The sequence below is a fragment of the Physella acuta genome, unplaced genomic scaffold (assembly GCF_028476545.2).
Source record: "Physella acuta isolate Inbredline_101_S28 unplaced genomic scaffold, ASM2847654v3 ptg000343l, whole genome shotgun sequence".
Lineage (NCBI taxonomy): Eukaryota > Metazoa > Mollusca > Gastropoda > Physidae > Physella > Physella acuta.
This window is the reverse complement of record NW_026731862.1, coordinates 1-72,089: the sequence shown is the minus strand read 5'-3', so window position 1 is coordinate 72,089 and position 72,089 is coordinate 1. Positions and strand designations below refer to the sequence as shown.

Sequence of the window (72,089 nt, the reverse complement as noted above, 5' to 3'; positions counted from 1 at the left end):
TACTAGCAGAATGCCCGTTGAAACAACGGGGATATAAAACTGATGTATGTTTGATGAGGCTTTGTGTCTACAATTAGTGCCTCGTCTAGGATTGGCTTAGATGGATGAGGTCACGGAGGTGGTCACCTTCCCTCCAAGGTATTAGAATGGGCACCGAGAACACTCAACGCCCGTCTAGTCTGTGAAAAGCATTGGGTCAAGTGTTTAATGAGTAAAACAACAAAGGGTTTGGTATCGTAAAGTAGAAACAATCGTCAAAGGGAGGGAGAACAATAAGCTTGTGTTGGTATTTTAAATTATTTTGTATCTGCTCGTTCAAACTACAATAAGCGAAATTGTAATTTATATAAATAATAGCACTGATATGCGTGTATGTATTATATTCTACTTCCACACATTATATTCCTTAACATATTTCTAATACTTTTTTATTTTTATCTTCTTTTTCTTCTTCGTTCTTAATTTTTATTTTTATTAATGTTTAAACTTCATACTTTTCAACACAATCTTGTTTTCATATTTCTTTTCATCTGTTACCTCTACACATTATCCTACACAAACATTAGTGTATATCTTTAACACATCTCTATGCACATAATTCTACAATGAAATATGTACTTTATCTCTCAAGCGCTTATCCATATAGATATTGGTTCCCTAAAAATGTGTATCTCATATACTTGTTATGGTACAGTTCCCTTATCGAACTTGACGGTCCATTGGGCAAGTGAAGTAGAGTTCACCTGTTTATGTTACCTCTTCATATGAAGGTATAGGGCTTGTAAGTAGGTCACAACTTCTCGTTCTCGTACTATGCAGCTAGTAGATTTCGAGACCGTAGACTTACAAGTCCTATAGTGTGATCAGCACTATGCCCAGCCCCTTTATTTTTCCTAACATGAGTTTGTACTCATCAGAGCTGAGTGGATTCACGGATGTTCAACTGACTTAAACCCGAATTCGAACCCGAGATTTCCGAGTCAGCAGTCTAACACTCTACCACTAGGCCATTCCGTCCCAATGTTTTTATTTTATATTATCCATTTTTTTCCATCAGTGTCCAAGACACAAGGGACTTTTATTATAGATCCCTCTCCATTAATCCCGATATCTCATCATCTCTTCAACACCTGTCATTTCGGCTCCACGACAAAGGATCCCAGGACATATTATCTAAGACTAAGATATTTTGTCAGAGATCATTTGTCCATGATATCATTAGTCCTGAAATATTTTGTCTGAGATCATTTGTCCATGATATCAATTGTCCTAGGTCTTTTATCCTTGAGATCATTTTCCTTGAGATCATTTGTCCTGAGATCATTTGTCCGTTTGGTATTTTGTCTGGGATATTTTCTCTGATATCATTAATCCTGAGATTATTTGTCCTGATATATTTTTCCTTGAGATCTTTTGCCCTTGGGAACATTTGTCCTTGAGATTATTTGTCCTGAGATTATTTGTCCTGAGATCATCTGTCCTGTGATCATTTGTCCTGTCACCTTCCTTATATATTTTCCCATTTATAATTACATACCCTAACCTTTGACCTCTCTACCCGACAGGCTGCCCCCTAACGTCCATGTCGTCAGGTTCCTGGAAGTCTGTGAGGCCTGTGGACAACTGTTCGGCATGTCGACCTCCAGCTCGTGCGTGTACGACAAGACTTTCGACACCTGGGCCAACTGCCTTCGTGAGGTGGAGTCTAAGAAGTGATTCGCCACCCGATTGGCTGAGCTTCAGTTCAGCTTCCCCGTCACGTGGTCAACACCAAGTCAGACACACACACAAAAAATTCCCATCCTCAAGTTTTGACAAGCTTTAATTATTCATACAAATTAATGAATTTTCAAAACATTTTTAAAATTTTAATAATTCTATGAATATGTTGCAAAAAAATAATAATTCAGGAATCAATGCACTGGACAAAATGTTATCTATTTACACAAGTTTCGTGTCTAAAATTAGAATTTTAAGTAGGTGACTAAAGATTTATTTCAGCACCAGAAAAAAAAAGCACATCAGTTATGTTTTTGCTCTGTTTTGTTTCAACATGTTAAATCATGAATAAAAACATAGTAAAGAAATGAATGGCTTTAGCATGGTGTGTTGTATTAGTTTGTATTTACACACACATACACACACACACACACATATATATATATATATATATATATATATATATATATATATATATATATATATATATATATATATATATATATATATATATATATATATATATATATATATATATAACAGTTTTAACAATGTTGTTTCCCTCATAAATGATAAAACATTCAAAATACGTAGATCAAAGTAAAAAAAAAAACCTCGTCATCTTTTTGATGTAGACCAAATGAAAAATCTTAAAATTCGAAAGAGAATGCTGCATTAAAAATACATGAAGAATAATTATATTAAGCTCCAAAGGGAACTGAAGAGTAAGGTTATGGAGAACAAAAGTATTGACGGCGTGAAAGTAACATTAGAAAACTGAAAATAATCAACAGGAAACCGTACAGAAAACTAAGTAAACAAGATGAAAAAGGATTAATACGGGAGGGGGTTGGACTTTTGTTATGATGTGTGACGGGGAAGAAGGGGGGGGGGTCAAAACATGTCAAGACGTACTTTTACGTTTTAAAAAGTGGCGTTAGAAAGCTGATTTGTAGACGTTATTTCGCTTTTTTTTTAAAGATTTTATTTCTAAATGATAATAAAAAAAATTGATCAATATACTCAATAACGACAGAGTTCAGTTCACATTTTAGACGGAAAGCGGTGTTTTAAAAAAAACAAAAATGGTAATTTTGAGGGGGGGGGGGGCGATTTCATGAAGTTTGACGTCCTTTTTGTGACGATGGGGAAGGGAAGGTAAAAAAAATGTCCAAAAGGGTGACGTCATGGATAGATGACCCTACATAAATTTTTTGTTCATATACCCAGGTAGTAGTGATAACGGTTCTCGTATATATTCTATTCATTTGAGTATCGACCCATATGTCTCCATTACTGGTTAGGTAACTCAAGGCTTACCACTTCAGGTAATAAAATACCAGCAGCCTTAGTGTTAGTTCCAGGTAACTCAAGGCTTACCACTTCAGGTAATAAAATACCAGCAGCCTTAGTGTTAGTTCCAGGTAACTCAAGGCTTACCACTTCAGGTAATAAAATACCAGCAGCCTTAGTATTAGTTCCAGGTAACTCAAGGCTTACCACTTCAGGTAATAAAATACCAGCAGCCTTAGTACTAGTTCCAGGTAACTCAAGGCTTACCACTTCAGGTAATAAAATACCAGCAGCCTTAGTATTAGTTCCAGGTAACTCAAGGCTTACCACTGCAGGTAATGCAAATACCAGCAGCCTTAGAATTAGTTCCAGGTAACTCAAGGCTTGCCACTTCAGGTAATGCAAATACCAGCAGCCTTAGTACTAGTTCCAGGTAACTCAAGGCTTGCCACTGCAGGTAATGCAAATACCAGCAGCCTTAGTACTAGTTCCAGGTAACTCAAGGCTTGCCACTGCAGGTAATGCAAATACCAGCAGCCTTAGTACTAGTTCCAGGTAACTCAAGGCTTGCCACTGCAGGTAATGCAAATACCAGCAGCCTTAGTACTAGTTCCAGGTAACTCAAGGCTTGCCACTGCAGGTAATGCAAATACCAGTAGCCTTAGTATTAGTTACAGTCTTGTCTTAAGGCCGACCTACACAACCACTCACTCACTCCACCGTTAAAAACAGCAAACTTAATACACAATGTTGATAAGTGGATACAATGACACACGAGTTTCTAAAACCCCGAGCGGGTCGAGTCAACACCGTCTCCCACATTCTCACCTCTATGACTTAAAAACTCCAATATTCTGCTTCATTTACTTGAGCCCCGAGTAATCCATTGGGGCAGAGGAAGAAGAATTTATATTTCTTGCATACGAAGGGAGTGTGTGCTCAGACGCCTTTATTTTCCCCAACGTAAGTCAGGTACCCATCAGAGCTTGGTGGACAGTGAAGTCCTACAGTCTCAACTCCAAACCGAGATCAGAACTCAAGACCCTTGGGAAAGCAGCAAAATGCTTTACCGTTCGACGACACTCAAATTGAGTCGTGTTTTTTAATTGTGTTGTTTTTAAGTAAACGGAAGTAAATCTACCAAGATGGCGGTGAATAAAAAAGTGTTTATTTTTACTTTATTCCTACCCTTTTCATGTTCAGGTAAAGACAGTAGAAGCTATTTAATATAGCATGAAACATCAAAAATATGAATAAAATTGTGTATATATTTTAGCCATTAACCAATCTCCATTTCCTTTATTGTGGTTATAAAGACGCCAGTATGCCACTTTGCTTCAAATGTCACCATTTCTAGATATATTATTCGACGGTTATCTCACTATATCGCGTAGGATATTATTATTATTCGATAATGTTTGTTTAGTTTCGTAAACATTTTGTTACTGTAAACTCATAGTTTATTTGACCGTTGAAAAATAAATAAATTCGATTGTATTAAATTAATGTTTTAACTTAATTTTAAGTTTAATTGATAGAAAATTATCAACAATGGAGGCGAGCGAGTTGACGAGATTCCTTCTATAATGTTGTTGACATGGAGTAAAAACTTGCTTTTTAGATTTAGACCGTAAAAAAAATAAAAAATTAAAACTTAAGCCTAAAATTAATTTAGAAATTTTATATTTTTAGAATAAATGCTATAAAAGTTGCAAATCCAGAGAACTTGAAAATAATTTGTTGAGTTTAAGGCTACATTTCTATTTATTTTTATCAAGCCTAAGTTATAACCGGATGTTTCACTTTCGTAAGACAAATATTGATTGGCTGTATAGTAACTTAGTGATCGATAACTATTTGTTTACAAAACTTTGCAGATCAAGTTTTTAAATAACAATGCAAATTTAAAACCCCATGACCTAGTTTTCTATTTTTAGCTTACAATGTGTACAATAAAATCAATGGCGGCCTATCCAATAGCAGGATGCCATTGTTTATGTCGCCATTACACGTGAAAACCAAATTGTTTTTGCTTTTTTTTAAATTTTATTTAGTTACCGAAAATATTAAAAACATCAAATACGTCCAATCTTTAGTAAAGTCCAAAAATAACCAGAAAGACAGGATTTTATAACCATATTTATTGTAACTACGCCGTGCAAGATTTTTAAATTAATTTATGCACCTCTCAAATACCTTTGAGACTTTTCTCGCTCGTGTCCATTAGTAGATCTAGATCTAGACCTAAATATTAATAATAAAGTCGAGTGTACTAATTTTATTTTTTAAGAAACATATATATAAAACTTACAGAAGATTTGCAACAACTAAATCTAGGCCTAGTAAAATAAAATGATTGGATCTACTAAAGTAGTAAGAAGGACTAGAACAATGGTTAGTAGCTGCAATAATTAGCACATACACTTAAAATAATTAGCAAAACGGTACTTAAAATGCAACTAAAACTAATGCAAATTCTCAAACATGTATTAAAAAATACTATGGCGCCAAATAAAATTATGGTTTACGGTATTTCCGGTGGTTTCCGGAACGGCATGACAGACTCCGCATTGGTTTTACTGTTTTTTACTACTGCACCATTCCGGAATAAAAACCGTGAGATTACCCTATTCGACATCCTGGTAATAGATTAGCCCATAACCGTAAAGAATGGGAGGGGGGGGTCGAATGGTAGAGCTTTAGACTGCGATGCCAAAAGGCTCAAGTTCGGTCCTGACCTCGATTCAGCTTGGATCGGTGTTAGCGTTAGGGTTCAGGTATAAGTTATTATAACAGCTACAGGCACTCGTCATGTTAAGGGTTTGGGTTACTGTAGTGACGCTAACAAGCTGGGGTACTTTGTTCCGGTGCTCTTAGAGCTAGTTCCACTTTTTTGTCTCATGAAGGCCTGGAGATCCATGGAAGCTTCCAGTTCGTCATGGACTGGGATGAAAGCAAGGACTCCCTGACACACACCATGTGGTCAGACCTGGAGGACACTGTCCTTAATGTCAGCGCAGCAGCGGCCAAGATATGTAAGTGGGTGTCTGCTGTTGGGGTCATAGGATATTTTTGTTACATCAATGTAGTCTTTGTTTATCGTAATAAAGGTTATATGCAATTTTTTTTTAAAAATGAATTTACTCCATATGTCAAGATATGTGTCTGTTTTACTGTTTTGGGCTCTATGATATTTTTTTGTTGAATGTAGTCTTTGTTTATCGTAATAAAGTTTAATATATTAAAAAAACGAATTTACTTCATATGTCAAGATATGTAAGTGTCTGTCATGCTTTGTTGAGTCATATGATATTTTTGTTACATCAATGTAGTGTTTGATTATCATATTAAAGTTTAATATCATTAACAAAAACGAATTTACTCCGTTTGCCTTGCTGTTCGGGTTATAGAATATTTTTGTTACGTCAATGCAGTCTTCGAAAATGCAATAGAAGTTTAATATCATAAAAAAAAACTAATGTACTCCATAAGCCAAGATATGTAAGTGCCTGTGTTGCTGTTTGGGTCATAGGATATTTTTGTTACATCAATTTAGTCTTTGTTTATCGTAATAACTTTTTAAAAAAATAATGTATTCATTATGTTAAGTAAATGTTCTGTACCGTTGTTAGAGTTTTAGGATTATTATTATTTTTGTTACACCAATGTCGTCTCTTTGTTTGCTGTAATAGACGATTAAACACATTAAAAACAAAAAAATAACTAATTTCCTCCAGATGCTAAGATATATAAGTGTCTGTTATTTGGGTTTTAGGAGAATTTTTTTTAATTTGTAACATGAATGTTGAGTTTTTTTATTGTAATAAAAATTTATAAAGAATATATTTTAATCTGAAAAAAAAAATGTGTTTGCTTTAAGTCAGTTAATTTTGTTACATCAATGTAGTTTTTTATAATGTCATTAATAAATTTAAAAAATTAAAGTTTTTCTGTTGTAAGATATTTTTATTACCTCAATGTAGTGGGGTTTTTCTTAGATTGTAACAAGAACTTTAAAGCTATTGAAAAACCAATAAAACAACTCATCACCATCAGCATTCCTGTAAATTTTTTTCTGTTGCATTTAATTCTAGTTGCTGAAGATATTGTTAACCATAAATATATATGTAAAAAGATGAACAAACTGTATACGAAATGTAACCATTTATTTTTTTCTTTTGTGAATTTTGCATCGATACCTTCAGCGAGACGCTATAAACGTGCAGTGGATGATGAACCGGAAGAAAAAGAAGCGGACGTCCAAGTAGACAGCTCCTCTGGTCTCGGCGATTACGTCAGACACGGCGCCGACTGCCTGAGCCGGCAGCAGCAGCTGGCAGACGCCAACATGGAGGGAACGGCACGGTGGGGCTCGGCGCTGCACGTGGTGGTGATGGTGGAGGAGATGGAGGAGGCGAGGATGACGTGTCACTACTGCGATTCAGATGAGGAGGCAGGTTGGTGTCACCATATGGTGTTGGTGTCACCACTGGGTTTTAGTGTCAACAACAGGTGTCGGTGTCACCACCACAAGGTGTTTGCGTCACCACATGGCGTCGTTGTCAACACAGTTGTTGGTGTCACTACAGTTGTTGGTGTCACCATAGTTGTTAGTATCCCCACAGTTGTTGGTGTCACTACAGTTGTTGGTGTCACCATAGTTGTTTGTGTCACCACAGTTGTTGGTGTCACTACAGTTTTTGGTGTCACCACAGTTGTTAATGTCACCATAGTTGTTTGTGTCACCACAGTTGTTGGTGTCACTACAGTTTTTGGTGTCACCACAGTTGTTAGTGTCACCATAGTTGTTTGTGTCACCATAGTTGTTTGTGTCACTACAGTTGTTAGTGTCACTACAGTTGTTGGTGTCACTACAGTTGTTGGTGTCACTACAGTTGTTGGTGTCACCACAGTTGTTGGAGTCACTACAGTTGTTGGTGTCACCACAGTTGTTGGAGTCACTACAGTTGTTGGTGTCACCACAGTTCTTGGTGTCACTACAGTTGTTAGTGTCACTACAGTTGTTGGAGTCACTACAGTTGTTGGTGTCACCACAGTTGTTGGTGTCACTACAGTTGTTGGTGTCACTACAGTTGTTGGTGTCACCACAGTTGTTGGTGTCACCACAGTTGTTGGTGTCACTACAGTTGTTGGTGTCACTACAGTTGTTGGTGTCACCACAGTTGTTGGTGTCACTACAGTTGTTGGTGTCACCACAGTTGTTGGTGTCACTACAGTTGTTGGTGTCACTACAGTTGTTGGTGTCACCACAGTTGTTAGTGTCACTACAGTTGTTGGTGTCACCACAGTTGTTGGGTCACTACAGTTGTTGGTGTCACTACAGTTGTTGATGTAAGCACCACAGAGTATCGGTGTTACCACCACGGGGTTTCGATATTACCCAAGGTGTAGCTGTCACCACAGTTGTTGGTGTCACTACAGCTGTTGGTGTAGTACAGTTGTTGGTGTCACCACCACAGAGTTTCGGTGTTACCACCACGGGGTTTCAATGTTACCAAAGGTGTATCTATCACCACAGTTGTTGGTGTCACCACAAGATTTTAGAAGAAGTGAAGATGGGGGCAGTGGAAGAGGGGCGTTATTAAATGATCGACTACTAACATGAATGGTTCGGGTTCGAGTCTGGGACTGACTAGAATCTGTAAACCGCGATAACGAAAGTAAATGCGGCTAGGCATGGTGCTAAGTGACCACGCTTTCTCTTTTTAGGCCGAGGTCACAAAAAACTGGTGAACTCTACTTCACCTACCACATCGATATCCAGGTTTAAGATCTTAAGGTTGCCTTAGCTACTAGTCTTTACAAAAAAATGGATTTCAGTATTTTAAAAAGTTGAACCTCCTCCATTATCAAACACTTGCTGTGCGCTCACAGTACGAGTAAAATGTGTCCTTACATTTACAATCTGTTCCTAGCAAAGTGGTTTGTACACTCGTGCCGATCTAAAGCAAACTAAAGGGAAAACGAAACCCTTTTGTTATCTTAATTGCATCTTAATGGGTATCGACGACTTAATACTAGAAGACAGCGGTGTGTTTTATGTCCACAATATTGCTGTCCATTTTTTAAATGAACAGTTTGTGTTCTCGTATTTACTTGGTTTATATAGCCATACATATAGTTGTTTGGGAGTGTCCACACAATTCAGTGTTCGCATCTTTGTTTGGCTTGCTCGCATCCCATTTGATATCCCTACTGATATTTTAGTTACATCTACGTATCTTACATAGTATAGTATTAATATAATGTATACACTATTTTATGTATGTTATTTGTACTATTAAATATTTATTTTCATGTTTGAAACTATTCTTTAATATTCTAATGATTGCATATGCACTTAGGGGGGGGGGGTCGTCGATAAATGACGTCACACGTTAGAAAAAAAATTCACATTTTAAAAAAAAAACTGTTTTAGTAAATTGTAATAGGAATTGATTAAAATACTCAATGTTGACAGAGTTCAGACAAGATTTGGAAAGATATCGATATTTTAAAGAAAAATCAACTGCAATTTAGAGGTCGTAGGCTGAGGTGTAACGTCATTTTATGGGGATCTGGCTTTTTGTGTGACGGAGGGGAGGGGGAGGTAAAAATCATCGAAAAAGCGTGACGTAATTTATGGATGACCCCCTTATATAGTTTCATACACACTTATTGATATTATACATACACAAAAAATGTACTTAGGTTAAATATGAGAGTATAACACTACTTCACTACTTTGCGTTTTTTCACCGCGATAAGCGAGGGATGAATGAACATCCATAGTCTTTGTCCATCCAAGTACAAACTACAAGGCAGCAGTTGTTTTGTTTTGTTTGTTTTTGGAGTTAAATCTTTTAGATAGGTTGCTGTCCCCAGCTATCGAGCCTCATCTGTCCCGGGGGTTCGAACTATCGTCTAAAGTATCGTCTAAATCTGTCATGTTTTCCGAATACGTAATGTGACTGTGTCCATCTAGAAGAGCAGAATCAAATTAGAAGACATCAACGTTTCCTGTCAGTCTCTTACATCAAAAAAACATCAAAATAGAAATAGTAGTGGTTGTGTGAAAAAAAATGGTAAAGTGTGGTAGTTGATAGAACACCTCCCATCACCTCCCCCGAACGAAATAAAATGTATATAATTTATATAGAAAATATATACTTTAAAGAGTGTCCGCCCCCCCCCCCCCGAAGAAAGTCTACCCTTCCCCCCCCCCCCCCCCCCCCCGAAAATTTCAAGTGCCCCCACCCCCCGGAGAAAAAAGTCTGGAAGAAACACTGTATAGGGCCTACAATTTGAATCGTTGACAAAAAATCAGCTCCGAATTTGTTCATCTACTAAGATACTGAAAAGAAACAAGCAACACAATGAACGTGTATTTAAATGTTCATGTCTATTCTCATCTCGCTGGTCTACAGGGAAGGAACAGACGGAGGAAGAGAAAGACGTTCAGAGGGCAGCTAAAATCTGGTACCAGCTCAAGCGGAAGGAGAAGAAGGGACATTATAAGGTAAGGAGGTGGGGCGGCGTGGTCGAATGGTAAAGCGTTTGTCTGCCAGTCCTGTGAAAGGTGGAAAACAAAGGCGCTAGACATAGCTCTGACCACATTATCCCTTCATGAAACATATTAACTCTACTTCATCTGCCCAACTGATCGCTAGGCCTAAAAGGAAATCGCTACAAAAGCTTGTAAAACTTCACACAGATTATGATAATTCAAGAGGTAAAATATCAACGAGATTTTTTTTTACTCTGGGTTTTTCTAATACAAAAATAATGAATATGAGTTGGAGCTATTGTATTGGCAGCATTTGGCCCGCCGTATTCACTCTGTTTGATTCGAGTCATCTCTCCATCAGAGCTAGGGTGGGGATTACAGACTAGAGCCTGTTGGTGACCTATAGACTAGAGCCTGTTGGTGACCTATAGACTAGAGCCTGTTGGTGACCTATAGACTAGAGCCTGTTGGTGACCTATAGACTAGAGCCTGTTGGTGACCTATAGACTAGAGCCTGTTGGTGACCTATAGACTAGAGCCTGTTGGTGACCTATAGACTAGAGCCTGTTGGTGACCTATAGACTAGAGCCTGTTGGTGACCTATAGACTAGCCCATTATGGTGACCGACGGACTAGATAGGGTAGATTATTTTTTAACCTAGTTTTCTATGTTATTTCACAATTTGCCTTAATATCAAGCAATATTCCTTGCAACCCTACTTTACTTCATATACTTTACAACCTCAAATTACATCCCATTATCATTACATAACCAAATTACTTCCTCTTTTTAGAAAACTAGAATTTCTTTACAAACCCAGAATACTCTCACCATTCCCCATACCACACCAGATTACTTCCCCATTTACCAACCCAGATTACTTCCCCCTTTACCAACCCAGATTACTTCCCCCTTTACCAACCCAGATTACTCCCCCTTTACCAACCCAGATTACTTCCCAACCAGATTACTTCCCTCTTTTCATTACCAACCTAGATTACTTCCCCCTTTACCATACCAACCCAGATTACTTCCCCCTTTACCAACCCAGATTACTCCCCCTTTACCAACCCAGATTACTTCCCCCTTTACCATACCAACCCAGATTACTTCCCCTTTACCAACCCAGATTACTTCCCCCTTTACCAACCCATATTATTTCCCCCTTTACCAACCCATATTACTTCCCCCTTTACCAACCCAGATTACTTCCCCCTTTACCATACCAACCCAGATTACATCCCCCTTTACCAACCAGATTACTTCCCCCTTTACCATACCAACCCAGATTACTTCCCCCTTTACCATACCAACCCAGATTACTTCCCCCTTTAACATGCCAACCCAGATTACTTCCCCCTTTAACATACCAACCCAGATTACTTCCCCCTTTACCAACCCAGATTACTCCCCCATTTACCAACCCAGATTACTTCCCCCTTTACCAACCCAGATTACTTCCCCCTTTACCAACCCTGATTACTTCCCCCATTACCAACCCGGATTACTTCCGACTTTACCAACCCTGATTACTTCCCCCTTTACTATACCAACCCAGATTACTTCCCCCTTTACCATACCAACCCAGATTACTTCCCCCTTTACCAACCCAGATTACTTCCCCCTTTACCAACCCAGATTACTTCCCCCTTTACCATACCAACCCAGATTACTTCCCCCTTTACTAACCCACATTACTTCACCCTTTACCAACCCAGATTATTCCTCCCTTTACTAACCCAGATTACTTCCCCCTTTACCAACCCAGATTACTTCCCCCCTTTACCAACCCAGATTACTTCCCCCTTTACCAACCCGGATTACTTCCCCCTTTACCAACCCAGATTACTTCCCCCTTTACCAACCCAGATTACTTCCCCATTTACCAACCCAGACTACTTCCCCCTTTACCAACCCAGATTACTTCCCCCTTTACCAACCCAAATTACTTCCCCCTTTACCAACCCAAATTACTTCCCTTTTACCATACCAACCCAAATTACTTCCCCCTTTATTAACCCAGATTACTTCCCCCTTTACCAACCCAGATTACTTGCCCTTTACCATACCAACCCAGATTACTTCCCCCTTTACCAACCCAGATTATTTCCCACTTTACCACACCAACCCAGATTACTTCCCCCTTTACCAACCCAGATTACTTCCCCTTTACCATACCAACCCAGATTACTTCCCCCTTTACCAACCCAGATTATTTCCCACTTTACCACACCAACCCAGATTACTTCCCCTTTTACCATACTAACCCAGATTACTTCCCCCTTTACCACACCAACCCAGATTACTTCCCCCTTTACCAACCCAGATTACTTCCCCCTTTACCATACCAGATTACTTCCCCCTTTACCATACCAGATTACTTCCCCCTTTACCAACCCAGATTACTTCCCCCTTTACCAACCCAGATTACTAACATTACCTTTACAAACCTCACCTATATTTAACACATCAGATCAAGGAGGTGGACCTGGACATGCATGACGACCCAAGCAGAAACCGTGTCTACGTCACAGAGACCCACACCCTCATCGTCAAGGACGCCACTGTCAAGGACGCCGGGACTTATTTCTGTCGAGACAACACGGATAAGGATCAATACTTCAACGAGAAGATGACAGAAGAGGACCTGGCCACGTTTTTTAAGGTGAGAATAAACAGGAAGTACTCTTGCGAACCGTAAGGTCAATGGAGCAGGTCAAGTAGAGTTCGCCTGTTTCGGTGACCTCGGCATATGAAACGATGGTTGCTCAAAACTATGCCCAGCCAGCGTTACCTTCACTGATGTAAGTTAGGTACCAATTAGTGCTGGGTGGACTCATTGAGCCAGGGATCCGAACTTGAATTTTTCGGGTTAGCAGCCGAAAGCGCTATCATATTTTTAAAGGTGCCCATTCGTTACGTATTGTTTGTGTTGTTGTTGTTCGTTTGTTTGTTTGTTTTTATTTATTTTAACTGCAAAAATCCTTGATTAGTTTTTTTTTTTTTTCAAATCTAGAAAATGTGTCGGGTTATGTCCGCCTTTTTTGACGTCAACTTAATTCGATTAAGTTGAATATGATAAATGTCACATCTGCTTTTTAATACTAACTACTTGTTTAAATATATCTTAACGTTAACCTTTATACTAAGATAAGTATCTATGTTGAGACTACGAAAATAAATAGCAATTAAAAGTTAAACTTCATCGGAACTCAAGCAGTGAAACAAAATAAGCAAGAAAACAAAATAATAAGATCCTATTTAAGTTAGTTAGGCATAGACCTAGTTGTTTTTTTAAAATGTATTCTGCCTGTCTCATCTGGTGTAATTTCCCCCCCCCCCCCCCCCCCAAATCGACCTACATCCCTTAGCCGGAGTCCAGTTTACGGTTCCTCTATCACCTGGATGTCCTAAAGCCGAAGCAAGAGGACGCCATCTTGGTGACCACGGTTGATTCGTCAATCGTCGAGCTGGACGACCTAAAGAACGGCAGCAGGAAAAAGCCGGACCTCCCCCGGGCCGCCCCACCCAGCAAGATTCCAGACACCAACACTTTAGTGATGACGGTCTGGGAGGTGAGTTTAGATTTTATCTAATCTTTTAAACAAAACTTTCGCGATAAGTTTTTACTATTGATTTTTCTGAATGATTTGTATTTTAGAATTCTACTTCAGATTTATATTGTTTCTTTTTCAGATTTCTATCTCAATGATGGGCATATATATGACTTACATTTTAGATGTATTTTTTTTTAGCAGGAGCATTTAGCATTATTTCTATTTTGGGTGCCAATTTCAATAATGGACTTAAGCATGTTTTCTTTTCGCTTTGGTGTCAATTTCTGAAAATTATATCCTCGAACCACTAAGATTTCCATGGTATTTTTTCTGTCCGAATTAATTTGTCCAATTCAGCTAGTGGTCTTTATGACTTCAATTTTTATTTCTAGTTTATATGTATATTTTACCTAATGAACGTTAAAACTTCTATTTTCGATGTCTAATTTAGATGTAGGCCTAAATTTCACTCGACGGCCGTTTTGACTTCTATTTTGATGTCTAATTTAGGTGTCTATTTCACCTGATCACCGTTATAACTTTTAATGTCTATTTCAATTTGTGACCGTTAAGACTTCTATTTTAGACTTCTTTTTTGGATGTCTAATTTAAATATATATTTCACCTGATGACCGTTATAATGTCTAATTCAGATAACTATTTCAGCTTGCGACCGTTAACCTTCTATTTTGGATGTCTAATTCAGATATCTATTTCACCTGATGAACGTTAAACTTCTATTTTGGATGTCTAATTCAGATGTCTGTTTCAACTGATGACCGTTATGACTTCTATTTTGGATGTCTAATTCAGGTGTCTATTTCAGCCCTGGACTACGTGTTCAGTGTGTGTATCTATTTCAGCCCTGGACTACGTGTTCAGTGTGTGTATCTATTTCAGCCCTGGACTGCGTGTTCAGTGTGTGTATCTATTTCAGCTCTGGACTACGTGTTCAGTGTGTGTATCTATTTCGGCTCTGGACTGCGTGTTCAGTGTGTGTATCTATTTCAGCTCTGGACTGCGTGTTCAGTGTGTGTATCTATTTCAGCTCTGGACTGCGTGTTCAGTGTGTGTATCTATTTCAGCTATGGACTGCGTGTTCAGTGTGTGTATCTATTTCAGCTATAGACTGCGTGTTCAGTGTGTGTATCTATTTCAGCTCTGGACTGCGTGTTCAGTGTGTGTATCTATTTCAGCTCTGGACTGCGTGTTCAGTGTGTGTATCTATTTCAGCTCTGGACTGCGTGTTCAGTGTGTGTATCTATTTCAGCTCTGGACTGCGTGTTCAGTGTGTGTATCTATTTCAGCTCTGGACTGCGTGTTCAGTGTGTGTATCTTTTTCAGCCGTGGACTGCGTGTTCAGTGTGTGTATCTATTTCAGCCGTGGACTGCGTGTTCAGTGTGTGTATCTATTTCAGCCGTGGACTGCGTGTTCAGTGTGTGTATCTATTTCAGCTCTGGACTGCGTGTTCAGTGTGTGTATCTATTTCAGCCGTGGACTGCGTGTTCAGTGTGTGTATCTATTTCAGCCGTGGACTGCGTGTTCAGTGTGTGTATCTATTTCAGCTCTGGACTGCGTGTTCAGTGTGTGTATCTATTTCAGCTCTGGACTGCGTGTTCAGTGTGTGTATCTATTTCAGCTCTGGACTGCGTGTTCAGTGTGTGTATCTATTTCAGCCGTGGACTGCGTGTTCAGTGTGTGTATCTATTTCAGCCATGGACTGCGTGTTCAGTGTGTGACAAGCCCGGTACGAGACGAAGGCTGGGCGAGTGTACTGTGTTCAAGTTAAACGTCAGCAGACAGGCCAGTCCATTGTTTCTGGACGTCGTCCTGTCATCCTTCAGACAGGGGATCCCTTGCTTGTTAGTAAAATGTTATCTTCCTTTTATCTACTGTTATCTACTGTTTTTACCTCCCTTTTTATTTTTTTTATTACAACTTTGGTACATATTTCATTACAATTTAGGGGTCGGCGTGGTCGAGTCGGTAAAGCTCATGATTGCTAAACCAAAAAGTCTCGAGTTCGAACCATCGGGCAGATGAAGCTCGTTAGCCTTGTAATTTGTTCTTAGTTGGACAAAGGCAATGGAAGCAAATCCAAAAAGAAAAGCAGGCTGAAATCGGAGTCAATGGCCTCAATAGCGCATAACCAGTTGACCCGTATACTTAATTGTAACTAAAATTAAGAACAAAGAAGAAGAAGATTATAATTTACCGTCGTCAGAAAAATCATGTCAGGAAAGAATGAAGATTAGCGGCGTTGTTAGTTAAAAGATGTGTTGAATCTATCTTAGAAATCCAATAGAGTTTTGTTGGGTTATTATATTGTTATTCTTCATTGATCATTATGTGCTGTCCTATCCTGAAATTTTCACGACCATAGTGGATTATATCGCCGTGGATTTTTTTTAATTTCCAACGATCTCTTACGGGTCATTGCTAACCCTTAAGTTTTAATGTTGAACCCCAATGATATTTGTTAAACTCACTTGTATCCAATGTCTCTATGTATATACCTTATGGATTATATTGTCTTTGTGTGTATTATATGTATATGTGTATTTATCTTGTGTGACGGTGTGGCCTAGCGGTAGAGTGCTAGACTACTAATCCGGAAGTCAGTAGAACGTCCCTGAGTACACTCAGCTCAGATGAGTACGTAGTTCACGTTAGGGGAAAGTAAAGGCCTTCATGTGCCGAGGTTACAGAATCAGATGAACTCTACTTCACCTGCTTCATAGACCTTTAGTTTCGAAAGGGAACTTTACTTCTTTACTACGCATTGACAACAGTGTTTCTTTCAGACTTTTTTCTCCGGGGGCACTTGAAATTTTCGGGGGGTAGACTTTTTTCGGGGGGGGGGGGGGAACACTGTTAAAAGTATATATTTTCTATATAAATTTCATTTCGTTCGGGAGGGGGGGGGGGCGGTAGACTTTCTTCGCCGCCCCCCCCCCCCCACCCCACGTCCCCTAAGAGATGCCTGGAAGAAACTCTGCTTGGCCGTATGGATTCCACAATCTACATGTCTACATATTAACCTTGTTGATCTGTATGTGCATGTATCGTGTGAATCGTGTCAACATATTTACCTATTTAATACATTTGTTACCTGTGCGAACAGGTCCTCGGTGTTTGAAGGCCACGAGACTCTACGAGATATCGTCTCGCGACCAGACGAGATCGAGGAGGAGGAGTGTGAGGTGTCGTGTGCCAACTACACCGTGGAGACGGGCGACCTCGTGTCCGGTCCCGTGGAGGGGAAGATCAAAGAGAAGAACTTCAAGGAGCGGGAAGGCATGGTGATCGTGCTCAAGTGCCCACACGCGCCGGTGGATGTGCCTGTGGCTTGGCTAAACGGTTCAAAGTATGTTTTGTTACTAGTTGGTTCGACCCGTTCATGATTGGGGTTATACGGACAGGGTGGTTGCATCGCGACAACTAATTTTTTAGTAATGAGATATGCAATGAGAAGAGAATTTAAAATTCCAAGTAGGTTGTTTTCTCATTAATATTAGGCTCGGTAAAAGTTGACATTATAAAAACAGTATATTTATTCTGGAAAGGGTTTGTAGCACAGTGCCGGAGGGTAAAGCTTACGAATATTAAGGAGTTTGGAATCATGGCTGGAATCCACCCAGGTCTTTTGAGTACCTGACTCACGTTTGGGAAAGTAGAGGGGCTGGGCATAGGGCTTTACATACCAAGTTCACTGATACAGATGAACACATGGATCATATATATATATATATATATATATATATATATATATATATATATATATATATATATATATATATGTATATATATATATATATTTATTTATTTATTTATTTATTTGTTTATTTAAATTTTTATGTATTTATTTACTTATTTATTTATTTATTTATATATAGAGAGGTCTTTATATATATATATATATATATATATATATATATATATATATATATATATATATATATATATATATATATATATATATATATATATATAATAGTATGACTTTTACAAAAAGAATGTTTCCAGAGTACTTGTGGGACCTTGGCTGAAAGACTCTACAAATGGCCGCGTCAGTATTGACGAGCACAACGTCCTAACAATCCACTCTATATCCCTCTACGACGCGGGTCACTACGCGTGCATCTACGGGCGCCGGGTCAGAGGTCGAATGAGGCTAGAGGTCACGCCGAAACCGAAACTGAGCAAAACGTTCCGGTACGCCTACTACCTGCTGATGACGTACCCGTTTGATTTCGTCGTGTTTCTGGTACTGCTGGTGGTGCGTCACAACCAGCGGAAGAAGGTGCTGAACTACGACCTGTTGCCGGATATGGAGTACAACAGCGGAAGTGAAAGCGGAAGTGAGGGGAGCGATGACGAAAAGAAAGATGATAAGTCCGATGCCAGCGACGATGATAAATAGTTGTGAATGTGTAATGCAACTGGGTTTACTATGTAGTTAAGAGTTCCTTTGAAATGTGCAGTGTTATTATAAATTTCAATATGCTACCTTCAACTTCCTTTCTTGAAATATTTTGAAACGTAAATGTATGCCACTTGTGTTTACAATATGCCATAGGCTATAGGTAAATATGATAAGAAAATTTAGTAATTTTTATATTTAAAAAAAAAATCACACGTAAATAAATATGTGTGTGTGTGCATGAGTGCTTGCGTGTGTATGTGTGTGTCTAATATTTATTATGTAACAAATTGCTTCTAACCCGCTCCCTTAAAAATTTGTTGTTTTTTTTTGTGTTGTTTTTCTCTATACTTACTTGTAATTTAATAATTAAGCGAACACGGTTTTTCTTATAACCTTTCATTATTGTGTGTTTAAATAAATAGTTCAAACCTAATTACTTTGTTTCTAATTTGTACATTGATTTGTTGCTGGTTCATTTTGTTCTTTTATTAATGAATGATTAAAAATTGTACAATTAATAGGGTCTAATCAAATATGGAGTAATAATTTAGGACTTACAGCCTATTTTTAAAAGCAGAGAGAGAGAGCAGAAAAACAATCTTCAGAACCGTAAGTAATAGAGTATTTTATTAGTACAATTGTCATACTAAATTATGGGATGTTACTTTTTAAGAAATCTCAGGAAGTGCTTCTATCCAGAGTTTCTTTCAGGCATATGTGATCTTTAAAATAAATGTCCTCTATCCCCCACCGTGTTATGTTTAAAATAAATTTTATCTCGAACCTTGTGATGTTTAAAAAAATGTCCTATCTCTCCTTGTGATGTTTTAAATAAATGTCCTCTCCGACCTTTTGATGTTTAAAATAAATGTCCTCTCCGACCTTTTGATGTTTAAAAAAATGTCCTATCTCTCCTTGTGATGTTTTAAATAAATGTCCTCTCCGACCTTTTGATGTTTAAAATAAATGTCCTATCTCTCCTTGTGATGTTTTAAATAAATGTCCTCTCCGACCTTTTGATGTTTAAAAAAATGTCCTATCTCTCCTTGTGATGTTTTAAATAAATGTCCTCTCCGACCTTTTGATGTTTAAAATAAATGTCCTATCTCTCCTTGTGATGTTTTAAATAAATGTCCTCTCCGACCTTTTGATGTTTAAAAAAATGTCCTATCTCTCCTTGTGATGTTTTAAATAAATGTCCTCTCCGACCTTTTGATGTTTAAAAAAATGTCCTATCTCTCCTTGTGATGTTTTAAATAAATGTCCTCTCCGACCTTTTGATGTTTAAAAAAATGTCCTATCTCTCCTTGTGATGTTTTAAATAAATGTCCTCTCCGACCTTTTGATGTTTAAAAAAATGTCCTATCTCTCCTTGTGATGTTTTAAATAAATGTCCTCTCCGACCTTTTGATGTTTAAAATAAATGTCCTCACCCTCCTTGTGATGTTTAAAAAAATGTCCTATCTCTCCTTGTGATGTTTTAAATAAATGTCCTCTCCGACCTTTTGATGTTTAAAATAAATGTCCTCTCCGACCTTTTGATGTTTAAAAACATGTCCTATCTCTCCTTGTGATGTTTTAAATAAATGTCCTCTCCGACCTTTTGATGTTTAAAATAAATGTCCTATCTCTCCTTGTGATGTTTAAAATAAATGTCCTCTCCGACCTTTTGATGTTTAAAAAAATGTCCTATCTCTCCTTGTGATGTTTTAAATAAATGTCCTCTCCGACCTTTTGATGTTTAAAAAAATGTCCTATCTCTCCTTGTGATGTTTTAAATAAATGTCCTCTCCGACCTTTTGATGTTTAAAATAAATGTCCTATCTCTCCTTGTGATGTTTTAAATAAATGTCCTCTCCGACCTTTTGATGTTTAAAAAAATGTCCTATCTCTCCTTGTGATGTTTTAAATAAATGTCCTCTCCGACCTTTTGATGTTTAAAAAAATGTCCTATCTCTCCTTGTGATGTTTTAAATAAATGTCCTCTCCGACCTTGTGATGTTTAAAAAAATGTCCTATCTCTCCTTGTGATGTTTTAAATAAATGTCCTCTCCGACCTTTTGATGTTTAAAATAAATGTCCTCACCCTCCTTGTGATGTTTAAAATAAATGTCCTCTTCCTCCCTGTGATGTTTAAAATAAATGTCCTCACCCTCCTTGTGATGTTTAAAATAAATGTCCTCTCCCTCCCTGTGATGTTTAAAATAAATGTCCTCTCCCTCCTTGTGATGTTTAAAATACAAGTTCAGAATTGACCAAAAATATTTCTATACTGCTCCATAGTCTGATAGACCATTGGCGGATTGTTTATTGGAAATCCAAGCACAATGCCTGGCCAGAATTTCTTCCAGACAGAGCCCCCCCCCCCCCCCCGAAGAAAGTAACCCCCCCTTCCCCGAAGGAAATGGAATTTATATAGAAAATGTATACTTTTAATAGTGTCCACCGCCCCCCCCCCCCCCCCCCCCCCCCGAAAATTTCAATTGACCCCCCCCCCCCCCCCCCGGAGAAAAAAGTCTGGAAGAAACACAGGGCCCTAGGTTGAGTAGTGCCAGATGTTGCCCAAGCATCAGACCCCCCTCTCTCTAGACAGCTGGTGGACCCAAGGTACAGGACGTTACCTACAGAGGCGTAGCGAGAGGGGGGGCGGGGGGGGACACATGTACCCGGGCGCCGACCTTAGCGGGCGCCAAAATGGGTTGGAAAAATAAATTGAAAGGTTGAGGGAGGTGCAAATCGAAAGTTTGAGGGTGGGGTGCAAATCGAATCTTGAGGGGGGTGCAAATCGCAAGTTTGAGGGGGGGGGTGCAAATCGAAATCTTGAGGGGGCGTACAAATCGAAAGTTTGTGGGGGGGGGTGGGTGCAAATCGACAGCCTGAGGGTGGTGCAAATCGAAAGTTTGTCCCCGGGAAGGGTCGCTACGTCTCTGTCTTAGTATTCTCGTAGTTTTAGGTACTATCGTTATAGGGCTTTATGTGCGTAGGTCACCAATGTCTCGTTTTCGATCTCGCCAGCTAGAATTTTTCAAACCAAATGTGAATACTGTTATTAAACCTGTAAAAAAATAGATAGAGATGTTTCTTCCGCTTTTGTTATTTAAATTCGTAAACAATGATAATCATAAACTACAAGATGTAATCTAGCTTAAATTAAAATGTAACCTACATTAAATTTGAATTTTTTAAAAGTAGAAGCCTAAAATTTGTTTTTTCGAATCCCTAACCAATTGTCCTAAATATAGTTATAAAAATATAATAATATAAATAATAATATAAAATAATAAAATCATATAAATAATAACATAAGCCTACGGCAACTTAATTTAATTATATAATTAGTAATCATTTTTAATTTTTTTTGTTATTTCGGCGCTCTTGGTATTTTGAAATCTTAAAGCGCTGCCCAGAAACAAGTAGCGTCATATTTTTTTTTTGTCATCAATAAAAAATCATGTTCATAATTAAGTACTTGAGTACCGTTACAGCTAGGTTGATGAAATTTCGTTATTATATCAAATTTGTAGATCCGTATAAACTTTTCAGCGATTTCCGATAACCGGAAGTGGAACTTTTTCTACTTTCAATTTTTTTTCAAAAGCCTATAACTTAAGTACAATTTCAGATAGATAAATGAAATTTCACATGCAAGTAAAAGATCTAATTCTCTGCCTTCTGTCAAATTTTGAGTGATTTCCGTTGACCGAGAGTAGTAATTTACGCTATCTCCGATTTCTCAAAAAACGCATGTGTATTTATAAAGTACTAATAATATTCCGTACTATTACACACATTTTGTTTGCAATTTTTATTTCTACGAGATTCAATTATATTTTAAAATGTTTAAGTAATTAAAAATGGATTAATAATCATGTCTATATCCCGAGTTGCCATCCCCTGTGGTTTTATATAAGAATATTCCAGAAAGTTTAGGGGAGTACACCCGTTTCATTTGTGCACTATTTCTATACTTTTTTTTTACTCCGTATACGAGAAAGAACAAAATCTATCCATGAAAACCCTATTGGGTACCCAACAATTTGTTATTGGCACTGTAACGTCTTTAAAATTCTAGCTTGTAATACAGCTAATGTTTTCCCATTTAAACTAGTTAAAAAGATAATTCAATTATCAATAAAATATAAGAATCAGACTACCAATTGCTCATAATAATTATTGTTAATGATAACTTGGTCAACAAAAATGATTTTTCTCACCTCGGTAATGATTTTTAGAATCTATGTATTTTGCTAAAATAGTTACAAGTTGTTTCCCTTAAGTGATCTAAAAGCGGAGAGTGGCTAACATAAATTAATTTTTCCACGTTCAGTTGCTCACATTAAGTTATTAATTTAATGGAAGTTTCATTTTCGGTCGAGGACAGAGGCGTAGCGAGAAGGTGGGAAGGGGGGGGGGGACGACACATGTCCCCGGGTGCCGACCTTAGGGGGCGCCAAAATGGGTTGGAAAAATAAATTGAAAGGTTGAGGGGAGGGGTGCAAATCGAAATCTTGAGGGGGGTGCAATTCGAAAGTTTGTCCCCGGGCGCCGGGAAGGTTTCTGTCCCCAGCTGAAGAGTCTCTCATCTTCAATAATTGTCGCTTTATCATCCCTTTAACCAATCCCCCACCCCACCCCCCCCCCCCCACCCCACACACACACATAATATAGCACACACCCCTCAACCAATCACCACCACCTCAAAACCGCTACTTCATCATACCGCTTCTTCCCTCACCCCCAAATGTTTTATTCATAAATATCTCCTATAATATGTCTAAAATGACGTTTCGTGAATGAAGTTTCTTAAGATACGATAACTTAATATTCATGAAATAAAAAGTACCAGACTCGAGGTTAATAAAGTGAAAACTAGATTTGAAAATGGCATTTTTTATCGCAGAATTTAAACTTCGTTTATCAGCAGAAGACAATCTTTAAGGGTTATAGCAAGAGTGGGTGTAATTTTCGCAGAATGAGCCTGCTTGAACTATTTCACGTCGTTTTATATTTGACTAAAAACTAGTAGTACTTGTTCTATCTGTAGAAGACGTTCGTGGGTCTTGTCTGGTTTGTACTGTCTCTCTCTTCCAGCAATAATGGACGTTCTTTTTGTATCAGTAAATAATATATAGTATATATTTACACACACACACACACACACACACACACATATATATATATATATATATATATATATATATATATATATATATATATATATATAAATATATATATATATATATATATATATATATATATATATATATATATATATATATATATATATATATATATATATATATAAAGATGGGTGTTTGCATTTATATATATATTTGTATATATAGATATATATGTATATATATGGGTGTTTGCATTTATATATATATATATATATATATATATATATATATATATATATATATATATATATATATATGTATATATGTATATATGTGTGTATGTGTGTGTGTGTTTCAGAGGCGTAGCGACCCTTCCCGGCGCCCGGGGACAAAGTTTCGATTTGCACCCCCCCCCCCCCCTTCAAACTTTCGATTTGCACTACCCTCCCCCCCCTCAAACTTTCGATTACATTTTCCAACCCATTTTGGCGCCCCCTAAGATCGGCGCCCGGGACATATAATCCCCCCCCCTGCCCCCCCCCCCCCCCCCCCATCGCAACGCCTCTGGTGTGTTTGTGTGTGTATTAATCAAACGACGTATTACAACCTACGATACTCTCTAACACACACACACAGCACTCGCATATTTCTAATCTAAGTCGCCGAGATTTGAAGCTCTAGCCTCCCAGCCAGCGATCTATTAGCATCTACAAACAAACATCTGATTAGCGTAAACTCAATCAGAGGGGACCGTACAAACAAATGAAAGCACGCAGCAAAGGTTCGTGATTTTGATTAAAGGATAGGAAGTTTCCGATACATTTTTCTGTTGTATTGACTTATTTTTTTTCCTCATTAAGACCTTCATGTTTAAAGCTGTGTTATTATTTCCAACGCTCTATAATAATGTCAACTTGTTATCAAGCGCTGGTGTGTTTGTGTGTAGTATGAATCACAATGTTTGTGAATGGTAGTTTTTTTTTTTAATGTAATCATGTCTGTTCTTCCTACAACATCAGTAAAAATACCCGAAGAAACAATGACAGGCAATCAATTAATCAAGCGTAAGATTCTTCCATTAATGATGATTAACCCCCCCCCACACACACACACACACAATTATACTTTTTTTTCTACACATCCATACCTCTTCACACGAGTCCACCTCCATACCCCCCCCCCCCCCCACCCCCACACATTCTCGTCCCAAGTGTGTATTGTTATGTTTCGAGAATCCGCGATTTCGCTAAAAATGAAAAAAAAGTTTAATTAAAAAGAAGGAAAGGATACATTTATGAATAGCCGTACACCGATAATATAGATCGCCTGTATCGCGCAACTTAGGGGTGGGGGGGTTAATGCCAGTCTTGATTTAAGTTAAAGGTCGTGATATGGAGCATGCTCATTAGATTAGTGTATTATGAAAAACAAAACATAAACATGTTCAAAAATAATTACATAAAATAATGTAAAAAAATAAATAAATAAAAAATTTATTAGTTTACTGTATAAGGGACGATCCCCAGAGATAGATGTCACCGATGTGACATAAATGTCATCCACATGACACTCACATGTCACCCACATGTCACCCACATGACACCCACATGTCACCCACATGATACCCACATGACACCCACATGTCACCCATATGACACACGGGACGCCCACACGACTACACCACTTACCTCAGCTTACTCATGTAACACTACGTCATCTAACTTAAACGCCCTTAATTAATTTTACACTAATCAATCACTGTTCGTTAATCTATATTAATTATCCCCCGAAGGCTGTGTCGTTTAATAAACTAACGGAGTGTGTTAAATACTTCCTGATTAGCCAACTGCTAAACACGATTCATATATGGTATTGCTGTTTGTAAGCAAAATCTTGTTTACATTTAAGCTAGTACTACATATAGTAAAATACTAACTTAAATAAACTTTGAATACATGATCTAAATTGTGGTGAGTAATTTTTATTTTAAAGTTTTAACTAAAATAGAATTTTATTTTTAAAACGAGGAAGTAGAATCTATACCTGATGTTTTCTTTTCTTGAGATTTTATCAAACTTTTTTTCGTAAGATCTGGATTTTAATTTTAAAATCTGTTTATTCAGGGGGAGGGGGGGGTGATGTTCAGCCTGTTGTATTGTCCAGTTATAGTTTTACACTGTTTTAATTTTTGCTGAAAGTCAGTAGAACAATTTTCGCATTTTGGATTAAATGAATTCGGGGATTTTCGGTAATAAAACAGAAAGAAGACTCATTCTGTAGTATATTGGGACATCACTTTTAGCAAGTTAAATTTTGTTTACTAACAAAATTTTCCGATTAAAATATTTTTAATAATTGTTATACGTTTTCTTTTGGGGGAAAAAATCAACTTTTTTTATATAGTGTTCAAAACAAAACATGTTCCATAATTTTAATAAGAAAGTAAACATAGGTAGAATATATTGGTCAACTAAAGAACACGAATAGCTAACTCGAATAGTTGAAAACTAAAACAAACACGACCGGTATCACTGAAAAAAAGTATCCTATTTTTTTCTTTACTAACTGTATTTAAAATAATTAAAATATCAATTAAAAACAAAAAGGACAAAACGAAACTATACAATATGTTATCTTATTTTACGAACAAATATTTGGAGAAGTTTCTAACATTCAGCCATTTTAAAAACAAACAGCAATAATTAAGACAGACAGCAAGCTTAAAGCTAACAACTTTAAAACAAGTTATATTAAAACTAGACAGAAAGAATCAGGGGCGTAGCGAGGGGGGGGGAGTTGCGGACCGCACCGGGTGACACCATTTAGGGGGTGACACCAAGGCAAAAAATAGCAAAATATTTAGAGAAAAACTTGAGGGGGGTGCAAATCGAAAGTTTGAGCGTTAAGTGCCGCACCGGGTGACACTCGACCTCGCTACGCCACTGGAAAGAATACAAACGGAAAGCGATATTAAAACTAGTCAGCAATATTAAAACCAGACAGTAATAATAAAACCAGACAGAAAGATTAAAAAAACAGACACAAGATTAAAACCAGTTGGCAATACTAAAAACCAGACAGCAATAATAAAACCGGATAGCAATATCCAAAACCATTTAGCAATAATAAAACCAGACAGCAAGATTAAAAACCGACAGGAAAGATTATATTCAGTAAAACCAAGCGTAGAAAAGTTTCCCAGCGATCTAAATTATCATTCGATTCATTAGTGCATGCAATTATTCCCAGAACAATTCACAGAACCTCCAACCTAATCCCTAATCTGATGCCTCGCTTCCCCGCGGAGATTTAAACAGCTCATTGCATTTCACGGTTGAGTTGATTACCATTAATGCTATCTCAGTACCAAAAATATGCATTGAATTAAATTTTCAAAAATAAAAATAAGAATTTCAAAAACAGATGATTCAGCAATATGCAGCTCATTTTATTTTTCTGATCAATGTTTCTTTTAAATATAATTCGAAGAATTATGTTATTTTTAACGCTTTTAAAACGCAGTGAACGGTCTGGCTAAATTTTCACTCAAACACATCAAAACATTTTAAAAGCACAGTATTATGTGGACTGATTTTCATTCAAATCTTAATCTTACATTAACTACAGGAATCTATAGGTATAAATGTATATATATATATATATATATATATATATATATATATATATATACATATATATACATATATATACATATATATATATGTATATACATATATATATATATATATATATATATATATATATATATATATATATATATATATATATATATATATATATATATATATATATATATATATATATATATATATATATATATATATATATATATATATATATATATATATATATATATATATATATATATATATAATATACATAAATGCATTGACGTGACCCCAGGTAAACCTAGAGTGTTGACTCGAAAGTTGTCTACCCTATAAAAGTGAGGTTAATCCCCTTGGCACCAAAGAACATGATGGGATGGGTATGAGCTGATCCTCACAATTACGACGTCTGCCGATATGTCTGACAAAGACGTGTATACCATCGGTAAGAAACCAACTGTTGCTATCGTTAGATGTGGCCATAAACAATCATCTGATTGGTTGTAAAGGCAGGTATTTGAGCATAGAAGGAAATTATGTGGGTATTTAACATAACTTATATGAAGGCAGTATTTAGGGGAAGGTGTGTTTGGGTGGGTAAGTTAACCGGAAAGTACCGATATATCCAATATATATATATATATATATATATATATATATATATATATATATATATATATATATATATATATATATATATATATATATATATATATATATATGATCCATAGGACAGATGAAATAGAGTTTGCCTGTTTCTCAAACATCAAGGAAGATATTTCTATTTCCGTTACTATTTGCTGTTATCCAACGTTGACAATTTTGAATTTGAACTCTTCTGGGTAATTGAATGTAGATAAAACACTAAGGTTACAAAATTATCTATTTTTTAAGATATAGACCATGAACCTTAGTGATGAAAGTACCAGAAAATATATGCGCTAACTACATTATTGTGCAGAATTGTATCCCTTTGTTGCGGAGTTACTGCCCTTACATGACCTCTCCGTCGAACTGAAGCAACTTAAAAGCTAAAACAATTACTGGACAATTCTCTCGCTCTCTCATTCCCTCCCTCCATCTTTTCTATCCACTTACGATAAATTGACATCCTTTACCCGTCTGCTTATTATAATTTATGTCTGACAGCCAAAATCGTATTTCGCAAGCTGAAAAGTAATAATAGCCTTAAATGTATGTCACGATGACGTGAGTTGATTATCAGCATCAATTGCGGAACTACGTGATGAATTTACAAAAAGTGATAGTGGTGGGTTAAGTGGCCGAAACTATTAGGGCGGGGAGGGGGTGGAGTGATCCGAATTTAAACTATATTACAAGTTGGAAAAAATTTACTGATTTCTTTTTTTTTTAACTTTTATAATTTTATATTTGTTTCAGCTTTTAAACGATTATTGTATATATTTTCCATGATTATATAAATATAATGCTCTGCTCAGGTAAAATTATCTTTAATGGACACTAACCCACACTGCCTATTCTCGGGGGAAAGCTTTGGGGGAAGGGAAAAAACGCTAATACCAGAAAACCGTCAGTCCAATTAAATAGGACTATTTGACTCGGCTGATTGGGCGTTGCTTTTTACTACCAACACCTACGATGGCGGATGATTTTTTTCTTAATATATTTTACTTCTTCAATCCATACGCAATTATTAGAATCATTACTCGTTTAACACCAGCGTGTAGAAACAAAAAGAGGACTAAAACAACGATTTTGCCTGTTTGACATTTTAGATGCAATGTAAACACATACTAGATAAACACACATACATGCACATACATGCGTTTACATATATAGCGATCATATAGTATATATATATATATATATATATATATATATATATGTGTGTGTGTGTGTGTGTGCGTTTGTGTGTGTGTGTGTGCGCGCGCGTGTGGGGTGGGGTGTGTGTGTTTGGGGGTGGGTGTGTTTGTGTGTGTGTCTGTGTATCGGTTTGATGAAACTAAAAATAATTATCAAGGGGTGAGGTGGACATCTTTTTCTTGTTACGCCAGTGATAGGCATCAATTTTTAAACAGCACAATAGGAGAGTGAGAGTAAACAAAAAAAAAGTCCAACAATCCACTTACCGATTTGTCACCATTTTGTGTTGCCACATGCCGGATTGAAAGTTTAACATAATTTCTTTTTTTTTTCTTTTTTAGACATTTCAAAAGTTTAACCAAATTAGAGTTTTAGTGCCTCGGCGTTTACAACTTTCCTGTCGCCCCCTCCACTATGTTTTCTTGAATTTTTAAATAAAACAACAGATGTCAAGGAGTGACTAAGCAATGAGCGAAATATTGAGCAAATATTTTATTGAAAGAAGAGTTGTATGACCTGCAGTTTTTCAATTTAGGATATTTACATACATTTTCTTATTAGTATATGTGCATGTAGGACCTATATTTATATATATATATATATATATTTATATATATATATATATATATATATATATATATATATATGTATATATATATATATATACCAGGGGTCGGCAACCTGCGGCTCGCGAGCCGCATGCTGCTCTTTTGACATCAAGATGCGGCTCTCCAGCTCCTTAAACAAATACTAATAATCTTAATAAATAAAAAATATTTGAAATAAAAAAATGTTAGTGGCTCTTTAAAACCAGGGAAATTTTGAAAATTGTGACTTTTGGCTCTTCCGCTTCAAAAGGTTGCCGACCCCTGATATATACTGTTTGGTTCAATATTCAACAGAATCGGATATACCTGAAACAAGAGCTAGTGATGCATATCTTAGCTCCTACAGAGCTTACATCAGACCGCAAGGAGACGATGTCTTTAACTCTTATATGGCCTACACGGGACCTCAAGATGGCTCGGTGGGCGTGCCATTGGGGACCTTGTCAGCACATAATAAATACGTAAGCGTTGAACTAAAAATAGACGACTAGAAAGTTTAAAATGGCTGTTTCAACTACTTAGCAAGGAACCATAACCTAGATTTGCACCTTAGATTATTATATTACACGGAACGGTAACTTACTATAATACAAGTAGTCATAACCGAAGCTTTCATATATCACAAGTAACTATAGCAAATAAATTTAACATAAACCATAATTTCAGTGTTTCTTCCAGACTTTTTTTTCTCGGGGGGGGGACACTTGAAATTTGAGGGGCGGACTAAAATTTCCGGGGGACGGACACTGTTAAAAGTATATATTTTCTATATAAATTCCATTTTGTTCGGGGGGGGGAGTAGATTTTCTTCGGGGAGGCATAACCCCCACCCTCACCCCCCACCCCCGAAGAGGTGCCTGAAAGAAACACTGCATAATTTACGTCTTTAAGACGTTCTGGTACTCTATCTTTTGATATATCTTTTCTTTCAGGTACCAGACTCAAGCACAACAATCTCAGAGAGCAGTTTCATCCAGTACCGGCCCAGCAGCCACAGAATTCTGGCACTGTTCTCTGCCATTTTCTGCTTCTGCCCAGTCGGTATCGCTGCCCTCGCTTACTCATATAGGGTGAGTGTGAAAGGCTATTGACCGTATTGCTCTGCTGGGCTATCTAGCTGACTCAAGCGTAGGATATGACGTACATAAATGATGCGTTTGGCATGTATTACCTCTAGTGAAAGTATGCGTGTTATGACATCGCTATTCAAATATCTTAGCACTTCATTTTTCAACAGATGGTTGTAGCTCTATTCTAATTAATTGGTAATTAGAAGTGTTAAATATTTGTGGTCTGTTGTTTTTTGTTGTTGTTGTTGTTTTATTGTTTGTTTTTTTTTTTTCACTTTTTAATTAATACTTACTTGACTAAAATTTGGTTTAGTTTACAACAAAATAATAAACGGCTTATTCAATTTCATTAGCATTAAATTATAAAGAAACATGAGCTTTAACGAATTTCACATGGATCTTTAACAAATTAGCATAAATCTTTCACAAAGTAATATGTATTTTTAACAAAGTAACATGGCTCTTTAAAAAAAGTACCATTGATCTTTAACCAAAAAAAACATGCATCTTTAGCAAAGCAGTGTGGAACTTTAATAAAGTGATATGGATTTTTAACAAATGTACATAGACCTTTGTCAAAGTAACATGGATCTTTAACAGAGTAGTATGGATCTTTAATAAAGTAGTATGGATCTTTAACAAAGTAGTATGGATTTTTAACAAAGTAGTATGGATCTTTAACAAAGTAGTATGGATCTTTAACAAAGTAGTATGGATCTTTTATAAAGTTGTATGGATCTTTTATACAGTTGTATGGATCTTTAACAAAGTGGTATCGATCTTTAACAAAGTAACATGAATCTTTAACAAAATGGTCTGGATCTTTAACAAAATGCTCTGGATCTTTAACAAAGTAGTATGGATCTGTAACAAAGTAACAGACATTGAACCAATAACATAGATCAACCATTCTTCTCCTCCTCAGGCCCAGCGAGCCAAGAACGAGGGCAGCTTCAGCAAGGCTGGAATCCTGGGAAAGTCTGCCAAAGACCTGGCCGTTGCCAGCATCATCATAGGCGTGGTCTTGTTGATGGTCATCATTTTCCTGCTGGTCATGGAATTTGTGCCAGAGTTTAAACACAGGAAGGGATAATGGGAGGCCACTTCAACTTTGATGGTCATCGTTTTCCTGCTGGTCATGGAATTGGTACCAGAGTTTAAACACAGGAAAGGATGATCCGAGTTCACTTCAACTTTACTTGTTAATGGAGACTTGTGTCAATACTTTCGTCATTCAGACATTGATGCGTTTGGACTTTGTTGGTTCTGTAGAATGTATTAAAGACGGAGTATTATTGGAGTATCTCACGTTCAATGCTTCCTGTGAAAAACATCACCGATTGCTCGCATACGGTGGACTAATTCTTCGAAAGAAAAGAAGAACTATGGCCAAGATTGTAAATAAATTGCGTGTGTGTTGTGCGTGGGCGCGTGTGTGTATGTGTGTTGAGTGTGTTTGTGTGTGTTTGAGTGTTTGTGTGTGTGTTTTGAGTGTTTGCTAAGCATATGGTAATAGATTTGATTGAGTCGGCACATTTATTATAATTTTGTTAAATTCTTTAACTGACGTAAACTCAAACTTCAACTATATATTTAACAACAAAAAACATTGAGATTGTAGTGAATGGGTTAAGGGTGTGAAAGGGGGGGGGAATGTTATTTGTGGTAGTAGTAATCTGTCCCATCCCCTAATCTTCAACATTCTTGTCTTGGGCTGTATGTAATCCAGTGGTCATAGTCCAGTATATACTTGTTTGTGTACGGGTATAAAAGGTGTGTGACAGCGTACTTAGTTTACCTCGGTCCAGTACTTTATTCTCTACCAAGTTAGTGTAGTTTAGTTCTGTAGCTACTGTATTCTAGGTTTGTGTTTTACTGTTGTATCATTGCATTAGAATAGGCTTTTCATTGCGTGTAGATAGTGTAGATAGTCATTAAACTTGTAAATTTGTAACGAGCTTTTGTTTTATTTAGTCTTGTGTGTCGTAACCCGTTAGCAGTTTTTAGCCCTTTTATGTTACATGACGCAATGGATAAGTGTAAAGGCGTGTCTGTGCGTTCACAACCATTTACGTGGTTTAGTTGCCTAAAAGGTGTTTGACCGCAAATCCATTCTCAATAACTCATAATTCAAGTGAAACAAGGGGTCAGCGTGGTCGAGTCCAAAATGGGGGTGGAGTCCAACTCCAAAATCAAACAACTGCTGCCTTGTAGTTTGTTCTTGGTTGGACAAAGGCTCTGGAAGCAAATCCAAAAAGAAAAGCAGGCTGAAATCTGAGTCAATGGCCTCAATGGCGCATAACCAGTTGACACGTAAAGATTAATTGTGTTGGAGGCGTGGTCGAGTCGGTAAAAAGCTCATGGTTGATAAATTCGAACAAAGTCTCGAGTTCAAACCCACTGGCAGATAAATCTCGATCCCCTTCAACACTAATAATTAAGAACGAAGAAGAAAGAAGAAGTGAAACAAATGAACAAAACTTTAGCATGAGAAGTGCATCCAACGAAACACTCAGCCAAATATTTGACACTTTAAAAAAAACTTAAGATTTTTTTCAAACTAAACTGTTAGGCTTTTATTGCCCACTGCACATGACGGTAAACCCAATAGGCTACTTTGCGTTTTTCTTGACACATACATCCAATATAGCAGCTGGGGGTATTGATTTTTTTTATATTGCAGCCAATCAACGTAGCTCTAATTCGACTAATTTCAGACAGCGTCTGTCAGCACGATGTACTTTTTCAATCATTACATAAAACTTTATATCACTCCATTACAAGCAGAACCTTAAATAGCATTTCACTGCATTTACAAAACTATCACGTACATCAACTGTGACCTCGGTATATGAAGGGATATAGTGTGGCCAGCACTCAGGGATTTGAGACCGGGATTCGAACTTGAGCTCTACTGTTCGACCAAACCGTCCATACGTTAAGATTCAACTGAGGGGTCATTAGGGTTATCAGTAAACGGTCGATATTTTGACCAAACTGTCCCATAGGTTAAGATTCAGATCAGAGGTAAATATCGGGTTATCAGTCGAACGATCTACCATTTGACCAAACTGTCCCGTATGTTAAGCCTCAGATGAAGAAGTAAATGGGCTATGGGTTCAATAAGAAAACACCACTAATACTTTTTAAAACATATGTGAGATGCTTACAAAAGGTTATTAAAGAAGAGGATTGGTAAAACTTAAACACATAAATTGTTACCTTAATCGAAAAAATATGTCGTATGTGATTTTATTTTTTAGCGCAATTTCCATTCTGGAGAATTGCGTTTATTAACCCGTCATTTCTGGATGGATGGATGAATGGATGAATGTGTGTCCGCAGCTTTAAGTCGTATCTCCTCCTCAACGAAGCAATATCGAGGACTAATTCCAAAGCAATTATGTTAAGCAAGTTACGAGGATGAGCATAGGCCATAAAAATTCCGGGTTTCTTTCATGGATTTCCCGGAAAAGCCAAAAAACCTCGAAAAAATGCAGTTTTTTGCCCATATCTCGGCAACCAGACCACTTAGCGACTTGAAACATGTACCAATCGATTCCTGCCATAATTTAGAACAATATTGCCGAAGAAAGTTTTCAAAAATATCCTTTCGTTTGGTCACAAAAAAAATTTTGAATTAATTAAAATTTGGACCGAATTAGTAGGCATTTTTTCCAACCACACCACACGCGTCATCACGTTCAATAGCTGCGCCATCACGTTCAATGGCTGCGTCATCACGTTCAGTAGGCGCGCAATGGTTTTTAGTCATGTAACTCTATTGTAAATAAAACATGTAAAATACTGAAATTTTTTAAAATAAAAAACGTTTTAATAACTAACCAATGGTTTTACTAACCCTGCTCTTGATTTACGCTACGACAGAGCTATAGATAACATAATGAAATTGCGCTTAAATGTCACTAGACTTTTTAATTAACTTGTTTTTTAATTTATTAATCAGGAATGTCCGCAAAGACGTCGCATGCGTGTGCGATATGACGTCTCAGACTTTAATGACCAGGGAGTGCGGTTAAGCAATACAGAGTCGCCTATAGTTTATATTAAAAACAAATATGGTGCCAGATTTTATCTCGTGTGTGCTCTGATGATTCATCAATATCACCACTAGCGGCAACTAGATGGGAGGGAAATTACAGTAAAAAAAAAAAAAAACCCACTAAAATCATCGTCCACGTCACGCCCGAATATATCAAGTGCCCCACTCCCCCCCCCACACCACGGTGCTAAGTACCTGGGTGGGGTGGGGGTGAAACCTGATCATGCCCGTCCAGTGGATTCAAGTTTTCCCTGCCAATTATGTTTTCCTACTCGGGGATTCGAATCTGTTGCGTGTTCAGCAAAATAATTCGCTAGCTGCATAAATCTAGTTGCTGTGCATTTACAAAATCAATGCGGCTAATAAAATCAAAGGTTTTTATAAACTCCAATAACGGATACACAATCCACGTCAGTGGCGTAGGCAAGGGGGGGGTGGATGGTTATAACCGATATATATATATATATATATATATATATATATATATATATATATATATATATATATATATATATATATATATATATATATATATATATATATATATATATATATATATATATATATATATATATATATATATATATCCATGTCCAACTCCTGGCTACGCCACTGATCCACTTGTCTAAACTACTCTTCTGTTGCAATGTTGTTTATTTTGTATTGACTACAGGGTCCTGTGATTGTGCCTACAAGTACTAAGATTATGTAGATTATATGATTTTATTAGGTCAAAAACAACCTTTTTAGTTATGTTGTTATTGGATATCCTTTTGACGTTAAACTTTTTTTTTCCTAGTCTTTATTTGAATGAACATTTTTTTCAAAACATGGAGTTTGTTTTTGTTTTTTGTTTTTTTTGTTGTTTTTTTTTTGTCTTGTTTTTTTTTAAAGGGTAATTTGTTTCAAAAAATTTAAAACGTTTCTATTTCCCTACAAATGTTCGTATGGACTTTAGTAGGGAAAAGTCCACCACCATCCGCCAGGGTTAAAATTTAAAAAAATAGAAAATATTTTTAACCGATTGATTTGCATCATTGCCTAAACCTATTAATTATACCTTGATGTAAAAAATATTGCCTTTTAGTTATCTTCTTTACAGCTTTTTCTTTTTTTCATCCCACAATTTTTCAGAAGCTAAGAATTAAACCGCAACTTTCTGCTTATAAATTATGTAATTTTGCATTCATTGAAGTTTCTGCTCTTTAGACTTGTAATTTAGTTTTTGAAAGAATAAAATTTTATAAAATTATAAGCTCTTTCTCCCCATTCAGTGCGCGGATTTTGATAAGCTTAAATAGGAACGAGGATGTGCGTTTTGTTTTGTAGGCTATGTTGAAAATCAGATGCCTTCTGATTTAGCAAAGAATTTTTTTTCCAATCATTTGGTGTGATATTTGTGATTTTAAACTAAGGGGTCGTCCATAAATAAGATCACACTTTTTTTTTTACTATTTCTACCCACCTTCCGCATCCACACACATCGCAACAAAAATATCGACCCACGCCCTTGAAATAATCTCACACCTCAGACTAAAAACCCCGCATAAATTGCAGTTTATTTGCTTTTTAAAACATCGATTCCTTTCTAAAACATTTTAAGGATATCTGAGCCCTCCCCCCCTTTCGCACGACGCCACTAATTCAGAAGCCCTTCCCCCCCCCCCCCCACACACACATGTGACGTCGTTTATCGACGACCCCTAAGCACTTACTTGAGTGCAGATATACAGCAGCAGTTTATTGAAATAAACAGGCTATATGTGGATATGATTTAATGGGGAAAAAATCTTGTAATTACGGCATTATGTTGATTCAGCGAAGTCTGCACGATAGACTCATTTATAGCGTCTTCCATAAATCATGCTACACTCCTAGGGGTAGAAGAGGGGCTAGCAGTGCTGTCATTTGAGACTTTTTCTCCACGTGCGGGAGAGTTTAATAATCAGCTGTCAAATATACTGGATTTTTTTAGAAGTGGTAATCCATAAATAACGTCACGCATTTTTGACGACTTTTAACTCCCCCCTCCTCACACATCGTTACAAAAAGCAAGCCCAACCCCGCCCCCTCTAAGATGATGTCACACCGCCCCGCCCCCCCCCCCCCCCGAGGAAAGTATACCGCCCCCCCCCCCCCCCGAACGAAATGGAATTTATATAGAAAATATATACTTTTGACAGTGTCAGCCTTCCGGAAATTGTTGTTCGCCCCCCCCCCCCCCCCCCCCCCCCCCCCCCGTCCGCCCCGAAAATTTCAAGTGCACCCCCGGAGAAAAAAGTGTGGAAGAAACACTGCCTACATCCTCACGCACCTTTCAAATTTGAATGTGAATTATTATTTTTAAAGATCTTTTTTTTTTAAATAATGACCGATTGAGATATCCGTCAAAATATGTTATTTTAATTAATTCTTTTACAATTTATTAAAACATTTTTAAAAAGCGAAATAACGACTAAAATTCAGCTACTAACATAACTTTTTTTAAATGGAAAAGTGTGACGTCACACTATTTGAACATCCCCCCCCCCCCCCCTCCCCTCACAAAATTTTTGTTTATTTTTTTTTTTTAATTTAATTTTTTTTTTTTTTTTTTTTTGCACTAGCATCTCCTTCATCAACAACGATCTTTAGATTTTGAACTCTTTTAGGTAAAGCTTAGATCTTCCATAGACGACTCTTGATGGGCTTTTCTTACCTAGTGATGCCGTTTGTTAATATTAAGTTGTTCAATTAGTTTATTAGCGGTTGCTTCTTTTTAAAAAAACTGCTACAGAATAAACCTTCTGCATACATGAAACTATGATAAAACTTTGCAGCCCAATTGTTTAAATGCATAATCATTTGAAAAATAAATATAAGGCATAATCAAATCAAGTTCTAGATCAACATTTAGCCTATATAAAAATATTTTATGAAAGACAAATTCGATAAATAAATCTGATAAAATTAAAATTATTTGGGGTGAAAAAAAAAAATCGCCGCAAAAAAGGAGACGTCAAACAACAAATAAAAAGAAAAGCCTTTAGATCTAGATCTAAGCCTAAAAAAAAAAATTAAATTTGGTGTAGCCACATGGTATTGCTGACAAACTGTGCAAAATAAGCTAAGCACGAGTGGCTTTTTCATAAAGTACTAGGGTTGCTCGGAATTTTAGGCATTTTGGCGATGTATTTTCCATTTATTTCTTATGTACCAGAATAAAGTGGTGAAATATTTCAAAGAAAGATATTTTAGCCAATCGCTTGTCTCGTTACATCAAAAAGCGGGCTGATTAAATGTAAAATATGGCCGCTAATAAACAATAACAAGCCTGTAGAAAATATAGATTTTTCTAATTGTACGGCTTATAATATAGAATCTATAATTGATTACAAATTATTAAAGATTCATTTTAGGTTTAGCTATTGCTGTAGATCTATCTGTATGTTAGATCTATATCTATATGATTACTAAAACTGATAAATCCAAGAGTCGGGCTGAATTTCAAGTTGGAGTTGCCATCTCACGAAGAATCCGACACCACCTGGACTTGACTTGGTCGCGTTGGTCCTGGAGAAAACTTTAAAATATCGACTGGATCTGCTATCTAGATCTAGAAATACGCCTAAAGTTTACATTATAGAAAAGGTACTTCTAGTCTAGACCATTATCACTCATACTTCATTTCATACTGCTCCTATCCAGAGTTTCTTACAAGGCATCCTTTCATTATGATTATGGTGCCCCAAGACTTGGCAAGAAAGTCTACCGCCCCCCCCCCCCCCCCGAACGAAATGGAATTTTATGAATTTATATAGAAAATGTATACTTTTGACAGTGTCCGCCCCCCCCCCCCCCCCTGGATGTTGTTGTTCTCCCCCCCCCCCCCCCCCCCCGGTGAAAAAAGTCTGGAAGAAACACTGCTCCTATATTTAACTATATTACTAGATCTAGAATTAGGCTTGTCGGTATCGGCCGAGATCGCGGTAAAAACATGACCCGAAATCTCCCATTACTTTCTGATACCGGGCGCACGAGATTTAGTTTTGCATACTAATAAGTTTTTAATTTATGGTAATTAATTAAGTTTAAAAGGTCATTTCCTAATGTTAAATGAAAAGTAGAATGGTTTTCCAGTTGTTTTGATGGCTTAGCGATCTGATTGCATGCTGTCTCTGCTTTGGTCTTACCGCGGTATAAAGGTTAACTTCAAATGCTTTAAAAACGCGATTTTTGAAAAGTTTCCATTTAGATAATGAAAGTTTCCAAAGCAGATACATCCCATTTTTATAGAAATGATATTTATTTTTGGATATTTTGACTTTGACATTAGTAAATACTCATTTGAAAGTAGTCACCGTAAGTAGGTCACGTTGCCCCCATTGACTCCAATGTTATATTTCTTCATCCCGATCTGCCGGCTTTTAGTTTTGATACACTAACAACAGTATTCTTATGTAATGTACAAACAAATCTCCTACTTGTTGTTTTAAACATATTTTAATATAGATCTACCTGTCTTTCATTTTTTCAACTCTGGTTCTAGTTTTGCTTGAAGTAAAATTTTGCTGAGTCAGACATAGGTTACCTGTCTGTTGCTAGAATACACTACACTAGCTATGTGCTAACTGTAATTTTAAGTATTCAAGTTCTACTTACCCTTACTTAGTTATATTTATATGCTGAAAATCAGAATTCATACAAAATACACACATAAAAACATTGATCAGATAACTTCAGTTCACTTTTAACAAAATGGCTTAAAGATAGACTCTACTTCACCTGCCCAAAATAATAAGGCAATTATATGCACATTACAGTGTTCAAGTCATTTACTTTAGATTGCTAACTATGTAGTTCTTTCATTCACTGTATTTATATAAAGCATTGCTTTAGAAACTTTTTCATATTTGCGCAGCACAGTTTTATAACAAAATGTCTTAAAGATGGACTCTACTTCACCTGCCCAAAATAATGGGGCAGTTATATGCAGTTATATGCACATTTCAGTGTTCAAGTCATTTACTTTAGATTGCTAACTTTGTAGTTCTTTCATTCACTGTAAAACATTGCTTTAGAAACATTTTCATATTTGCGCAGCACAGTTTTTTTGGGGTTATGGAAGGAAGCCAACACAAAAATATACTTCTGTATTATTTTTATTTATTTCAACAGCATATACAAGTTCTATATATCATTCTAGCTCAACTCTGCAAATATGAACAAAATACAACTGCAAGTAAAATAACTATGCTCAATTTATTCAGGTATACCATGACTTGTCACAATTGGCCAATGCAAAAGCAAGGGCATTACACCCCTCACAAAAAAATTCGCTAAAAAAAAACTATTTGAGCTAGACAGAAAATCTTTTTTGTTTTGTTTTCATATAGTTGAGCTCTACAAGAATATGTAATTTTTATTTTTATATGATGATTAGTGTTTTTTTACCAAAATCCCTACTAGAATCTATATGCATTGACATTGTAACTAGATCTATATTGAAGTATATTCAATATTCTGCATATTCATTATTTACGCCTAACCCTAATTAATTTGAAATTAGTGGAGATTACAATACTACTATCAACCCAACACACTTATTTTACGGAAGAGTATTAGGCCTATCTGTATCTAATATCATCCAAATATTCAATCTAGCAGTAGCAGAACTAGACTTGACTTAGGCCACTATGGTAGACTAGATCCAGATTAGATTTTCGATCTTGAATCTAATTGTTAAAGTGTTGTCAAATTGGGAAATGGGCCTCACCAGCTTCACATTCACCTTCTTAATAGGAAAAAAATTTTTAAAAAAATAATTTTAAACTCAAACATCTAGATCTAGAAATTTTACTGGTGACACAATGCTAATGAACTTTGCATCAGTCAACATCACTGCAAATCAGTGTCTTGCCTTTCAGGCATTAGTTCAGATATACACAGATTCACCTTGAATTCAGTGAGCATTGTTTTCTTGAATTTCTATCTCTATGCAGCTTAATGAGGTGTTCTTTTAGTTTTGCTGGTGTTTGAGTAGAAATGTTCAACTTCGTATTTCAAATCATACAGTTAGGACACTAATATGCAGGCTAATACAAATTTTATTTGTCAAATGGTGATCAACAGCTTTGAAACAATATGGATCATTTAGGGGGAATACCACAATATACACCTAATACCTTTGACGATATTGTAGACCTACTAGATTAGCAACCGATCCTTTTTAAAGTGAAATAATGTCAGATTAAAAAAATAACATTAAATAGGCTAATAAAAAATTATATCCAAAAAAAGTCATTGTTTAATGCAGACAAATATAGGTTTTTAATTTAACAAACATACAATCATTATACAAGTTGGTAACATTGTAAATGAATCCTCCAAAAACATTGCTCTCTGTATTATTATAAAAAAAAAATTCCCTATTATCAATTTATAATTTTTTATTATAGAGATTATCACAGGCGATGATAGAAATGTTATTTTTGTACATTTTTTTTTCCATTCCCATGGTAAAATAAACTTAAAGTTCATTCCTTTTTAAAATGATTTCGTAGCAATTAATTTAGGCCTATATATTTTATTTTCACAGTTCCTTTGATATATAAAATGTCACAAAATAATGGATCACAGTGCTCTTTGGAGGAACGTTTCTCTCACATTTTACAGCCTATTCGAGATTTGGCCAAAAACTGGGATGTGGACATTGCTCATTTCCTAGAGGAATACCTTGAAGATGTAACGATTGATTCTTTTTATTTAAAAGTTTACTAAAGCAGTTTCAATTATAATTAGAGGGCTGTTTCTTTTAATTTATGATTTCATATTTTAATTTTCTTTAATTTAATTAGTTAAACTTTTCCTCTTGAAATAGCTTGAAAAAATAGAAATTACATTTGATGATGGAATGACAACTATGAACTTTTCTGAAGCTGCTCTTTTGATTCAAGGATCTGCAGGTGTCTACGCTAAAAAGGTGAAGTATTAATTCAAAAGTGTAGTTTATTCTTTTTGTTAACTCAAATTAGTTTTTTGCATCTAAGTAATTTATCAGAGCTTATTTATCATACACTAAATTACTAACTTTCAATATGCTGTTAAAAATTAAATAATTTTTTTTTTAATGTGCTTTGTATATTAATAAGACAACTAGACCAAATTATGGTTTAAAATTTTAATTTTACAAATAACTTACTAACCATTGATTTTTACTTTCTCGTATATACGAAGTATAGAGAAAGTATTGTAATCGTGCAAAAAAAAAAATCGAGATTTTTACAGATCTCGACGTTTTACACCTCACTGATACGGAAAAACATAATTTTGCAATCTTGTCTGTGTGTCCGTGTGTAAACACGATAACTTGAGTACCGTTACAGCTAGGTTGATGAAATTTCACATATAAGTATTATATCAAAATCGTAGATCCGTATCAACTTTTGAGCGATTTCCGATAACCGGAAGTGGTACTTTTCCTACTTTGAATTTTTCAAAAGCCTATAACTTGAGTACTATTTCAGATAGATAAATGAAATTTCACATGTAAGTAAAAGATCTAATTCTCTACCTTCTGTTAAATTTTGAGTAATTTCCGTTGACTGGAAGTAGTAATTTATGCTACTTCCGATTTCTCAAAAAACTAATGTAAATTTTAAAAGTAATAATAATATTGCGCACTATTATGCGCTTTTTTATTGGGCGTTCACTTGGTGTGCAATTAATTTGTCTACGAGATTTTATTCTATTTTTAAAACTTTAAGTATTTAAAATGGATTAAAAATCATGTCTATAGCCCGAGTTCCCATCCCCTGTTATTTTATATAAGAATATTCGAGAAAGTTTAGGGGAGATCACTCCCGGTTTATTTTAAAAGTATTTCACTATTAATTACTAGGCATGCTGCCCAGCTTTGCTTAGGCTTTCGAAAACATTGAGAATTTGAATGCTTAATTAATTCACCCGAGGGTCGGTCTACGACCTCAGGAGTTATGAAGAGGTTCCTCCGTGGACATTTTTTTTCGATTTATAGCTCATATAAGACGCCGGTCAGTCGAGGTCAGTTTTGACCCCATCATCGTAGACTTTTCGGCCAACCGGCCCCCGTGTTCTGTCGCCCCAAGGCAAGATCCTGCCAAATTTGAAGCGCCTGCGGCGCCGGGAGTTGCCCTATCGGGCACCCGACAACTTTGCTTTATATATTATAGAGATTAGCAAATTGCATTGATAAACAAAGATTTCAATAAAGTAATTAAGGCCTGAAATACTTGAGTATAGAAATGTATTATTTGAATAGATGAATCTAGAATATCTGGATCTAGAATCCAAATAAATAAAATACATTTTATGAGTTTAGGCCGGAAAAATTGTATTGTATACATTTCATAGTGTACGTAGATCTAAATCAAATTTGAATGAAATAGTTCATTTCTTTTTATTCTAAACACGGCAGATGACGTCATTAGTTAATGTATAAGCAATAGTGACGTCACAGTTTTATGCGTTCTTTTTCACATCTATTAATGCTTTTCCTGTTGCATAAATAATACTGTTTCTCTACATTCGAATACGCCTTTAATTTTTATTTTTCTTCTTTAAATAAAATTGTGGTTATACATTTAAAACATCTAACATATTATTTTCAACAAAAGTCCGTATAAAGTTCTCCATATATCGCTGCCGTTTCTGACGTGATGTCCGGCGAAAATATTTTGCAGAGAGAGAGAGAGAGAAGTGCGCACATGGGGAATTATATATTAGGATAATTTATTTAAATTTTTAATGCATAAGTATTTATAAATCTTTTTTTAGGTTGAATACTTACATTCTTTGGTATATCAAGTACTGGACCTTGTCACACAAAAAAAGTATGTTCACTTTACTTTGATGATACTTTACTTTAGTTGTTAATTATGATTGTGTGTAATGGTTTTAGTTTGACTTGTGATTTTTTTTGCCCTTCTCTCTGATAACAAAATAATATTTAAACAATAAAAAAATGTATTCTGTGAATTCAGAAAGACAGCTAAATCTGGTGATGGAGAAAATGGGGCAGATAATGAAGACAATGATGGTGGTGATACAGATGCACAGGTGGGCTATTTAGTAAAATTTTATATTACTCCATTCCTCAGCCTTCTTGGAATATTTAGATCAACCTAATCACAAATACAATATGATATTCTATCTATTTAGCACCCTAAATATTATTTTTTAAAATTATTGATATATAATTATTGATATATATATATATATATATATATATATATATATATATATATATATATATATATATATATATATATGAACATTTCTAGCATTTTTTCTTTGCTAAGAGGTTAAACATGATATTGATGATACACACCTATTGAAACATTGTTTTTAAATAATTAGGATTTAATATTTCAAAAGTTTTATTTAGCAACCATCAGCATAAGTTAGTTGTTTTTTTTTTCTGTCGTATTTAATTATAAATATTTTATATTTCAGTTCCTTCCCCTGGATGATATACCAGATGGTGAAGGATCCTACACAAAGGAACAGGATATCACATCTAATAAGGTAAACATCATAATTCTACTTTCTACTGCAACACTTGACCTGTTAAGTTTGTTGTTTTGTTTGTCATTTTGAGGTTTCTTTTTCATGCTTGATTTTAATATTGCAGGGAATATCCTTCATTACATGTAAGTGTTAACATGTTATGCCCCATATGGCCTTTTGACTTCTACTTCAGCCTGCTTTTCTTCCACCCCTTTGTCCACCCAAAACAGTCTGCGATGCAGCAATTGTTTCGTTGTATAGTTTTCTCTCCTAGATGGCGTTTCTATCCCCAGCTAACCGGTATCATCTACCCAGTGTCTGAACTCATGGATTTTTTAGTTAAGCAGTCATGTGTACCCATGCCAAACTACACCGCCCCCCTATTTTGAAGTTATTTGAACTTTTTATTTCTAGAATGTTCGGCCCGTTCCTGAAATGCCAACAAGATTAATTCCTTTAGAGGAAGCTGAAAAAGGAGACAGTGCTCTTTTTAAGTAAGAATTTGTTTTGAAATTAGGTTTTAAAAAGTTAATATTTGAACGTAAAACAATCTTTAGAAAAAAGTTAATAAATCTTATTCTCATATTAAAGTGGTAAAAATATTATGTTGAAAAGTTCAAAAAATATTTCCAGTCCAGTTTTCTGGCATTTAACTTAATCCTCTGGCAGCTGATATTAGTAGAAATTTACATTCATTTCACAATAAAGTGGACATGCTGTATTTGTATAACATTTTAAAATTTATAATACACTATTAATTTAGATACATTGCAGATTTTGGTGTTGATTTTTAATTTTATTATCAGCAAAAAAGGAGAGTTGATGGGAAACCACTGTGATTTCAACATAGACACAGCCTACATCAGTGTTGATGGCAGCTTATTGCTTGAGATGGGAGATAACGCTTTGTTAAATATACCAAGGTTTCAGCCCTTCTTACACAACTTGGGTATGAATTTTACCTGTTTGTAAATTATTATACATACTTAAATAATTAATAGATTAACTGAATCTTTTGTATTAGTGTGTTTGTTTTTACATGTTATCTTTTATCTCAGTTGAAGAAGAGTTTGCCGATGGTCGAGGTGATAGTATGGTCTTGCCCTTACCAGATGACCATGATGATGATGGAGATGAAAATCCAGTTTTAGCCAGTAAGTCAATTTATCTATATAATTAACTTAAAATGCGTTATTTTTTTTATAGATATATCAAAGCTTGCCTCATTAACGCTTAAAAATAAACTGAATATTGGGAGAGTTGGTTTTTTTCTATTTTATTTTAATCAATTTATACTATAAGTTGTTTCTTTTTCGTTTTTTTGTAAATTGTTCATTTTATTTTTAAAATTCAAGATGATGATGGAGATATTCAGTATAATAAGGAGACAGCTCCAGAAGCTGAAAATTTGGTATGAACAGCGCTTGTCAGCTTGTTTTTCTACTACTTATTGTGATTTGTTCTGTTAATTTTTTTTTCATCAATATTTTTAAGGTACCTTTATCCTTTATTTAAAACTTCTGCAGGTGGACAACATTCAAAGAAAATCTTCACGTCAAAAAGCAACAATAGCTAAACCACAAACAACTAAGCCAGTAAGTCTACATCTGTAAATGTTTTAAAGAAACATAATTAAACTATTAGCTTGTTTGCTCATAAAGATAATTTTGCTTTATTCAGATTCTCATTATCAACATTAACACAATATTTCTTTTTTTTTAACAGGCTTATGATCCGTGGTTGTTACTAGATCCTTATGAAAAAAGCAAAGCTGTGGAAAAACCTCTTAAGAAAAGTAATTTTATGTGTTTATCTGTGTATGGCACATTAGATGTTTGTTGTTTTTTTTTAATAGACACTGATTTTATCCTTTTATTATTAGAAGCTCACTGTAACTATATTAGTTGGTGATAGTAAACTGACCTACCTATTGCAAAATAGTGTTTTTATTATTAAGGGGAGACACTGGTTTATGTTTATATTTTTTAGAGAATTACTATAACTATACTATAACTATACTGTATAAACTGACCCACCTATTATGTACCTTGATTTCTTCAAAGGGGAGACACTTGTTTTATTTTTACATTTTTAGAAGTTTACTACTGACCCACCTATTAACTTTTATTAAGATTTCAAAATTGAATTTCTTTAAAATTTAATGCTGATGACATTTGGACTTGGATCAGCAAAAGTTTAGTATTACTACATGTACTTTGATAGATGCAATATGATTTTTTAACTTGGTCTTTTGACTAAAACTTAAAAGACATTTACTTTATTTCTAACAAGATTCATTTCCAAATTTTCTTTAATTACATTTTTTAATTGTTTAAGATAACATTATCACCACCTTTTTTACTTCCATACATATGGCTTTAATTAAGCTTCTGTTATGTTGTTGCATTATTAATTTCCAGAAAAACCATTCAAGATCCCACCCAACTTGCAAGATAACACAACAAAGAAAAGAAAAAAGAAGGTAGAAGTGAAGAAAAAACTTCCGCCATTATTTGAAGTAGTTGAGAGTCGTAAGTATACACTTCGTAGGATACTATATATCACTGTAAAAAATTTAAAGATGTAAAGACATCACTTCTCGATGTAAATAGCTGGTATATTAATATTAATTAAATTTGAAATTTTCAAACGTACACAAAATAAGTTAAGCTTTTGCTTAAAGAGTTAGATACAGTCCAAATATTGATGACTGGAGAAATGTAGAGTGTGATCTTTTGTTTAAAACAGCTCCGTTTTTTAATTCAGTTGTGTACTTGTAAAATACAAGAAATATAAATATGACGTTAATTTGATGTTTTTAAAAGAAAACTACAGTTTTATTAGTATAAACACGTTAGCACTGTATACCCATACCTCTAGAGCTTCTATATTTTGTTCTATATAGTAATTTCATTTAGCTGCATAGTATTAATTAATCTTGCACTAAAAAAAATTCTGCAGTATATTCACACAAGTCCAAGTTTCCAAAAAATCCTTTAAAAGTCCCAGAGTTCCCAGAGCTTGAAGATGCCTTTTGGAAGGAATATAAAGTGAGGGAAGAGCTGATCAAACAGGAATTAAAAACTGTGAGTGTTTGATGGATTTGTTGCACTGGTTTATTTTCACCCTCTTCTACCATTGGTGTTTTAGTTTGTTTTTTAAAATGTATATACTATTTAATGTCTGTTCTTTTGTAATTTGCACATTTTGTAAGTCTGTGGTTAAGGTTACTAAAATATTTCATGCATTTAAAAAATTTCATTTTACTAGTGTATTAAATTGAAACAATACGCATTAGGATCTGATATGTTCTTAGTTTGAAAATTGTTTTTCTCTCGCTAGTTAAAGAAAAATGAACGTGAAGCAATAGAGCAGCTAGAAGATAATCTGGGTGACGATGGGGGTGATGAAGAGGATGTGCTGCCTCTTGGTAAGTTGAACTTGTTATAGATCTCCTAATGAACATGTTCATGGTATGTTATGTGTGTTGTTTTGAATATTACCTTTATTTTTCAGCCATACCAGATGATGATAATGAAGACGATGACGTACCAGCGTTACAGTTAAATCCAGATATTTTTGTGGATCATAGTAATGCTAGGCGATTAACCACCTATTTAGAAGCAGGTATGTTGATATACCAGTATTTTATTTAAATTATTAATGGCTATAAACACAATGGAGTTAATTGTTTGTGTCTACATGATGTGCGAAGTTGTAAAACTGTAATTTTTAATTCCTCAGGATCTAGTTCAAACCTGTCTGAAAACATCACCATGAGTTATGAGGACTTAGTTCAGAAGCATGTGGTAATAAAAATTTTCTTGGCTTAGCTGATATGACTTGTTTAAATAACCATTTAAACACTGTTAATTCTATATAACATGATATCTAAATTGGTTTATCTAACTATTAACTTCATCGTTATTCCATAAGGAATATAGCTTTGACAAAGGCCCGGTCTCCTGCCACTCTTTTCAGCCTTTACCAGCTGTGTCCTATCCTTTTAGACTCCTCCAGCACACTGCAACACCAACCATTAGCTAGATTCATTTCAATAACCATACTGTGTAAAAAAACTACTTTTTATCCAATCCAGGAAAAGTTTTTAGCCAGTGCTGCGGAGTATGCTCAGATCACTGAATTATCTCGGAGAGTCTCTGAATGGGAAGAAAAAATAAAACCAAAATTGGAAGAAGAGGTAAACCATGTAGATTTTATTTTTGACTGCTGGCTGTGGTTTTAATCTCTTTACCCTATCTGTGAAAAATACAAACTGGCTAACTCTTCTGTATAGGCTAACCAAATTATTATTTTTTTCTTTACTAAATCTTTTTTTTATCTGCAGGAAAAGCATGAGCATTTTGACATTCACAGATATGGAACATATCTAATAGAACAACTTGTCAGGGGAGAGAAAAGGGCATTTAGAGAGTTAGTCAGAGGGAAGCAAGAATATGAAATTTGCCGATATTTATTAGCCACATTACAACTGGTATGTTTGAAAGGTTATTTATGGTTGTTACAAATACCCTACTTCAGATTCAATGACAGCAGTCAGCTCAGTGTTTTTATTTTTTCTATACTTCCATCATTAGGATTAGGCTTGGGAAAGCAAATTAAATTTCTAATTAGATAAGTATTATCAGAAACTTTAATTGTTAACCTTAAAGGATAAAGGATTGTTACCCATTCTGACCTGGCAGTCAATAGTATCTTAGCATGTGAAGGGATAGTGTGATCAGTTATATACTGGCCGCCTTTAATTTAGCTTACTTCAGTCAAGTACCCATCAGGGCTGGGTGGATTTCCTACAGGCATGGTCCTAGGATTAGAACTCGCAATTTTCAGATTAGCAGTGCCTGACCACCTGTGTAATTGATAATAAGCTGTTTTAAAATTATCTCTTCATAAGTAATTCTTAATTCTTTTGATTCTTTCTGCATAGGCCAATGTGTATAATGTAGAGCTGACAGTGGTTCCTGATGAAGATGGAAATATAATGGATAGTCTGCATGTGACGCTACTTTCTACAAAAAGACATTTTGAAGATCTGGAGGAATACACAGCACCTTCATTAAAAAACACGTAGTCTTCCGTTTAAGTCTTTTTTTGTATTATATATACATAAAATTGTGTATTGTTTAAATGTCTGCCCTGAATTTTATATAAACCATCATAGATTTTTTTAACACGTCCCTTTTATAGAAATGAAAATACAACTCACTACATGATATTTACTCTAAATATTTTGTTGTATTTGCATTTACTTAAGAAAAATATATTACTTTTACAGTAAATATTTTAAAACAAATCTAGGGAAATAGAAATAGTTAACATAAGTTGTAACCTTTCTTCTTTACTACGATATGATAGAGCTTAGCTCTAAATTGAAATACATCTTATCAGGATACATGTTATAAATATTTTTACATTTTTAATGTTTGTTTCTTGTAAATTTTTAAATTTAAATACAAAGTGTACAGTTTACACATGTACATGAATATTACAAGTTATTACAAACCTTTTTAATCAACAAAGTTTGTATAATTAAGTAATATTGCTTGTCAAAATATATTTGTTTTAGAATGAGTTTCCGTTGTAGGAAATGTAGAGAAATTTTTAATCATTTTTTATTCTCGGGCTAAAATTGTAAAATTCTTTCAAGCTATTGTGTAAAAATACATAATAAAGTTAACTTGGATTTCAAATGTTTATCTTATTCTGTTAAGTCTTTAGAACAACAGATATGTAAAAATTAGAAGTGTGTTTATTTGCAAATACTGTTAATATTCTTTTTAAAATAATGACAAAACACCAGAAGCATTGCCATTGACTCCTAATACCTCTTGAGTTCAGATCCAGGTCTTGAGTCCACCCAGCTGTGATGGGCACTTGACTAGTGTTAGTACAGGCAGCTAGGCAGTGCTGACCACACTATCCTTATTTATGCCACTGAAACAGGTAAAATCTACTTCACCTGCCCCATAGACCAAAAGGATGCTTTACTAACACAATCACCAAACAAATTTCCATGGAATTTTTTTCAAAGGTAATCATCATCTGGCTTTACAACATTAGAGCAGCCGGTAATATGACTGGGTTCTAAACTAGCCGTTGATTCATTTTCAAAACTTTACTTCATTGACAATCAGTAATCTCTGTCACCAAGCAAGTCTCCTGCATCTACTGTTGGCTAGACTCTGCTAAATATAGGTAATCAAGTTGGTTCCTGATGCATTCCATGAGCGCTTAAAAGTTGCAGACTCTAAAAGTGATGCTCTACAACAGTCTGGTCTGATCTATGAAATCCTATTTATTTATTTTAAATTTGACTAAGTTTGTAAATGTACTCACACCACAAATGCTCAATCTTCACATTCATTCATTAGTCAAAACCATAAACTGACATGATTTCAATGTTTTTTATCAGACAAGTGCTCTTGAAATCAGCCAAAAAAAAAAAGAATTCAAACAAAATATTTTTTTATTAACAAGTTTATTGTGTAGAACAACCTGATTATGGTAAAGGTGTCAAGCTTAAATATAGTAATACTAATTCGATGTCAGTTGTTATTGCAGAAGATAAAATATAAATTTACAATAATTTGATGCAAATTATAATAGCTACTGCAGATAAATAAAAGCTCAAGGTATTAAATAAAAGCTCAAGGTATAAAATAAATGCTTACTTAAGGAGTTTTTTTTTTTAATTGCAAAGTTAAATCATTTCAACTTGCCCAAAATTATTGATATTATGTCTACTTGTAAAGAACCCATTCGCCCTTAAGGTCCATGGGGAAGCTGAAGTAGAGTGCACCTGTATCATATGATGGGATGGAGTATTCAGCACTGTACTCAACCACTTTTTCTTTTCCTATTAGTTTGATTCCCATCATAGCTGGGTGGACTCAAGTACTCCTGCAGTATCGAATTTGGACCTTAGGACTAGCAGTTAAGGATATATTTTAAAACTTGATGACTAAAACCTTGCTGAAAGAAAAATACTATTTTTCAAAAAAAAAAAGAAAGATGTTAGGCAAACTCTCAATGAATTGAGTTTTCTATTCAAAATACCAAAACTAATACAATTAAACTTTTTAAATGTGACAAATATTAATTTAAAAAACTTGTTTTTTTTTACCGTATATATAAGCACCAGGTTAAAAGTTCCCTCATCTTACTTATAATAAAGTGAATTTGGGACTTTTTTTCCTTATTTTGTGTTTAATTCATGGCGATCAATGCATTAAATAATACCAAATTTTTAAAAAACCCAGATTGATTTTAAGTCATGTTTAATCATTAGCAACTATTTTCAACATCGAAGTCATCATGTATTTTAGTAGCACCTGTTAAGAAAATTTAGAATCTATGTAGGCCTACTTAGAACTAAATTAAATAAATGTTTAATGAGTATAATAATTAAAAAAAAAACAAGAAAATAAGGTGTTCATTGATTTACAGAAACTCAAAATGTTTCAACTAAATAATAGTACTTTTTTCTCTAATTTTTTATCAAATATCAGTTAAATAAGAAGTAATCTTTCAGATTAATTGTTCAAACTCTGTACAGAATAGGGAGCAAAGACATTTTACCACATTGACTAGAAATATCATGGATAATGAATATGATTGTAACTCAAGGGTAATATTGTAAATGAAATAAGCTGGACAGAAGATTATTTCATAAAAATGGGGGAAAAAATGTAAACTAAAAATTAAAGTAAAAAAAATGTTGACTTACTATGTACAAAAATATAATAATTCCTCTAATTAAAATACAAACTAAAGTAATTTTCAGCACCATAATTAGCAAATTATAAGAAAATAGTTTTTTTTTAAACTTAATTCTTACTTTGCTCTAGTAAATTCACCTCCATTAAAAAATGTTATGAAATAACATACACTTTAAAATTACACTATATAATCTAATAAATCTTTAAAATGAAGATTCAACTAAAATAATGACAGTGTTCAACAATCACAAATAAATTATGTGGTAAAGTATCTAAAAATGTTGCATCGTAAAATATTTTTATATTGTATAAAAAAAGATCAACTACACGGGAGATCAACAAGCAGGAATGTTAATATGTTAATGGATTATCACACTGTTTTTATTATATAAACAAGATCATTTTCAAATTCCAAACATGCTTGAATTATTTGGAAGAGAAAAATAAGAGAGAAACCACAGCAAATCAACTATTTATATACATGCCTGATAATGTAAAATAACAGTGCATCAGATTGCTTTGAATATACCAACACTGAATTACGCATTTTAAAATATTTTACTAATTTAGCTAATAAAACAGTGCATAATTAGAATTCAATAGCTGTTTAAATATATATGTTTAGCATAACCTAAATAATAATTCTATATACAAGACTGTCAAAAAAAAAAATAAACTGATGTAAAATGTTTTTATTTTATTTTTTTAAAAAACAAAATGTTTCAAATATTATTAAAACAAAATTTTAAAAAACTGAGAAAGTAGGCTGAAGACAAATTACCTACAATGAAATATATTAGGCCTACTTCATAAAAAATTAAACAACTTTCAAACACATTTTTAAAAAATCCATTTAAAGAAAACTTAATATTTGTTATGTATTAAACAAAAAAAAATTTTTAAAACAATTTGTTAACCTTCTTTGTTATATTAATTTATTTTTACAAAAGTAATGAGCTCAAAAAACTTGTTATAATAAATTATTTTCTAAACCCTGATACAAATATCGTTGGTTTAATGCACTTAGCTCCTTTAAAAATGTGTTGACACACTAGCGGGTACTGGACTAGATCTGTAGACAGAAAATGTTGATGGCAGCTCTCCACTGGTAGTCCTAGCTAATCGTGCTGCCTTTTTAAAAACACATTCTACCATAGCATGCGCCTGTTAGAAATTGAATGCAAGTTTTTTTTAAATCCATCAATTATGCAGTTTAATTCAAAATATTTTTCATATGAAAAATACAATCTTTTATTTCTTAAATCTAAAATTTTAAAAACACATTCTACCATTGCATGCACCTATTATAATTTAGAACACAAGTTTTTTTTTAATCCATGTATTATAAAGATCTACGTTTCATTCAAAATATTTTTTTTTACGTAAGACAAATGCAATATTTTATAACCTAAATCTAAAGATTTTATAAAATTCATTTATATTGCAATTCTAGCTTTTATTAAAAATATTTTTCCATATCGTGAATCCAAGATTTTTTTTGTTAAATCTAGTTTGCAATATTCATACTTTAACTATTTTAACTTTATTTTTACTAAAAGTCTGGCAAGCAATTTACTTTGACAGTTAAACAACTTACAATAATATAGCCAATCACTATGCCTAAAACAGCACCACCTAATACATCACTCCAATGATGCTTATAATCAGAGATCCTTGACAAGCAAGTGAAAAAAGCCATAGAAAAAGCAATGGTTTGAATCAGTGGCCGTATTAGAAATACACCTTTCCATGTAAACCGCTTCTGTAGATACAGCTGTGAAGAAAGTTCTTTAATTATTTAAGACATACATTTATTAAATAATAGAGAAATGTTTTTTAAATCACCATATCACATCTTTAATTAAAATAATTAAATTATCAAACAGCATGATAGCTGTGCAGTAAGTATATGAAAAAATTAGCACTACCTCTAATAAATGTAACTAATTACCATAAATACAACAGCGCAGTACAAGGCCATAGAAGAATGTCCAGAAGGAAATGACAATCTAAAGAAGACATATAAATAGTACTTGAAGTTATTCAATTCACATCAAATATTCATATCGTGCAATACAACTTATAAAAGAAACACTAAAAAAATTTTTTAAAACAAAACAAAAACCCAAAAGTCATTTGACCATATTTTTTGGTTTAGTTATATATACAAAGTTATATGTTTATAAATACAAATACAATACATTATTCACATTCTCTTATAAAAACATCTTTTTAAAGCGTTAATACTTTTCTATTACCGTGCTTCTTGAATCAGAGCCTTCTCTCCAGTACAAATATCCTCTGTGATGTATTTACTAGTATCATTAACCAGTGACCAGTCAGGCTTACACACTTCAATGAAATGTGGTCGCAAGCGACCAATACAATATTTGGGAATATTGGTCAGAAGGTGGGTGACGCCAGCACCAAATATAAATAAGCACATTAAATGGTAGAAATTCCAAACTAGCTGCTTATTGAAGAGGGCCGAATTCTTTGCGTTACCTCGTTTCAATTTAATATTCTTTACATGAATTAATTCAACAAGAAGCATCTGAAAATAAATATTTTGTAGTTTTGCATTTAACAATTCTGCCAAAATAGAATAAAACAAATCCTCATGAGAAATGTTTATTATCTGAAAATAAATATTTTGTAGTTTTGCCTACTTTTCGAATTCTGCCAAAATAGAATAAAACAAATCCTCAAGCAAAATGTTTATTTTTTAAAACTACTTTTGAGAGAATGTGAAAGATATTGATTGTAATAGATTTTAAACAATAAATGTTTTAAAAAATGGTTTTAAATATTTCATTTTACTTTAAAAAAAGAGTCAAATTCAAAGTATACATTTTACAAATAATTTCAGTTTTTGGCAGTGCTATATTCATGTCACCTACAAGATACAATTTATATTGCAATTGTGTTCAACTACAGTTTTCACTGACTATTACAGATTAAATTGTTTCCTTTTTCCCACCACAGTACATAGTATAGTAGACAATACATAAAATACTAATACATAAATAATAAATAAAAATGAATTTCTCAAACATGTTTTAAAACCTTTTATATACATACCACTGCAGGTGGTACTAGGAATCCAACAATATAGAGTACATAACTTGGAATTGTTGAAGAGTGATAAGGATGCATAAGAGACTCATCATCTTTGAAAAAGCCTTGCTTGTGGGGACTTAAAAAATTCCTCATACATACTGAGATTACAGCCACTGATGAAAAAGAATATTATATAACATAAATTAGTTACAGTGGTGGGTTAAAAAAAATTCTTCAATCCCAAAAAGAATTTACTGAATGAGTTATAACAGTTTTATAAAAAGGACTTTAGTGTAATGCAGTATTAATGTCATGAATGAGAAAGGTCTTTTACCAAATGTATTGGATATACTGTAAATTGGTATTATTATATTTAGTAGATAATGCTCACCAAGATACTTAACCCTAACCTTTTTACAAACAACAATATTAAGCCTAAAGTCAATACACTACAGATTTCACAAGTAGGCATAGAGAAGGGGTCATGTGGTCGAGTTGGTAAAGCTCATGGTTGCTAAATAAGTCTCAAATTCGAACCTCTGGCAGATGAGACCCGATAACTCTTCTTGGAGAGACAACTCCAAAATCAAACAACTGCTGGTTGGACAAAGGTTATTGAAGCAAATTCAAAAAGAAAAGCAGGCTGAAATCGGAGTCAACTGCCTACCCTAAAAAAAAAACTAAAACTTCTAAAAATTTTAAAACATTCAGAATATTGTCATTCATAACAATAACGGTAATCTATCGCTTTAGGTAGGTAAAATTGCCCGTGACTAGTAAGGTGAAAAAAAATTCATAAAAAACATTTTAATAACAAGCTTTTATGTAATGATGCACTAAAAAGTAGAAAATAAATTATAGACTACTATTTAAATAACTATAAAGAAAAGCGTGGGTCACTTTAGTATCTATTGGATACCTTTACTAATGTTAAGGAAGACACCCACGCTTTTCTTTATAGTTATTTAAATAGTAGTCTATAATTTATTTTCTACTTTTTACATAAAAGCTTGTTATTAAAACGTTTTTTATGAATTTTTTTTCAGTACTTTACATGTTTTATTTACAATAGAGTTACATGACTAAACACCATTGCGCGCCTACTGAACATCACGTTCAGTAGGCGCGCAATTGTTTTTGAACGCAGCCATTACGTGATGGCGCAGCTATTGAAGGTGATGACGCGTGTGGTGTGGTTGGCTAGACATGCCTACTAATTCGGTCCAAATTTTAATTAATTCATAAAAAATTAATTAGGCATCCAATTAAGTCAAATTTAGATTCAGATTGCATTGTCTTCATGTCTTGACCCACGTGCCAACTGTGAATCGTATCGGTCAAGTAGAACTGTCCGAATTTTCACTCCTGCGTTTCCGTCTAGACTGACGACTGACGAGGAAGTGAGTTAAATAAAAGCTTGTAAAAACAGGTGACTTCTTAAATTTTAATAATTATTTCACATTTATAGGAGGATTTTAGATTTGAAATTTACAAAAATGTTTCAAAGTTTCATTTATGTACCTGTGTTTAAACAATTGAATTAAAACTTTTCAGTAATAAATGAAGACTAGCAATTTTTCCAACAGATGCAACCATGCTCATTTACTATAGCAGCCATCTTGTTTAAGTTTTTTATGTAAACTTATAGCACGAGATTCAGGGGAAGCCACTCTATTTTACAAATGGCTCCTGTTTATATAGCAAATCTTGCTCGCAAACACTGCTGTTTAATGTTAATTTCTGGCCTATTATTATTCATTTATATATAATATTTGACACAAATATATCACAATATACTTCTATTGACAATGAGGTAACTTTATTTAGCTGCAGGCTTCTTCTTCTTTGTTCTTAATTTTTAGTGTTTGAAGGGATCGTGCCTTTTCGGCCAGAGGGTTTGAACTCGAGACTTCTTGTGAATTTATCAACCATGTGCTTTTGCAGACTCGACCACGCCTCCTTCACAATTTGTCAATTATTCAATTAAGGATACGTGTCAACTGGTTATGCGCCATTGAAGCCATTGACTCAGATTTCAGCCTGCTTTTCTTTTTGGATTTGCTTCCATAGCCTTTGTCCAACCAAGAACAAACTAGAGATCTACAAGGCAGCAGTTGTTTGATTTTGGAGTTGTCTCTCAGAGCAGTGGCTGTCTCATCTGCTCGAGGGTTTAGCAACCATGAGCTTTACCGACTCGACCACGCCAACCCCCCCTAGCCACGGGCGATTTTACGTACCTAAAACGATAGATTACAACAATATGTCTGAATATGTCATATGACAATGTCACAATCACAATAACAATGTCATTAACAATAACATTAATTAATATTAACATAACAAACTTTCGGTAAAACTCCATTTTAGCGTATTTTATTCTCCGTTGCTTGTTTACCTCCAGTCGAGCGTATTTTATTATAATAACCGAAACACACCAAAACATTAGGAAAACACGATTTATTTATTTGTATTGTATTTTTGTTTTCACAAATGAATAAAAATGAATATTTAAAAAAAAGACTTGTTTATTTGTGTTGTATTTTTTTTAAAAAGGCATTTGTCTCATGGTAAAGCTGATACACTGTTAATTATTCTGTATTATAATTTTGTATTTATGCTATAAATGTACAAACTATGTTTTTTAATTTGACAGTTTTGCCAAAACTGAAAAATATATTTTTACTATAGAGTTGTATGTTATTTAAATTCATAGTAGATCTACCATCCTTCCCAATATTTTGATATATGTATCAAGTATGATTTCTCTGTATGAGTAAATTTCTGACTTTAAAAAAAATGATGTGGGGTCGTCCATAAATGACGTCACATTCAAACTAGTTTTAGCCATTATTTCGCGTTTTAGAAAACGGTTTTAATAAATTGTAATAGGGATTGATCAAAATACTCTATGTTGACAGAGTTCTGACAAGATTTTGGAAAAATTTCGATGTTTTAAGAAAAATTCAACAGCAATTTTGATGGGGGTTATAGGCTGAGGTGTGACATCATTTTAGGGTCTGGCTTTTTGTTACGACGTGTGACGGAGGGGAGGTGGGGAGGGAGGTAAAATCGTTTTAAAAAGCGTGACGTCATTTATGGATGACCCCCTGTAATAAATTTGTATTATTTAGCTGTTCGTTTTACTATTTAAATTCATGCATCACGATTGCATTTTTTTTTACAATATTAATTAAATTAGTCTATTTCTGTACAGCCTTAAAAATGCAAAATGACGTATGAAATTTAATGTCTAACACTATTTTTTTTTTAAAAAGGCAACGTGAGTTGTCACACTTTCTCTAACATTCCAAGCCATCCCTCACCAAATTCCACCCCTCCCCACTTTCGGCAGCATTATTAGGGGTCATCCATAAATGACGTCACGCTTTTTTGACGATTTTACCCCCCCCCCCTCCCCTCTGAACTCTGTCAAAATAGATTATTTTAATCAACTCCTATTACAATATATTAAAACAGTTTTCTAAAACGTGAAATAACGTCTAAAATTTGTTTTCTAACATTGCTTTTTTTATAATGCAAAAGTGTGACGTTGCACCATCTGACCCCCCCTCCCCTCATCACACACCGTCACAAAATTACGGACCCCCCCTCCCCCCTACAAGTGTGACGTCATTTATAAACGACCCCTTATGCCTTTTAATACTTCTATTCAGTTTAGTTGAAATTGGAGCACTTATTTGTACAAAGTGTGCATCTCTATTTTTGTAACCAACAAACAAAGCATTTCAGTCAGTGTCTTTGTTGTTTTTATTCATTTGTTAAAACAAAAATACAATACAAATAAATAAGTCGTGTTTTTTAAATAAATATTCATTTTTATTCATTTGTGAAAAACAAAAATACAATACAAATATATAAATCGTGTTTCCTAATGTTTTGGGTGTGTTTCGGTTATTATAATACAATACGCTCAACTGGAGGTAAACGACAAGCGGAGAATAAAATACGCTAAAATGGAGTTTTACCCAAACTTTCATTCAATTTGAATGAGTCAGAAATGATTAATATAATAATAATCCATTCATGATCATTGCAGCTGGCGGCTGGTAAATGTACATTACTGATAAAGCAAAATTCAAACAAAATCTAACAAAATTGTATAATCTTACTGAAACATTACACTTACCAGAAACAAAGATCCCTATTTCGATCACAACACTTAAAATTACCAAGCCGGACACCATTTTTAAATGAAAACAATAACTCTTTAATCTCAAAAAGCAAGATAGTTCTAGATTGAATCGCAGAGGTTCTTAAATTTTGGCCACCCGTCTCTTTAATCGGTCTTTGTAGATTAGTGGTAGATTTTTTTTCTAGAATCTAGATCTAGATATATATTTTTCTAGTGGACATAGATCTAAATGTTGAATTAAATGTTGGTTGAAGCATCATCCAGCGTTTCTTTCAGACATTTTTCTCGGGGGGGGGGGGGGGGGGGGGGGGTGCGGAACAGTGGTTAAACTCGTTAAACTAGTATTCTTAGTAACTAGTAACTTAAGTAAAGCATTATTTTAATATTTTTTGTAGGCCTCTTCTAAGTTCTAAGACTCTAAGTCTAAGTTCTTTAACTAATAAAATCATTATAAGTTACATACTTTTCTAATACGTCCCACGGAGAAGGGGGAGGGGGGTACATTGCAGAGTCTTCCAGGCATCTCTTCAGGAGGAGGCCCCCCCCCCCTCGAATGAAATGGAATTTATATAGAAAACATATACTTTTAACAATGTCCCCCCCCCCCCCCCCCCCAAAAAAAAAATTTCAGGGGATAATGTGATTATTAGCTATTTTATTTTCTCTTTTTCAATACAGATCAAAGAAGGGGGGTTTGATTCAAATAAGTGAATTAACAAAATTGGTTTTTTCATTTAAAAAAAATAGTTTATTCAGTAAATATAATTTCTGTCAACAATTATTACATAGCATATATTTAAAAATAAAATACCATTGTTTACTTACGTACAAATGTATTGATTATAAATTGAACTTTTATGCATTAATTTTACTGTGGAGTCCAAGTTAATACAAAAAATATTTCTAGGTTATATGTGCATTAAAAGTGAGTTAACTGACTGTATCTTATAACTCTGTCTGAAATAGGAAGTTATTCATTTATAATGTCACCAAAAAATAATTGCTGTAAAATGTGATTTGGTTTAATTTTTTTTAAATGTATTTTCAAAATTTAAAAAAATGTTTACTCCTTTTTAAATATGCTGGTAAAATTTTATCATCTATGGCAAATACTAGGCAGTGAATCTAATGCAAATTGTATTTTTGTACCATAAAACACAATGCAACCAATGCCCTATTCTATAGACGTACCATTAAAAACATTTATTTAATATTATTTCTAAGATAACTGATGATATAAAATTTCATTTACACTGAATACAAATTTATTATTTGAACATGAATTAAAGATACATTATGCAAAGCTTAACATGAACAATCATGACATTAACATTACATCACTTAAAACTAAGAAAAAAGACTTCCTTAAAAAAAAAATAACATTTTGGACCAGGTACAAAAATAGTTTTGAGAGTACTTGATTCCATCAAGAGCATTTCCACTTTGTTGTTTTTTGATGTTAGAAATTTTTTAAATTGTAAAAAAGAAACATAACATTTTATCACTAGTACTAGTAGACTAAAGCTTAACATTACATTGATCTAACATAAACTTTTCTGAACTTTATTGCCCTAGAGATTCAGATGTGGCTCTTCTCACAGAGAACTCCTTTCTGTAAGCTCAACAACAATTTTACCAACATTTTTTCTTGAATACATGTACTGAAAAAAATAAAAATATTTTGCATTTTTTTAGCATTATAAAAATGTCTCAACAAAAAAAAATGTGATTTTTTTCAATACCAATTGATTCAAGCATATCTAGGATCCTTTATAAATTTTGCCTTGTTTGTTCTTATATTGCAAGATTATTAGGCATATTGGTAAGATACAATGTAGACTATTGCTTCCACACATAGGAACACCATTATTAAAAAATAGTTTGATGGTAGGCCTACTTGAGCTGTAAACAGTTTTACACAAGCTTTTAATAAAGTTCATCCCTTGCATAATAGTCTATTGTAAATTCAAATAATTAATAGTAAAATCTGTTTATGTTTAGAGATATTAATGGCAGTATGATTTTAGAAGTTAGGAATTTTGTATAGGGCTGTTAAATAGAAGTTTCAACTACAGATAATTATGGGAAAAAATTGTTTAAAAAATGATATTCAAACGTTAAAGTCAGAATAGTTCTTCACACACTGAGAATGCAGTAATTATAAAACTGTACTGAATACAAAGGCGTATAAATAACTAACTGTACCTCTATAGCATCAACAACTTTTTCTAAACCAACAAAAGGTCCTGTCGGTACACCAACACCTTTGTCAGTAAACACTTTAAGGCTCCCACTTTTGTATTGTTTGGTCAATGAAAGTAGGTGGTTTTTTATGTCAGCCCGATAGTGCGAAAAAAAGAATCCATTCATGCTTGCAGACTTCTGAAGGAGCTATCAAACCAAATAAAAAAGTTAAATTAACCTTCTTTTCAAAATGTAGTTATACATTCTCAAATAGTATATTTTTATTCTTGTAGTAAGTTGTAGGTAATACTTTAGTAATTAATAGCAGTTTTTTAAACCTAAAATAGATCCTACAATATATTTTTTAAATTAAATATTAATTCAATTTCAACAATATTTGGAAGGAAAGTGATTTGAATGGCATCAATTGGATAAGAAATAGCATTTTTAATGGCTTTGTATGACAAACATAGTTTGTATAGAATTCTACAAACAAATTATAACAATCATGTAATTTATTTGACTGAAATTTCATTAATGTTGCATTTCTTCTATTATTAAAAAAATTGAAAAAAAAATCTGGTTTTTATGATTAATTTATGTTTAATTCCAGACGCATAAGAAATTAGTATTTATTGGTTTAGTGAAATAAATACAACTTAAAGCACTCACTGTAACAGGAATATTCATTTTACTCTTGTCTCCCATGCTGTTGAGAGATTGCTCTGATTCACTTTCAGTTGCATAATTTGAGATGGAACCAATCACAATTATTCTCCCAAACAAAGCAATGCTATATCATACAAAAAAATAGTATTAGTTATACATTTTAAAATGGGTTTTATTATTTTACAGTAAATGTGATCAGTCATTTAATGGAAAAAAAACTGGTGTAATTGTTTGTAATATTTTGAATGTACATCGTATTGAAGTAAAATCTAGAACAAACATAATGAGGCTCTTACTTTTTTAAAGCTGCATCAAGCATTTCATTTCCCACTGATTCATAAACAACATCAACACCTTTCTTAGAAAAAAGAAAATGCAAAAGTTGTTTATAAGCCAGAGCTGTATATCTTGTTTATTGTAAACTGAATTAATATCACCTTATCAATAGTGTTGTACTTACTCTATACTCTTTGGATAAAACATCATTTAGAGATTCTTTATTATAGTTTACAGCACGATCACAACCAATACTCTACAGAAAAATGATGGTGTAATAATTACTTTATGAAAATTAATAGAATCAATTTTTTAATTAACTATTACCATTTCAGGATTGCTTTTATTTATTTTTTTTATTACAATTTTTTCACCCTCCTAATTCAATAAATATAACTAACAGGAAGAACAGATTATCATAATAGTATAATGACATGAAGTAGGAAAATTATTAGATCCCTAGCTAAGCTATCTTTGTGTGTAAAAGAGAGGAGAAAGGCAGTAACTGAATAGAAGGAACTACAGTAAAAAAATATGTCAACTACCATTTTAATGTTGAATACGTAGCTCAATAAAATTTGAAAAACAGACCTTCAAAAAAGCAACTTTATCCTCATTTGAACAAGTGCCTATCACATGACACCCTGCACTTTTGGCTAACTGAACCTGAAAACATTAACATTTAGTCAAGCTAGTAATACAATACTTTTAATTTAACCTTTAATCTATAATATAACCAGAAATGTACATGCCAGCCTAACAAAAAAAGCAGAAACTTTTTTTAAAAATGGGGGGGGGGGAGGAGCTAACATCTCAACACATTCATGGCATTTCCAGGTTTTTTAAATTTCAAGACCATTTAAACAACCATATTAAAACTTACGGCAAACTGTCCAGTACCCCCTGCCGCAGCTGTTTTGTTTGAAAAATAAAATACAATAAAATATCGTTAAAAAGAACATACTCTCTAAAATTATTCATTTTACCGTAATTTTAATAAATTTGATCTATAGCTTCTGTGCTGAGTGTCATTAATACAATAAAATATCGTTTAAAAAGAATATGCTCTCTAAAATTATTAATTTTATCGTAATTTTAATAAATTTCATCTACAGCTTCTGTGTTGAGAGTCATTGCAAAACAAGATACCACTTGTTAAAGCTTCAGTATAACAATGATGTAATAAAACTGCACTAATGTTAGAAAACAAGTCTTACCTGTAACTAGAACAACATTGCCGGGAGAGAGTCTACCAAGCTATGAAGAAGAATTCACATTTTTCTTTAATAGGAGGAAAAATATTTTTAAATTCTAAAAAAAATGTATTTAAAAAAATAAACATTTCAGACTTCATTCAGACTTGAAAGCTAATAATAGGTATGATAATAATAAATACTAATACCCCCAGTAAATAGGATTACTAAATGCTATTTAATAAAAGACACTGCAATATTTTAGTCAGTCCTACTTTAAGAAACACAATTCAAATATAGCATACCTTCTCTAAAGCAATAGACGCTGTCAATCCACTAACCATGAAGGTTAAAAAAGCAGGATCACAGGATGGCACTGGCATAACAGTTGATTCATCAACGGCCTAGAAATTATTTTTAAATATTACTACAAAAACGTAAAGAAAAAACTTAATCCCACTAATATTAATTCTATATTTAACATACTTATTAGAGATATTTTTATCAAATATTCTTACAATGTATTCTTGAAAAGCTCCAAATTTGGAATAAACAACTGTTTGCCCAAGTTTTGATTTAGCATCTGAGCCCACACTGACTACTTCTCCAAGACCCTAATAAAAAATGTTTCAATTATGTCATCAAACTTTACAGAACTTACAAATCATGAACAAAAAGCTGTAGTGAGTATAGATCTATATTTATTTTGATGTAATTGTAAGGTGTAATACTAATTTTAAAACAACAACAGGATATTAAAAGCTAAGTCAAATAATTGACTTAACAAAAAAAATCAAACCTACCTCAAAACCTGGAGTAAAGGGTGGTTTTTTAGTGGGGTCGTATCTTCCAGCTGCATAATTAATGTCTGATGCATTTATTCCCAAAAATCTTGAAAGTGAAACAAGACGAAAATTATGATATCAAAGATTTTCATAATTAGTGAGTGTGAGTTTAAACAACGTCATGCTTTTAAAACAATTTTACATTCTCTCTTCTCATCATCACATAAAGCCAGACACCAACCCCCTTAAAATAACACTTTTTTTTTAAAATGGCTACATCTTTCTCAAAATATTCACTGTGCTTATTCTGCATTGAGTACATTGATCAATTGTTAAAACATTAAATATTATATATTTATATATATATATATATATATTATATATATATATATATATATATATATATATATATATATATATATATATATATATATGCATGCCGCCAGGAAGTGTGTCATTCCATCAGTCAGTCATTTGTAAAGCCACTGTGGGCAAGGTGTTAGGCATGCGTTTCTTTAGACGGGCGATAAAGGGCTAACTACGCCCAGGGAAAAAATGTTTGGCAGAGGTTCACATTACAACCTAATAGGGGAAGGGGAATCTGGGGGGGGGGAGACATCCATGAGAGCCTTGAACCCTTTTTGTTAAAGTAATGAAGTACGGGTATGCCATATGTATATTTGGGCCTCCCCATCATCACACAATGTCACAAAAAAAGAGCCTCATCAGAAAATGACATCACAGTTCAGCTCATAACCGTCCATAAAAACTGCAGTTTTTTTTATTTTTAAAACATTGATTTTTTTCTATAATATTAGCAGAGAGCTGTCAACATTAAGTTATTTCAATTACAATTTGGGGTCATCCATAAATGACACGCTTATTTTGACGATTTTTACCTCCCCCCCTCCGTCACACATAGTCACAAAAAGCCAGACCCCCCCCCCTAAAATGACATCACACCTCAGCCTACAACCCCCCCTTAAAATTGCAGTTGAATTTTTTTTAAAACATCAATGTTTTTCAAAATCTGGTCTGACCTTAGTCAAAATAGAGTATTTTAATCAATCCTATTACAATTTATTAAAACAGTTTTTTAAAACGCAAAATAACATCTAAAATTTGTTTTCTAACATTGCTCTTTTTAAAATGCAAAAGTGTGATGTCGCACCATCTGAACCCCTCCCCTCCCCCTCATCACACACCGTCACAAAATTACGGACCCCTCCCCCTACGAGTGTGATGTCATTTATCAAGGACCCTTTTCCAAAATCAGCCTTTCAAGCCTAATAACAATGCAAACTGTGTGTCCTTACGATTTCTGACCTCCCCCCCCCCCCTTTTTTTTTGTCACACACCATCATAAAGTAAGTTTAGTAAAACTACTAATTAGTTAGTAATTAGGCCTAATCACTAAATCGTACTAACTAGGGCCTAAGCAATTGAATTAGCCCCCCCCCCCCCATTTTTTAGTTTTATTCTCAATATTCTGTCTCTAGATCTAGTAGTATCCTAGTCAACTTAAAGTAAGTGGTTACTGAGTTCTGCACACTTCACTTACTTATTTTTTACAAGAATTTGCTTTGGTCCGGGAGATGGTATCCTCGCCTCAACAATTTCAGTCACTTCTCTAAAATTTGTTCCCAATTTCTTCACAATAATTTGTCGCATAGAGGCTGGTATTTTACGTGATGCCATTTATTTATTGTGTTGGCTGAGTTTTAGCGTATTGTATGATATTTCTAAGATAAAATTTCAGCGCAGGACTTCCAGAGAAGTTATGCTTTTTATGAGTTAAGTTGCCGAGGCCAAACAAATAACATGAAGTGGGTACAAAGTTCAAAGGGCAAAGAGCAGCGATTGCGCATGTACCTAGAATCTAGTACTGCAACATTTAGTCTAGGCATAATTTAAATTTAAACTAAGTCTAACATAATTTAAGGTAAGTAAACAAACGTTTGTGATTTTATCATTTGCTTTTCCTGTAATTTTGATGTGGGAAAATTGTAGGCCTATAGGACTAATAATTATTAATAGTAGATTTCTAGATCTAAGACAGTGGTAAAACAAGCTCTAGATATTAGATAACAGTACAGTGGTTCTTAACCTGAGTTCGTTGAGTCAGTCTCATGGGTTCGGCGGATGTCAAGACACACTAGACTTTTCACTAGGCCTATCAGATTTTGTCAGTGTGGACAATCCTGAGTATTAAAAAGCGGTTTTTTTAATGATGCAATTGTTGGGCATATAGATCTAGTCTACATTCTGATTTAGCTCTCCACTAGCAGCATTATAGAATATAGACTAACCCTAGCAGTGAATGACCCCTCTTTGTTCACCAGCCACTTAACTAAGAAAGGGTATAGAAATATGCTTTACTTTACACATCTGTTATTAGAAGTGAAGTTCCGGATAGCTATATTTTGTAGGTATAGTATAGAGTAGGCTATAGAATATCTAGATCTAGTTGTTTTGGATTAAAACTCCCTAGATGCTTTATTTGAAATATTTAGTAATATTAGTTTTTCTTAGTTGCCTCTTTGAGCCTGGTGATCCCTCCCGGCGCCCGGGGACAAACTTTCAATTTAGAGCCTCCTCCCCCCCCCCCCCCTATATATTTTTCATATGTATAATTCGAAATAGCAGCTAAAATGAGCCTATTTTGGTCCCCTAGGGTCGGCGCCGGGGGACAAATATACCCCCCCCCTCGCTACGACTCTGTGGTGATCATAGGGCAGACAGTGGCGGATTGGGGGGGGGGGTGGGCTGAGAGGACCCTTTGGTTGTTTAGAGGTCTTCAAATTTCCTCTTACATGGTAAATTTAATTTTTCCGACAGACTTTTGTTTGATGTACATTAAGTGACACTTTGAATGTTTTAAATGACCAAGCTATTTTATTTACCAAATAAAAACCACACACATGAGTTATTCCCCATGAAAAAACTTCCCCTCTAATGTTAACATCGGCTGTCATAGCTTTCTGCTCAAAAACTATTTACATGAAGCAACACTCCTTAAATATTATAGATTTTATTGCTGGCACACAAATCGAGTAATCAAACAGAAAAAAAAAAAACACTGACTCTTAACAAAACAGGCTAGAATGCATGTTTTACTTCAAACCCGTGCGTTTAAGAGAATAATCCGTCTAAGTCTATTAGCTAACCAAATAAAAGGCCCGATAGTGATAGGAGAAGCCTATAACGCTTTAAAACAAACATTCTAAAAAATGTATAGACCAGTGTTTCTGCCAGACTTTTTTTCTCCGGGGTGCACTTGAAATTTTCGGGGGGAGGGGGGGGGGCGGACAACAATTTCCAGGGGGGGGGGGGGCGGACACTGTCAAAAAAAATATATTTCCTATACAAATTCCATTACGTTCGGGGGGGGGGGGCGGTGCCCCCTTGAAGAGATGCCTGGAAGAATCTCTGGTATAGACTATTTGCATCGTTCGAAATCACTACGTTAGGTAGGAATCAACGTGTTTTGAATGTTAGGCCTAGTTATTTGAAGTGGCAGGTCGGTTAGTGACGTTCTTTGTATGTATTCAATCAATAAGAATTAAAACCAAACCTAGACGCCAGGTGGGAGCTTCAAGGATACGACTAGATCTAGGTTTATCTCATAAGTATAGAAAAAAGAAGTGATAAAGTCAGAAGGGGTCGTCCATAAATGACGCCATTCTCGTAGGGGGGGGAGGGGGGGCCGTAATTTTGTGACGGTGTGTGATGAGGGGAAGGTCATATGGTGTGACGTCACACTTTTGCATTATAAAAAGCAATGTTAGAAAATTAATTTTAGACGTTTTAGAAAACTGTTTTAAATAAATTGCAGTAGGAATTAATTAAAATACTCTATTTTGACAGAGTTCAGACAATATTTAGGAAAAATATCGATGTTTTAAGAAAAATTCAACTGCAATTTTTCTGGCTTTTTGTGACGGAGGGGAGGAGGGTAGGTAAAATCGTCAAAAAAAGCGTGACGTCATGTATGGATGACCCCTAACTCATTGACAGTGAAGGGTTAAGGGGGGATGAACAGGAAGCCACCAATTTTCTGTTAACGAAGATCTTTAAAAATTTCTTATCAATTTTTTTGTTAGTTACTTACAATCTAAATAAATGTTGTATCTCCAAACGAGATGGTTGCTAAACCGGAAAGTCTCGAGTTCGAACCCTCGGACAGATGAGACTCGTTAGCTGGGACAGTCACTTTTCTAGGAGAGACAACTCCAAAATCAAACAACTGCTGCCTTGTAGTTTGTTCTTGTTTGGAAGCAAATCCAATAAAATACTTAAAAAAAACTTTTTAAAAAACCACGTTTTTCTTGTGGAACTAAAAAGTAGAAAATAAATTTTCATACATTTGATGACAAAAAACGTGGGTACGTTCACCATCAAATTTCCCGACCCATCTGCCCGACCCACGTTTTTTGTCATCAAATGTATGAAAATTTATTTTCTACTTTTTAGTCCACAAGAAAAACGTGGTTTTTTTTAAAGTTTTTTTTAAGTATTTTATTTTCTCCTTTTTTAGTCCGTTGCTACACATGAAAAACATGGTTTTTTAAAAAAAGTTTTTTATATAGTTTATTTTCTACTTTATCCAATTGTATGACTTGACTAAGTGTTTATAAATACACGGACTAAAAATCTTGATCGACCAGGATTCGAACCTGGGGCCGAAGTAACTGTGTCAATAGGTCTTCAGTCTTGTCGGTATCTTTAGAAATCATGTCCTCAATTTTATGGTCCTTAGGGCGTAATTAAATTAAGCTAATTACGGTCTCTAATTGCTAGTTTTTATGATTGCATCTGAAATTGTTAGGCGAAAGTAACCTGCATGCCAAATTTCAGAACTATAGAACAATCAGAAGTGGGCTAATTTTCGATGTCAATTTTAACAACAAACACACAAACGCGAAGCTGAGTTAATAAAAACGTGTTAAAAAGAAAAGCAGGCTGAAATCGGAGTCAATGGCCTCAATGGCGCACAACCAGTTGACACGTATCCTTAATTGTGACGGAGGCGTGGTCGAGTCGGCAAAGCTTATGGTTGCTAAATTCGAAAAAGTCTAGAGTTCAAACCCCTCTGGCAGATAAGACTCGATCCCTTCCAACACTAAAATTTAAGAAAGAAGAAGAAGAAGAGTAAATAACATCAGACTGGCGTTCTTTGACATATCTATTATAACCCTGCACCTTCCATTAGATTCATACAAGCAGCACTATAACCATAACAAGTTTACAACAGTAGGCCCACGTAGAGAGTTATAGAGAGATGTATTCAAATAGATCCATTCCTTTCTTCGTTTCCGTATACTTTTCACATGTTTGTGCGGATATTTTTAAACAGATTTTCATAAAACACACACACACACACACACATATATACAGTGGCGTAGCGAGGTCGGGTGTCACCCGGTGCGGCACTTAATGGTGTCACCCCCCCCCCCCCCCCCAGAGGCGTTGCGACCCTTCCCGGGGACAAACTTTCAAGTTTTTCGATTTGAACCCCCCCCCCCTCAAACTTTCGATTTGCACCCCCCCCCTCAAACTTTCGATTTGCACCCCCCCCCCCTCAAGTTTTTCTCTATATATTTTGCTATTTTTTGCCTTGTGTCACCCCCCTAAATGGTGTCACCCGGGGGAGTCGACGGATATTTATATGTTTAATATTATATATAAGTTGACATACTTTGGGGGGGGGGGGGGGGGGGTGTTGGCGTAATCTCCCCCCCCCCCCCCCCCTTGTCCCGAAGAGGCGCTTGAAAGAAAACTATGCTTCACACAGACAAAACCCATGACCGCCTTTTTTATCCGTCAATGACACAGCAAAAAAAAAAAAAAATCTCTGTTGCTGTTGAAGTTTCTATCTATATCATCTATATCTATTTTTTTTTTGTCCAATTAATCTCCGCCACACAAAAAAGTGAAATTGAGATATGTCATTAATAATTTGCATGAAAAAGTATGTATGTTGGGACCCTAACCCCAACCCAAAGATTAACCCCTAGAAGCAGATAATGAGTTGTTTTACGGCGTGCGTTAAAACATTGAAATGTAAAGACATCAGGAAAGATCACAAGCGGTGGGGGCTTAACTTTTCGCCTGTGCACTTTTTGCATTAGCGGTGGGGCTTAACTTTTGAATTAGTGACGGGCTTCTCTGGCAAGACCCTTTTTTTTTTACATTTGTCATAAATAAGGCCGGCAAGTAAACATGCTCCCTGTAGGTTATGTAGGTCATTTCACCAGCACTATGTACTAGTATAATACCAGGCCCAGTTTTTAAAACCGTATCATAAGATTGGGTAGAAAACAAACGTACGGGCGTAGCACTTTGGGAGTATTTTAGTGCTCAGCATATCTTCATTGGAGTTGACGTATAACATTATTGTGGAATTTATTTATTTCTTACAATACATCTAAGTAAACATCTTGTAGGTGAGTAATCGTAAGATTTATTTTGTTGTTTTTTAAAAGGTCGGGTTTAGCGTAAAGAATTATTACTTATTTTCAAGGTTTGGTATCCGAATTTTAAATTTTCGGTTTAGTATTCACTTGTTAGGGGCAGAAGCGGATGACTATTTCAAACGTACAATTTATTGAATATTCAGATCCTCTTATTTAAGGGTCGGCAACCTTTTTAAAATGAGAATTTTTTAAAAATTACTTTTGTTTTGGATAAAGTTTAATTAAAGAGCCTTTACCGGGCGTGCTTGAAGTCTCAAGACATTCAAACAATTTTTTTTAAAATGAATTTTGGCCTACATCTGGCAATAGTATGCAATTAAGCGCTCTTAGTTTCTAACGCGGCACTTTTATTACACGGAGTTTGCTTCTTGTGTTTTGTGGGCAGGGATCAGGGGTATTTCATGAATCAACAGACTGCACCAGGAGCTTTTGGGAGCGCCCGGGATTTTCCATGAGCTCTATGGCGCCTAACGTTCGTTTTAAGAGCACCCTACACTAGAAATACTGTGAGCCACTACAATCGAAGACTAAATCCGAACCAGGGATAGCACCCGGCACCCTTGTCGTAGTGTTACAGCTGGCTCCCAAGAGCGCAACGCCCCCTGACAACTGGGCGGTCACCAAGTGGTGTTCTACTTCACGATTGCGGAAGGTGGTCAATCAAGGTTTTCATACAGGCACTCGCTGGGGCGGTAGTGTGAAAAAAACCAGCGCCCCAACATCTAAGGTCGAAGAAATTGAGTGGCGACATTGCTTACATTTTAAATATCGAGTTAAAGAAAAGTAGATCACACGTCTAAAACTAATGATTGGTAACGCTTTGAGGATAAAGTTTCCCTTTCAAACCTGACGGTCTATGGGGCAATTGAAGTAGAGTTCACTTGTTTCTGTTACCTCGGCATATGAAGAGATAGTGTGGTCAGCACTATGCCCAACCGCCTTTACTTTCCCTAACGTGAGTTAGGTACCCATCAGAGTTGGGTGGACTCAGGGACCGTCTACTGAATGAAACCCGGATTCGAACTCGAGACTTACGGGTTAGCAGTCCAGCTTTGAGTATAACCCCTCATAAAAAGTAGTTTCAGTTTGGCGTGTGTTTGGAGAGTCTGCGCTTCTTGCATGGACAACAGTGTGTGGCCAGCTCACATATCGGAAAACTTGTAACAGATGGTGAAAACATGCGTGTTTTT

At 34.7% G+C, this 72,089-nt stretch overlaps 4 protein-coding genes across 6 annotated transcripts; 2 read left to right on the top strand and 2 right to left on the bottom strand.

Moving 5' to 3' along the window:
- Window positions 1-4,158: 4,158 nt before the first annotated feature.
- Window positions 4,159-18,571, top strand: LOC131941055 (uncharacterized). The gene is made up of 8 exons (XM_059300032.1): window positions 4,159-4,215; window positions 5,919-6,047; window positions 7,218-7,469; window positions 10,440-10,531; window positions 12,994-13,185; window positions 15,792-15,940; window positions 17,203-17,445; window positions 18,105-18,571. The coding sequence occupies exons 2-8, from the start codon at window positions 5,951-5,953 to the stop codon at window positions 18,499-18,501; spliced, it is 1,422 nt and encodes a 473-aa protein (XP_059156015.1). The 5' UTR covers window positions 4,159-4,215; window positions 5,919-5,950; the 3' UTR covers window positions 18,502-18,571.
- Window positions 18,572-38,393: 19,822 nt separating this feature from the next.
- On the top strand, window positions 38,394-50,022 carry LOC131941057 (condensin-2 complex subunit H2). Its single transcript, XM_059300034.1, has 20 exons — window positions 38,394-38,469; window positions 41,417-41,562; window positions 41,699-41,800; window positions 43,633-43,688; window positions 43,839-43,914; window positions 44,311-44,382; window positions 44,779-44,858; window positions 45,171-45,313; window positions 45,423-45,518; window positions 45,720-45,775; window positions 45,891-45,959; window positions 46,090-46,159; window positions 46,785-46,895; window positions 47,326-47,450; window positions 47,707-47,794; window positions 47,881-47,991; window positions 48,109-48,173; window positions 48,464-48,565; window positions 48,713-48,859; window positions 49,313-50,022. The coding sequence occupies exons 2-20, from the start codon at window positions 41,434-41,436 to the stop codon at window positions 49,454-49,456; spliced, it is 1,842 nt and encodes a 613-aa protein (XP_059156017.1). The 5' UTR covers window positions 38,394-38,469; window positions 41,417-41,433; the 3' UTR covers window positions 49,457-50,022.
- Window positions 50,023-50,856: 834 nt separating this feature from the next.
- Window positions 50,857-59,369, bottom strand: LOC131941060 (putative phosphatidate phosphatase). Of its 3 annotated transcripts, none has more exons than XM_059300035.1 (6): window positions 59,311-59,369; window positions 55,185-55,336; window positions 54,362-54,657; window positions 54,055-54,112; window positions 53,701-53,877; window positions 50,857-53,267 (listed from the first exon to the last, which is right to left on the bottom strand). In XM_059300035.1, exons 1-6 carry the CDS (start codon window positions 59,366-59,368, stop codon window positions 53,136-53,138), a joined length of 873 nt encoding a protein of 290 aa, XP_059156018.1. In that variant the 5' UTR covers window position 59,369; the 3' UTR covers window positions 50,857-53,135. The 3 variants fall into 3 exon arrangements, with proteins under 3 accessions (XP_059156018.1, XP_059156020.1, XP_059156019.1); XM_059300037.1 differs by lacking the exon at window positions 59,311-59,369 and adding an exon at window positions 57,797-57,859; XM_059300036.1 differs by lacking the exon at window positions 59,311-59,369 and adding an exon at window positions 57,509-57,620.
- Window positions 59,370-60,055: 686 nt separating this feature from the next.
- On the bottom strand, window positions 60,056-66,359 carry LOC131941056 (prostaglandin reductase-3). The gene is made up of 12 exons (XM_059300033.1): window positions 65,985-66,359; window positions 64,442-64,529; window positions 64,157-64,252; window positions 63,944-64,042; window positions 63,663-63,702; window positions 63,329-63,357; window positions 63,037-63,111; window positions 62,630-62,701; window positions 62,466-62,527; window positions 62,173-62,293; window positions 61,522-61,707; window positions 60,056-60,977 (listed from the first exon to the last, which is right to left on the bottom strand). The coding sequence occupies exons 1-12, from the start codon at window positions 66,119-66,121 to the stop codon at window positions 60,912-60,914; spliced, it is 1,071 nt and encodes a 356-aa protein (XP_059156016.1). The 5' UTR covers window positions 66,122-66,359; the 3' UTR covers window positions 60,056-60,911.
- Window positions 66,360-72,089: the final 5,730 nt, after the last annotated feature.

Excerpts from the sequence above, each read along its gene's own strand:
- LOC131941055 (XM_059300032.1), top strand. The coding sequence starts at position 5,951 with ATGGACTGGGATGAAAGCAAGGACTCCCTGACACACACCATGTGGTCA. Across the intron at positions 10,532-12,993 it reads AGAAGAAGGGACATTATAAG|ATCAAGGAGGTGGACCTGGA; the intron begins GTAAGGAGGTGG and ends TTAACACATCAG. Across the intron at positions 15,941-17,202 it reads AGACAGGGGATCCCTTGCTT|GTCCTCGGTGTTTGAAGGCC; the intron begins GTTAGTAAAATG and ends CTGTGCGAACAG.
- LOC131941057 (XM_059300034.1), top strand. The coding sequence starts at position 41,434 with ATGTCACAAAATAATGGATCACAGTGCTCTTTGGAGGAACGTTTCTCT. Across the intron at positions 46,160-46,784 it reads GGAAAAACCTCTTAAGAAAA|AAAAACCATTCAAGATCCCA; the intron begins GTAATTTTATGT and ends ATTAATTTCCAG. Across the intron at positions 48,566-48,712 it reads AACCAAAATTGGAAGAAGAG|GAAAAGCATGAGCATTTTGA; the intron begins GTAAACCATGTA and ends TTTTATCTGCAG.
- LOC131941060 (XM_059300035.1), bottom strand. The coding sequence starts at position 59,368 with ATGGTGTCCGGCTTGGTAATTTTAAGTGTTGTGATCGAAATAGGGATC. Across the intron at positions 55,337-59,310 it reads AATAGGGATCTTTGTTTCTG|TGGCTGTAATCTCAGTATGT; the intron begins GTAAGTGTAATG and ends CTTTTTCATCAG. Across the intron at positions 53,878-54,054 it reads ACTGCGCTGTTGTATTTATG|CTGTATCTACAGAAGCGGTT; the intron begins GTAATTAGTTAC and ends CTTTCTTCACAG.
- LOC131941056 (XM_059300033.1), bottom strand. The coding sequence starts at position 66,121 with ATGGCATCACGTAAAATACCAGCCTCTATGCGACAAATTATTGTGAAG. Across the intron at positions 64,530-65,984 it reads CAAATTCTTGTAAAAAATAA|ATTTTTGGGAATAAATGCAT; the intron begins GTAAGTGAAGTG and ends TTCACTTTCAAG. Across the intron at positions 62,528-62,629 it reads TTTTATCCAAAGAGTATAGA|AAAGGTGTTGATGTTGTTTA; the intron begins GTAAGTACAACA and ends CTTTTTTCTAAG.